Below are 72,089 nucleotides of genomic sequence, written 5' to 3'. Positions count from 1 at the left end.
AATTTCTATATAGCGTTACGGTTCCATTTACTTTTTGATGAAATGAACTGCAATTAGGTTTTTATTAGTTTTTTTAGATCATATATAAACGTTTTATGCAATGCTTCGTGTAAAGTTATGATAAGTTAAGCGTAAAACGAAGTATCTTTTGACATATATGAGGAGGGAAAAATTACATTCAGCTGCATTTACTGTAACACTTTTTGGAACACTTGTAAAATCTGCACAAATTCCTGAAGTGGCTACCAACCATTCCCGCTTTCACGTCAAAACGATAACTGGGCAAAGCCTTTAACTAATAACTTTGATAACGTGACAAAGATTTAGTGATAATCGCAATTTGGCTACAAGATTTTCGATCAATACCGCTTACAGTTTTTTGATTAGTAAGATGCATTTGCAGTTTGATTTTGATAGCATTAAATGTCCTAAAAGCTTCTTTCGTATTTTTACCTCTCCGAGGGGACAAAGTCCCCTAGGAGGGGTTATACAACGACCGTGTCTGTCTGTGGGTGGGTCTGTGGGTGGGTCTGTGGGTGGGTCTGTGGGTGGGTCTGTGGGTGGGTCTGTGGGTGGGTCTGTGGGTGGGTCTGTGGGTGGGTCTGTGGGTGGGTCTGTGGGTGGGTCTGTGGGTGTGTCTGTCTGTCAGGACTGCGAACGCGTTCGCATTTTCGGTGCAAAGTGTAATCACTGCGTACGCAGTTTCTCAAAGGGTTGGCAAAACCACCGTGTGACGGTGAGCGTTAACGGATGCATTTGCGGTTTGGTTTGGATGGTGTTTTTTCGCTCACCGTCGTGACGGTTTGGTGTGTTACGTTTTTGTAATGTTTATGCGTAGGTTGTGAGTGTTGAATTTGTTGTGTTTTGATGGATGTGCATGTTGAGTTTGTTGTGTTTATATGGGCGTTTCCTCTCCAACTTCTTCTTAATGACTTTGGGACGGACCGAGTGCTGAGTGTAATGCTACCTCTCAACGTCCAATGGCAGGGTTTCCACCAGTTGTACACGGTATTCGTCTTAGTATCAATTTGCGATCGCATCGGGCGGGATTTGAACCCGAGACCTCCTGATTGACAGGCGGACGTTCTACCACAGAACCACCGACACTTGTTACGCCTTATTGAAAATTAGACCTTCAGCTTTATCGGAAGCGTATTTAATAGAGTACGAAATTTTGGTTTAATTGAAATAGAATTGAAATTGAAATTATTGCATCGAAGAAATTCTAATTTAGCGTTTCTCTATTGATTAAAAACAAATGCGCCACCCAGGTTTCGAACCCAGACCATTCGGCTTGGCAGTCGAGCGCTCTACCACAGAACCACCGATAGCTGCTTAGATTCACTGAAATTAAGACAGGCATCGTAAGCATAATATGTAATAAAGTCTTTTTTTATTAATGAATTTATGAAGGCCTAATCTGGTATTTTTTAAAGGTTAAATCTTGTTTTAGCGCAGTCAGCCGAGATTAGAGGGTTAAAGGGTAGACCCTGTGGGTGGTCCACTTTCTTAACGACCTATATATAGTTCTGTTAATTCAAAGGAGATAATTTAACGTTAATTGCTCTAAAAGCTGGCGGTTAGTCAAGTGGCTCTCTGTGCTTTGTTGATGGTAAGGTTTTTGCTTCTTGTAAATACATTTGGTGTGGATATTTGGATATCTACGATTTCTAACGCAGTCAATGATTTCTTGGGTGTGCGAGTCATTATATGATATTGGAAATTGGACGGCATTGGTCTTTTTCATGTGGTATGCGTCACAACGTCAACAGGAAGTGAACGAGTCGTCCACTACCAGATATCTACGGTATCTTCATCAAGGGCGAGTGTTGAAATAAAATGAGCGTTAAAGATGCGGCAAGTATTTCGTAAGCGAGTAATTCCAAAAGGCCTCTGTAGATATTTCATTAAAATTTGCTTCGTATTACATTTAACTGATAAACTTGTTCTGTAAAAGGGTTTAATTCAATTGTGCATTGTTATAGTACGTCCAACTTACTGTTGTAACTACTTAACTTATGATATTCTGAATAAATTAAAATTGGTCGTTTCGTCTCAATTATTTTAATTATAATTAAAATTTTATACCGGGCGGGATAGAAATGGGTTAATATTTTTAACAAATAACTCTAAATTGCGGAGATATATCTTTAAGGGTTATCTCGAGAAATTAATACCACTAGGGACAATTCTTCCGAGGAGAGGTATATTTTGGCTTGCCAACTTGTCTATAATCTACTTTAAATATAAAATGATATGGCAATAAATAATTTAAACTCCGTTTCAGTTTCCTTACATTGCTTATTAGACTGGTTTATCAGTTTTGGCTGAAGCATGATTGCGCATCTTTAATCCGCGTACTTTGACGTAAGAAGAATTTTTAGAAGACTCGTGCGATCGAGTCGAAACGTGCGTAGCGCGCAAATTAAAATTTTCAAACTGTACAATAGTGGATTTTATTTTTAAACTTACGCGTTAGTTATATGTACAAGGCTTAGACAGTTTTCCATAGTTAAGAATTTTAGTCTACAATAAGAATGAATCTTCTATCAGAATTAAAATTTTGGCGTATACACTCTTTTACGAAGTCGGCCATTTCATTACAGACCTAATTTAAAATAGTACAGGCAAGGGCGCCTGCACGTGCTGATCAGCTCGAGACGTCGCGTGCACTTGACCGCGTGAAGCGGCCTTTCACGCGCTATTTGAAATCAGACCTGTAATAAAATGGCAGCTCTCACAAATAAGGATATAAAAGAGTGTATGCATTTCAATTTTTTTTAAAGCCTGTCCCGATATTCCCGAAACCCCTTCTTCAATTTCGCCAAGCACCTGTCAATAGTTTTCGACCAATTTCTCATTTGGACAAGTTGGGGGTTCTTCTTATTTTGCTATACCAAGAATGTATTTATTCATTCTCAGGGAGAATGAATATGTTGAGATTATTTTTAGCGTTTCTCTAATTCCACCCGTTGTGGCCCCCGGTATGCTCCTCCGCTTTAATAAAATCAAATAATACTGCAATCTCATTGGTTCTTAAAAATTACGCTTTTCGACGCGATTAACGCTGCTGCGAGGACGCAAAAAAATAAGACCGCCTCCTTTTTCTACCCCCCCCCCTCTAGCGTGAAGGGGTAGGGGCTCAACGTGTCCGTCGATAGTCTTGACATATACGGGATTTACGAGAGCATTTCTGTGGGCGCCGTCATGAGATGTCGGCACGCCTTTTTCATTGGCTGACATTCCTTGTCGGTGCATCGAAGCCGGTAGCTTCCACAGCACTAGCCTCCAAAAAGGGGGCGATTACCTCGTAAATCGCGTATTCATTCTCCCTGAAAGTAAATAAATACATTCTTGGCTATACCTACATTTTATACTATTTTAAAGAAGTAATATCTTTTTCTTCTAAAAAAAAGATTTAATTATTAAATGTTTGAAATTTACCTTTTATTTTAATTTTAATTTTAAGAAATTTTAGTTAATTTATTTATTAAGAAATTTTAGTTAATATATAGTACACTTTTTAACATGCCGAAACCCTCTTCCAAGACGAAACTAGTCGGTTTTTTAACATTAAAACTTTTACTTACATATAATTTCGAGTCGTTTTTATTTTATTTTATAATTGAATTAGAACCATATAGTTGTTGGTATTATGAAGTCTTGTACACTAAACAGGTAACTAAATGCTAAAAAGAGCCACAATCGCGCAATAAAATCAGTGACGTTACAGACGTAGTTGGGCGCTAAACTCGATATGAGACGCTTTTCGGTCATAATGACCATTTTGTATAATCAATTAGGGCGCTTTCACTTTCGGGAGCTGAATAAAATATTTTTCATCGTACAATAAGGGTTATTTTTATGTTTCGTGATTTTAAAAATCCAAATTGCGTAATACCATTCCGGTTTATGGCCAATTCCACGACCCGAGGGGCATTCCCAACTAAATATGACGGCAGAGGTTTTTTTGTATTCGAGGGAATCTTCGCAAAAACAATTTAATCCAAATGCCTGCTTTACTAATTCTTCAATATTAGAGAGGAACGCAATTTCCAATTTCTCCTGCGCAGCATCTTTTGATGTAAAATCATTTTTTTTAATAGCCTGAAAGTGGTATAACAAATATCAGTCACCCTCTTAGAGGTATTAAAACCTTTTAATTATCAACAAGTAAGGGCGAATTAAACGCCGAAGATACGCCACCTGTTGGGCTTATGAAGGTGAAATTATCTTCAGGGTTATTCGTGCGAGGTGTTCTGGAAAATCAAAATTAATTTAGTAACCAATCCACTTTGAAATTTATTAGTGATATATTTCCCTTACGTGGGAGAAGAACAGTTTGTTGATAACGTTGCGTTTATTTCACTCATTTTCTCCCCAAATTAATTTCTAAATTAATCACATACAATAAATGTTTTCAACAATTAATTAGTCGTACAAATATAAAGTAACAGCGATAACAATTATCCTTAGCTTTCCCAAGTGGAGTGTACAGTTTTTTTTTCTCGAAAAAGTGATTTCATTTCAAAAACTACGTTTTCTAGAAAGTTATCCATATCGGGGGACGCTCACTAACGAAATTTCATCGAAATCGTAAAATATTTTAACGTTTTTTGAAAATTTAATTTTTCACCGCTAGATGTAACATGAAAAAAGGACAATGATAAACTTTTAGAGCGTCATCGAAAACGTAGAAATATCGTTGGTGTTAAAACAAAAAAGCAATTTTTCACCGAAAAAACAAGACTTGAAAAATTGACCAGTTGGGCAAGCTAAAAGACGTTTTTGCAGTTACAAAATTGCATTATCAAAAAACGTGAAAATATTTTACGATTTCGATGAAATTTCGTTATCGAGTGTCCCCCGATATGGATAACGTACACTGAAATTTCAACTTTTTATAAAACATAGTTTTGAAAAAAGCACTTTTTCGAGCATAAAATAAAAGACCCTGTATAATATTGCAGCATATTTATAATTTTAATTTTAAAATTTTTCCTGAAATGATATCTACAAGCAGATCTATACAAAATACTTGAACGGCTGCGCAATAAAGAAGTTAGAATTCTGAAAAAGTTATAATTAAAGTACTTGTTTTATAAAATTGTACTGTTAAATTACTTTAAAACTAAACCACCATCAAATGAAATGAAATGAAATGAAATGTTTATTTAACGTGTTCAACAACAATTACAAATTGAACCTACAAGGTTGGACACGGGAAGCGTGTTTATTAGAAACACATTTTGATAAAATCAAGGAATACATACAAGTTTATAATTTTATGAATACTTTTTATAAGTTTGTGGTAAATTGGTTTAACAGGTTTGATACTGAAAACGTGTATAGTAGGGATATGTATTTCAAGTTTTTGATATTTACAAGAATTTTAATTTGTAGGTTTTATAGTGTTTTTAACGTGGAGTATGTGGAAATATTTTACAATAAGAAAAATTTTACATACGATAATTTAAGGGTTTTATGTTTTCTTTTAATAATAATAATGTAATAAGTCCTATTATTCGCTCCACAAGATTTTAAACTGAACAGAAGGTAAAATTACCTCTATTTAAAAAACTAATACCCAAAGAAACGCGCAATACCTTGGTCCAAAATTATATAATATTCTAAATTCCGATACGAGAAAAATAGTATCTTTTGACAAATTCCATATAGAAATTAACTCATTATTTAAATCCTCTGAGTTCATAACCATTGTGGAAAATTCACAGTAATAATATGCCCACCTGATCACAATCTACTATGTTGTCTGTAATACTATTATTGTATAAGATACATTAACCCCCCCTCCTAAATACAAGCTATGCTTAGGTAGGAGGGTTTGTAAATTATAAATAATGTATGTGAAGATATTATTCAATAAAAAAAACATGAAAGTAGTGAAAAACAATTCCCTCCTCAATGAACTCGTTCTAAAACGGGACACCGGCGAAATTGAATTTCCCACATTATTGAAATCATGTGTTCTTCTATTGGGAGTTTTCATCTCTTCAGTATTGGGAAAAATTTCCGTTTGCAGACTTACATCTGAAATTAATTGTATGAGTAGCCGTAGCTATCGTAAATTTTTCGCTGCTTCATTAATTTCCCAATTGATACCTTTCTTTCTAGTGTAATCATACGTTGAATTCAGTAATCTCATTTGTGAGTCTTTACAGTTTTCATATTCGTCCCTGTTAAAATAACGCCGTTATTATGTAACAAATTATCGATATTAAAAAAGAGCAGATCAATCCAATTATAAATCAATAAATCCACTTACTATTTAAAATAAAAATGCCGTTTGAATTTGAACTTGCAAATCGGCTTATTTCGGTAAAATGGTGCCACGGCCTTAGCTACAGGGGGGATATCCCTCTTATCATAAGTAACATAATACCTATAAGTATGACTGATTGAATTAAAATTTAAGAAATCAACGAACTGATTTGCCTCGTAAATAAAAGTTTTGCACTCACCATTTATCAAACAAATATTTTATAAACTGCATATTTGTGACCAACGCTCAAACCCTTCGAGTCCTAAATTTAGTTTATATTGCTTATTTTTTTCGCTTTTCTCCATTTTTCGCGGACAGTATTTAGAAGCTCCTTACACTGTTCTACTCAATCAAGCAAACTTTCAAAAACTCGGTCAAAATTCGCCCTACCCTTTCAATTTTCGCCACGACCCCCCCCCCCCTCCGTATCTCGCCTATTAATTATCGTCCTGACAAATGGGATTGAAATATACTGCCTACAGCTATCGGCACAAGTAGAGACTGGCCGCCCGCCGGGGTGCGAAATAGAAAAGCCCATTTGCGGGTTCCATATTGAACATCCTTTTTTCGATGTTCTACCCGGAAACCTGTAATGGACTCTTCTATCTTCGCCACATGGCAAACCTTACCCGTCAAATACGAGCAAAACTTTAGGAGGTCCGTTTCTACCCTGACGCCATCTATTTAAAAAAATGGAACTACAAGAAAGTTTTTTTTTAAATAGGTCGTGATATAGTGCCTTTAAACATTCGTCTTTCCATCGCGCAAATGGAATTTGGAAATGAGTTATTTTTTCGGATTTCATATTGATAAATTTATTTCAAGTTGTCACTAAAGATTCCACATACCTCTACCTTAGACCAAGAAACACAGGGACGTCTCGCTCATAGCTTACCTAACGCTTTATTTTTCGGCGGGGCTTTGTTGCGGCTGAGGTAGGGAGAGGGGGGGTTAGGTGATACAGATAGTCAATAGACGCCATCCATGAGATATAAAAATAACGTTTTTTAAAGATTTTGAAAAAAAATAATCAGCTAAAGCTGCGTTCAGAATATGTGAAAATATTACGTTTGCGTCGATCGTGTCGGTTCTTTCGATTTCTTACACCGTTCAGATTTCTCAACAGAGACTTTAAATTTTCACGCGTGTCGTTTACATTTTTTCATTTCGTTCCGCTCAAAAAGTTCATAGCAGGCATATAGCCTTATGCCTCATCAGCGCTGACTCTAGGTAGTGGCGACCTTTAGAACCATCGAAATACTATAACCAATCAGAGGTGGATAAAAAATTATTTCAATTTTCCGCCGTTATTACTGAGCTCTGATTGGATGAACAATCACTTTTTATTTTAATCTCCGTGCAAGGTTGGTTCCTTTCTGAACAGTGAAATGAACGAACCGACGCGACCAACATAACCGAAACGACACGACCGATGCTAACGTAATATTTTCACATAGTCTGAACGCTGCTTAAGAGTTACATATTTTTAAATTATTTTATATTTTTTTCATATTTTCGGGACACAAATATTAAAAAACATACCAGAAATTTCGTTTTGCAGGCCACGTGCTGACTGATTGTTGGGCTGTGCACGTGACTCAAATAGCCAATAAAAATTGACTCACCTTCACTACTAGCGACACAGCGCGAGATAAATAGGAAATAGGCAGCCGCAACGAAGCTTCGGCGCGAAATATATACCGTGCGACGTCCCTGTGTTTCTTGGTCTAAGCCTCTACAGCGATGCCAACAACAGTTTTATTTCGCGGCGACATTTTATCACAAAAAAACATTCTATCTAAAGCGTTTCTGAGAATGCTGTTGAAGTGTTTTATCGGAACAAGCGAGTTAGTTCCGAGGTCTTTGCAGGGAACCATTGACGCGGACGGAAATTCCATGTCCTCCTTCCGAGTACAAACCGTCTTTTATCATAAAGGTTTGCCGAGATATACACGTTCTAAAATGCGCGTACCTCAAGAATATAAATTTCAAAATTTTAAATCAATATTTCTCTAAATGACCGTAAAAAAGTTACGCGGATTTTGCTTCCAGTCCATAGGGTTAACCAATCGCGTAGAGTGGGAGGCTATGAGCGAAACTTGTTCACGCTCCTCGTACGCAACGTCTTGTTTTTAAGGCGTGAAATGAACGTGTTGGCCTAAAGCTTATGAGAGGGGCTGATCACTCCGCGTAATCGGTGTACAGAGCCGTACCTTTGACTGTACTAATGGGATTACGCGTAATCTTTGAACTCCCCGCCTTTGGCAGTGCTAATCTCAGCGTAATCCAGTGTACAGACTTTCTAAGAGTGGTTAGCCCCTCGAGCTTATGAACAATATCTGGATAAAAAAAGTAAGTTAATAATCTAAAAAATGTAAAAACAACACCATCGCTCTTCGGACTATATTTATTTCACGCCTCGAAAACAAGTTCATATTAATGGTCCAGCAAAGACGAAATTGATAATCCACAACCCGGGTGCCAGCTATCAAGAATGCCACAAGCAAAGGAGAAAGCCGAGGCTTAAGTTGAACAAGGCGGACCAGCCATAATTTCAGTTCCGCGTCGAAAAAACTTGGCTATGTCCCGGCATTAAGTTTGTGAATTTTTCTGGGCGCGTTCATGTTGAGTTTATCCCCCTTAACCCCCATTCTCCATATCCTGGGACCAAAGACCCGAGCCTAGACCCCCCAAGTAATGGCCGACTAGCGGGCGGCCACAAAGAGAGGTCGAAAAGACCGCGAAAAAGAGTGTATAGATAATAATTCTAGTTAAATGGTAGTAAATAAGTACAGTATTGTTATTACGAGCGTAAATGTTTTAGTTAAATAGTATCATATGTATCATAGTTACTCTTAAACGTGCCTCTGTTTAACATCTCTGTATTAAAAATTTAAATAAGACCTTGTTTCACAGCCGCCAAAGAAAATACGGACTAACGTCACGTAAAACTGGTTTTAAATTCCTTCCCTCCCCGCGAGAACTACTTTTGATGACGATAAAACCGTCATAGACTGGGAAGTGACGTCAATTACGTCTTATCCTTGCAACAAGGTCTCATTGATAAAAAGTTCTTTCTGGCACACTTATTATTAAATAAGTTACAAATGATAGTATGTAACCAAAGTTGCCTCTTTCTCGTTTTGGAAACAAGTGGTTCCTATTTTAATTAAATACATTCTATTAAAAATGTATTATTTTAAAAAGTGTTTAACAGTTGAAGTTCTAGCGGTCTATTAAAAGGCTGGCGCTATTTCTGAGGGGGCGGACAGTTTTTCCCCTTAGGCGCCGCCGCCGATTATTTTCTGCAAATTAGAAAATTATTAGAACTAATTATCTTACCCGCCGCCGCCGCCGTTGAAAATTTGATCGGCGCTATGCTCTAGTTATAATACTATTTATTCAACGTCAATCTAACTTTCGAATACAAACGGTGTTGGATTTTGTACGATGTTTCCGATTGTATGTGATAAAACCCATATTTAGTCACTGAATAGTAATCATGATTCTGATTCAACTATTTCTAGTGGTAGAAACAAAAACGTCAAATGATGTTCCCTCTAGGTGAAATAAATTCTGAATTGTGATTCTGAACTCCTCAGTACAATTTTCCCAAATTCGCATCTCGAACTCGAATTCAAACTCCTGGAGGTTATGCTACCCATTCCAAAATTTGAACTATTCTCGAATTTGCATCGACAAATTTACGGGAATCTTCATTTTGATTTAGAAATAACTAATTCGTTCGATTTAGCTTCAAAAAACTGAACTTCTTTCCCCGGAACAAAGCCTTAGCAGATCTCTAGAGCCACGATCATATCAACGAATTGGGGAAAGCCTACTCAGAAGGAACGGTTTCTAATAATAGATCACAATGCGAAAGCTTCGAACGTATTAAAATATATTATCTGATATTATACGGGCTGAAGCTAACGGGTGAATTTGATGCGAAAAAAATCGCGATTTTGCCCTCCACTGTTATTTTCAAAAGGAGCGCAATCGGGCGGCCAAATTTGCTAACTGGCAGCGCTGCCTAACAGTCACATTAGTGTATTTTTCTCGACGGACCCTGAACAGCCCTGTGATCGCCGTAACGTAGAGGACCACGTCCCCTCCAAAGAATTAAGGGAACGAAACCACTTTCGAACGCCCAATGTAGCCTTCAAAAGGCGTACCTTACAAAACACTCCCCCCCCAAAAAAAAAAAAAATTATCTCTGGGGGGTCACTTTCGCAGACTACGGACCATGAAGTATCCTCCCCTCACAGATCCCCCAGATTTCTCTCTCTCTCTCTCCCACCCCCCCCCCCCTCCTCAGCCTCAGCAAGGAGGGGGGATATATGACAAGTAAAAAAAAACATTTTATCTCGCTTCACTCGGAAAGATTCATTTGTCTTCGACTGCTGTTATCTTATCAAGGATTTAGGGTTAACGAGTCTTCTTTTTGTTTCGTGAGTATTTTCTGCTTTTGAATTTAGCACCTAAGTTCTGAGGTGGGGTGATAGTTTTATTCTTGGTATAATGTAGTTGGTGGAGTTAGTCTTGTCGTGTTCGTTGTAGTTCGACATTTAAGATTACGCGCTTAACTACGGCGTGGTTTTCGAATTACATCCTGGCAATTTAGATCGCTTGGCAAATTCAATTTTATTTATTCCGAGATTTCGCGGCTGTGCCGAATATCGAATGGCGCTCACGTGACGAGCCGGTAATTCTTCGACGACTCCGTTCGCGTTCCAATCTCGTCCGACGGCAAAGCGCGTTTCCGCGGCAGGTAGTCTAGATCCGGCTGGAAATAAGGATTTTTTTTAAAGTGGACATTTTACCACTGACCCCCCTGGCCTAAAATAAATAAACTGGTCTATGACCAGTGCAGGTCGTCCGCTACATTGGAATAGCGTATGTACTTGTACTATGTTAACTTTTAACCGTTTTTAATAGGGTAAATTCAAATTGGAGTGTACAAACTAACTAAACTAAACGCAAGATATCGTTTATAACTAATTAGTATTTTATTGCCTATTTATGAGCTTACAAAAAATGTATGTGAAAATGTATTACTTTTTAGCAGTTTAAAGCTATGGTATGAAAACGTTATACTTTTATCACAATTAGTTATATCAAAAAACTCGTCAACCAATGAATATGAAATTCTATCACTTTTTTTTGGCAGTTTAAGGTTATTTGCCTTTATTTACAAGCGGGCATTTTTCAAGGCCGCAGCCGCCGTTACACGGACCTCTAAATCCAAAGACTAATAATATAACATTTGGAACTACCAATTGCAAAATATTCAAGCAGAACTACAAAAAAAAATTAAAACGCCTCGAATCATATGTAACATAATTACTCATAAGTATGCCACTAGCTCTATTTCTTCACTAACTGTTTGTTGCACAGATATTGCGTCATCCGTACCTTACGTAATATTTGACGTCATATTTGACGTCATCGAATCTCAAATGCCGATTATGCCGTCGTATAATTAGCTCTACGTCTGATAAACCGACGGCCATTATTTTAGTAAACAAACCGGTTTGAACAACCATGGCTTAGGAGCAAAAATGCACTACAATATAGGTCAAGTTCTGTTGTAATTAATTAGCAAATTAATGAAGTTCTCGGAGACTCACGTTCTAAAATAAATTTGCAGTGTCAAATAAAAGATACAGGTTTATTGGAAAAATAGTTGAAATTCTGGTTGAGCTTTTCTGGCGCATCTACAAGGTCTTTGAAGATTCTTTTGAGCCTAGGCCTAATTCTTCTAGTCTTCATATGGGTTTTAATAACGCTGGTGGAATATCCCACTTCGACGTCTTGTTCCATTTTCGGAAAGCGTTCACTTATTGGTAATTTTCACCAACCTTTTATTTTTCTAAATCACTCATAATTTAACTTCATCCGCACAAACCGAGCGAGTTTATAAATTTCAATAAAGCTACATTGGCTGACTAAAATTCCGACGCAAAAAAATTCTCTCTCAATTTCGAGGTTTTCCATTGGCTTAAATAAATATATTAGAAGCCAATAGTGTGACTCCCAAAATTACTAGGATGAATAAAAAGGTTAAAATCTAACTTGGTCCACCTTTTTACTGGTTCGTGGTGAAACAAACCGTTAGTGAAAATTTTTGAATGGAATAAAGGTACAGTGGCATACTTATGAGTAATTATGTTACATATGCTCGAATTAATTAAGTGGTCCAGTGGACCACTAACCCCCCTCCGATTTAATTAATAAACTGGTCCGGGCAATTTTTAAACTGGTCATTTGCCCACTGCCACCGCCTTATTTCCCACGCTGGTCTAGATTATCTTTGGTGTGACTGTATTATCTTTCATCCTAAGTTCCAACATGCTCAAGCCGATGCTCTCCTTACGTCTAATTATTATTAATTGGGTAGCTTAGCTTCGTACATTTTGAAAACTATGGGTGAAATAGATAGATATTGTAAGGTTTTTTGGCGGGTAAACAATGTTGTTTATGTTATTAGGCGATAGCGTGAATAGGCCTTTCCATAAAATATTACTACGTGCTCTTACTGTTTATTCCACGTCACCCACCACCAACTTCGCTAAAACTAAACAAAATATTGGGTGTACTCTTAATTAGTCGGTAAGATTTCCCGAAACACTTTACACGGAGCTCAGGTTAGGCTAAGTGATTTTGGAGTTCAAACCGAGGGGCTGATCACTCCGCGTAATCGGTGTACAGAGCCGTACCTTTGACTGTACTAATGGGATTACGCGTAATCTTTGAAGTCCCTGCCTTTGGCAGTGCTAATCTAAGCGTAATCCGGTGTACAGATTTTCTAAGAGTGGTTAGCCCCTCGGTTCAAACCCTGATTTTAATTTATTTTTGATGCTAATTAAATTAATTATTACTACAAAACACATATCAACTCTCGGAAAGTATTTTGAATACTTGGATATTAAGTAGCTTGTATTTAATGATACACAAATATCGTTATCTGATAACACTACTGTGGTTGCAGACCTGGGCAAAATTGCGAATGAAATTCAACCATCTACTCTCACTCTAGAATGAGAGTGAAAAATATTAAAAAAAATCACTCTCACTCTAGAATGAGAGTGAATAAAATTAAACATCTTCACTCTCACTCTAGAATGAGAGTGAATAAAATTAAACATCTTCACTCTCACTCTAGAATGAGAGTGAATAAAATTAAACATCTTCACTCTCACTAGAGAATGAGATTGGAAAAAAATGGTTAATTTTAATCTTCCACGATTTCACTTTTGCCGAACGCACTCCACTCTCGAGAGTGCCTTTTCCCCACTCGCCGTCGCCGTAACTAGGGCGGTGCCAGCGGTGCCCAGGCACACTGTGCAAACCCTGGAGGGGCGCCGAAATGACCAGACCCGGACCTATACTTAGACCGCGTTTACATGGTCGCACTTTACGCGACAAACAGAGCGATCTTTTTTTGGTTCGTCATGTAAACGCAAAAATTCGACAGAACGTATCTCTCCATTTTTGGTAGAAAGGTGCGACAGCATGAGGTAGACTTTTTTAATTGGAGCGACCCGAAATCGCCATAAAGACGCTGTCGAACCCTTTCGTAGAGGTTTTTCCGTAAAAAATCCTCCGCAAAAGATTTACCGATTCGTAAATTAAAGCTTTGATTAATGTTATTCATGAAAAAAAGCTGCTACGTATTTTAGATGGGAAAAGGCATAATAATGCAGACATTTTTAAAAATATCGAAAAAGAGTTGAAAAAATTAGGGTTTAAAAATAAGGATTGGCAACAAATTAGAAATAAATGGAAAAATTTAAAACGGAATTTATTAAAGAAAAATCTAAGCGATCGAAATCGGGATCAGGAGACGCGTCTTGTTCAGGCTTCAAGTATTTCGAAAATTCAAGACGACTTAATATTGTTATTGATTCGTTTCAGGCTACACGCGGTCGTAATGACGGTAGACATTGAGAAACTGTACACACAAATCTTAGTCCATTCACAGGACAAGAATCTACAACGAATTATCTGACGCACAAGTCCATCAGAGCAATTACTACAAGTTACTATGGTACTGCGTCTGCTCCGTTCCTTGCGACACGAACGCTCAAGCAACTAGCGATAGACGTTCAACAACAATGTCCTAAAGCAGCACTGGCTCTAACTGAAGACTTCTATGTCGATGATTTGATGACCAGAGCCGATAACTAAACCAGTCATTCTTTCTGAAGTAGCTAAGATCTTGGATCCGATAGGACTCTTAGACCCAATAATCATCAAAACGAAACTCTTACTTCAAGGTTTATGGAAACTCAAGTTGGATTGGGACGATCATCTCCATGAAGGTGTTAACCAGAATTGGAAGGCGTTTCAGATAGACCTGAAGGAGATCAAACGATTAAACATTCAGCGTCACATCTCGCAACAGCGAGCTCAAGAATTAAGCCTCCAAGGTTTCTGCGATGCGTCCGAGAAGGCTAACGCTGCGTCAGTATACTTACGGATCAGAAATCAGGATGGTAAAGTACAAACGCATTTGATCGCAGCAAAAACCAAGGTAGCACCCCTGAAACAAGTGTCATTGCCGAAGCTCGAACTTTGTGGCGCCGTGCTTCTCATTCGTCTAGTCAAGACAACCCATGAAGCACTTAAGAAAACCACCTTAGAAACTTACTGTTGGACCGACTCGATGACGGTCTTTGGATGGCTTGCTTCACCACCACAACGTTGGAATACGTTTATCACCGAGTATCAAAGATCCAAGGTTCGGTCACTGGAGTACAATGGCATCATGTCAAAGGTGAACACAACCCAGCTGATTGCGCCTCTGGGGGTATGTCCGCCGTTGAATTCCACAATTATTCATTATTTGTTGAATGGGCCGTCTTGGCTCAATCAAGCTACGGCATCCCACCATCAAGTCATTCCAGACGAAACTGAAAAGTGCCTACTCGATGCTCCACCTATTCCTGCACTTTCTACGCTGGGTAAGGTAGATGCGTCCTTACTTGATAATTACTCATCATTGTCCGTGTTACTTCGAGTTACGGCATACATCCATCGATTCCTGAAAAACACTCGAACGTCCAAACCTAACAGGACAACTGGTCCGTTATCTGCAACCGAAATCGACTCCGCACTCAAATAATGAGTAAAGACAGTTCAACAACAAAATTTCAGTGAAGAAATAAGATGTTAAGGACATCTTCACCAATTCTGTCAAAAAGTAAATTACAGTCATTAAATGCATTTCTTGATCCAGATGAATTACTTCAAGTTGGAGATCGGATTCGAAGAGCAAAAATGAATACCGATCGATTCCATCCGATGATCTTACCACGAAGAAACAAATTAACAGATCTTATACTTGTCCATGAACATTTAAGGCATTTACATGCCGATCGCAGCTGCTTATATCAGTCATTCAGCGACGCTTCTGGGTATTCGGCATTCGAGATGCGGTCAGATTTCATATTCGACGTTGCGTGCCATGAGTCCGACAGAAAGCGACCATCCTCCAGCAAAAACGGCAGATTTACCAGCAGCACGCGTCAACCCAGCTAGAGCGTTCTTACGATGCGGTGTGGACTACGCCGGACCATTTCAAGGCGTACGTAGATCTCTTCGTTTGTTTTGTAACCCGAGCGATTAACCTTGAAATTGTTAGCGACATGACTGCAGATGCCTTCCTAGCTGCCTTGAGACGATTCACAGGTCGAAGAGGATAGAGCTCCGACATTTATAGCGACTGTGGGTCCAACTTCCACGGTGCAAATCTAGAACTCAAGGTTTTTCTAAAGTTCACTACAACACGGAGTAGTCGCGGTGCAATTTCACGGTCGACATCGAATGAAGGTATTCGCTGGCATTTTAATCCACGCAGCGCACCAACCTTTGGAGGTCTCATCTAAGGCGAATCGTGGGACTGACTGCTTTGACGTTGGAAATTGAAGCGTGCCTGAATTGTAGCATTATCAACTGATCCCGACAGCCTTGTGGCTGTAACACCCGGAAATTTCCTATTTGGTGACGCCTTGACTGCAATTCCAGAACCAGACCTAACGACTACCTAAACAAACCATCTCACACGATGGCAGTTGGGACAAAAACTCCTTCAGCGCTTTTGGCGTAGATGGAACAACAACGCCCTAAATGGCTTTCATTCAAACGAAGCTTACATGTCAACGATCTCGTCCTACTTAAGAACAAAGATCTTCCTCCGACCAAATGGAAGCTGGGCAGAATACCGGAGATACATCCTGGCGCAGATGGTTGTGTAAGAGTGGTCACCGTCAAGACAACTGTCCGTGTGCTGCAGCGACCCATCAATAAATTATGCTTACTTCCAATGGAATAATGTAATCTGAATAATTAAAATGATATTTTAATAACACCGGGATGTTCGCAACTACACGTTTTTATTATTTGTAATGTGTTTTTTAATCGCAGAGTAAGATGATTGTTATCTAAACTTAATTTTTTATATTCTGATTTTCTGTATAAATATCATGGCCTTTCAATTTATGGGCAGTATTGTTAAATATTCGAAGTAGACAGGAACGGTCAATAAATTACAGTTCGGTTCTTTTAATTCGTGAGTTATTATTTCTGTCACTTACTGGAATGGTATGCGATGTTAAAATTTTCAACGATTAACTTGTTGTAAAAGATACGCCGTCTAGCTTGCAATTGATTTCTATTAACACCAGACGCGAGTGTCAAATAATTTTCATCAAAGTTTCGTTGTATATATGTCACAATCCAAAAAATATTAAACAACTGAAATAAGCTTTGACCAATTTGTTTCCACTCTGGAAAGAGTTCCTAAAAATACAAAAAACCCAAAAAAAAAGATCGCCCCGATTTCCCGTCGGTCAAAGTTCGACCTTGTAAACCCGTTTCGAAAACGCGTCCAGCCAAAGGATTAGTAACGGTGCGACTTCGAATGGTTTGACGCTACGTATGTAAACCCCCTCTTAAATAATTTTTTTTCAAGGGCGCAGTTGTAGAAGCTCGCACCGGGTGCATAAAAGGCTAGTTACGGCACTGAAACTAACTTCTAAGTTTGAAAAAAAAAAATGGATTATATAGTGAATAAAAAATCCTTTTAAAGTACTTTGAAGGACTCTTTATACGTTTTGAACATTTTGAACTTCTAAAATAAATTAATGTACTAAGTTACGTTTAAAAGAACCTTTTGTAACAATTCCAATATATATATATATAAATAACCGTGATAAATAGTAAAACCCACTTATTTTTCAATAAATACATTTCAGATACACAAATTAATTAAATAAAAGTATTTAAATAAGAATTGCTTCACTAAATTATGCATTTGTACTTTAAATAATACCTGAATTAGAAATTATATTAGAATAATTATATTGTTAAACTTCTTTCATTTTTAAAAATGTAGTAGAAAATGAAAGATTTTAATTAAAACATTCCTTAATTTCTTTATTACCTAAAAATATTTACAATATTTACAAATTTTTATATTGTTTAACTTCTTTCATTTTTAAAAATGTAATTGCTTGACTTAAATAAAGCGTGAAAATTATTAGTTTCAAATGATATTTACAAATCTTATCAACTCTAAAGTCAATTTTTCAGGTATTAGTAAGTATTTCATACAAACTAACTTCTAAAATATGGATTTAGTTCGTAAATAAAATCCTTTTAAGTACTTTGAAGGACTCTTTATACGTTTTGAACTTGAATAAAATTAAAAACAATAATCTAAGATACCCTTTAAAGTTAAATTCCTTTAGAGTTTATCAGTAAAACCACTTACTTTAAGTATTTATTAATCCGTTCGGTCTAATAGTAGATTACGCACCTATAATCCATGATGTTTTCATTTAAATTAAAATTATAAGGAATTGAAAGTTTGAAGAAAATATTAATTTAGTTTGTAAATGAAATCCTTTTATAGTACTCTGAAGGGCTCTTAATACGTTTTGAAGTTCCAAAATAAATTAATGTACTAAGTTACGTTTAAAAGAACCTTTTGTAAAAATTCCAATATGTAAATATAGGTATAAGGATTGAAAAAATACTAAATTATCCACTCTGAAGTCCATTTTTCAGGTATTAGTAAGTATTTCATACAAACTAACTTCTAAGTTTGAAAACAAATATGGATTTAGTTCGTAAATAAAATACTTTTAAAGTACTTTGAAGGACTCTTTATACGTTTTGAACGTTTTGAACTTCTAAAATAAATTAATGTACTAAGTTACGTTTAAAAGAACCTTTTGTAACAATTCCAATATGTAAATATAGGTATAAGGATAGAAAAAATACTTAAAGTAAGTGGTTTTACTGATAAACTCTAAAGGAATTTAACTTTAAAAGGGTATCTTAGAGTATTGTTTTTAATTTTATTCAAATTATAACGAATTGAACGGTTAGTCTACGCTTTTCTAACTTTGGTATCAGCGGCCAATGTACCAGTCAATACTTAAGTAACTACTAACTACAATTAAAATCGAAGGATCTGCTATATTTTTCATGCTTTGAAAACAATTCTTTAAAATCTCGAGTTTTCAAATATTTGTAAAACACGAAGGAGCAGATCTTTTATTACAAATTTTCAAAAATTATATTTAATTTAGTTTATAATAATATAGGGAACTCAAAAATTAAAAAACGAAAAATCAAAAAAGTTACTTCAACCTTTCTCCCAGTTATTAGTTTCGTTTTAAACTTGGTTTACGTTTTAGTTTTACTTTGCTATTCTAGAAAATTCCAAAATTCCTTTAGAGTTTATCAGTAAAACCACCTACTTTAAGTATTTTTTAATCCGTTCGGTCTAATAGTAGATTACGCACCTATAATCCATGATGTTTTTATTTAAATTCAAATTATAACGAATTGAAAGTTTGAAGAAAATATTAATTTAGTTTGTAAATGAAATCTTTTTATAGTACTCTGAAGGGCTCTTAATACGTTTTGAACTTCCAAAATAAATTAATGTACTAAGTTACGTTTAAAAGAACCTTTTGTAACAATTCAAATATGTAAATATAGGTATAAGGATTGAAAAAACACTTAATTATCCACTCTAAAGTCCATTTTTCAGGTATTAGTAAGTATTTCATACAAACTAACTTCTAAGTTTGAAAAAAAAAATATGGATTTAGTTCGTAAATAAAATACTTTTAAAGTACTTTGAAGGACTCTTTATACGTTTTGAACGTTTTGAACGTTTTGAACTTCTAAAATAAATTAATGTACTAAGTTACGTTTAAAAGAACCTTTTGTAACAATTCCAATATACATATAAAAAAAACCGTGATAAATAGTAAAACCCACTTATTTTTCTATAAATACATTTCAGATACACAAATTAATTAAATAAAAGTATTTAAATAAGAATTGCTTCACTAAATTATGCATTTGTACTTTAAATAATACCTGAATTTGAAATTATATTAGAATAATTATATTGTTCAACTTCTTTCATTTTTAAAAATGTAGTAGAAAATGAAAGATTTTAATTAAAACATTCCTTAATTTCTTTATTACCTAAAAATATTTACAATATTTACAAATTTTTATATTGTTTAACTTCTTTCATTTTTAAAAATGTAATTGCTTGACTTAAATAAAGCGTGAAAATTATTAGTTTCAAATGATATTTACAAATCTTATCAACTCTAAAGTCCATTTTTCAGGTATTAGTAAGTATTTCATACAAACTAACTTCTAAAATATGGATTTAGTTCGTAAATAAAATCCTTTTAAAGTACTTTGAAGGACTCTTTATACGTTTTGAACTTGAATAAAATTAAAAACAATAATCCTTTATAGTTTATCAGTAAAACCACTTACTTTAAGTATTTTTTAATCCGTTCGGTCTAATATTAGATTACGCACCTATAATCCATGATGTTTTCATTTAAATTCAAATTATAACGAATTGAAAGTTTGAACAAAATATTAATTTAGTTTGTAAATGAAATCCTTTTATAGTACTCTGAAGGGCTCTTAATACGTTTTGAACTTCCAAAATAAATTAATGTACTAAGTTACGTTTAAAAGAACCTTTTGTAACAATTCCAATATGTAAATATAGGTATAAGGATTGAAAAAATACTTAATTATCCACTCTAAAGTCCATTTTTCAGGTATTAGAAAGTATTTCATACAAATTAACTTCTAAGTTTAAAAAAAATATATGGATTTAGTTCGTAAATAAAATCCTTTAAAGTACTTTGAAGGACTCTTTATACGTTTTGAACTTTTATAGTATTTTTCTATGTATTTATTACTATAAATATCCCAATATTAAATGGGAACCATGTATGCGTAACAATTTCAATATGTAAATATAGGTATAAAAATATGATAATAAAATTTAAAACTTACGTGCTAATAATATTAAAATGAAGTTTAAAAATATTTCCATTCTACGTCATTTTAACAACGAATATTCCATGACGTCAAAAGACTCAAATCCGTGTTTTAAATTCAAATTAACCGCGCACGCGTGCTCCGCGCCTCCCGGGTAATCCACGCACGCGCGCGTTATCTCTCACCCAGTGAAATACTCGTGAGATAGGTTCAAGTGCCAAGCGTACTACAATGATATTAAAATGAAGTTAAAAAATTTTTCCATTCTACTTTAACAACGAATATTCCACTCTTAAATTCAAATTGACCGCGTCCCCCGGGTAATCCGCGCGCGTGCCGCCTAGGTTATCAATTTTTACATCATTTTATCTTATTACGTACGATAAAGCTTGATAAGATATACGTTCAAGTGTCTTTCGAGATAAGCGGAGATAAATAAACAAGTTGGGCCTGAACACAACATGTTGATATACGAAAAAACAAATCGTCGCGAGAAATATCATAAATACATTGACTTTTCGACGATTTTACCCCCATTTCACCCCTTAAATCCCGGACCCCGATCCCGAACCCGACCCCGACCCCGGGAGTGGCGTCTCGCCCTTACTTTCCTTCTACTGACCTAATACCATTTTTTTCACACAATCCCCAAGTCTTTTTTGAGTACTAGTTTCACGTACAGTATAGCCGATGCCTCCACTGACGGATTTTACATAGCTCTCCAAGAATTAAGAAAAGTGTATAACATGCCCTCGGTAGCCCAGTTAGGAATTTTGAAGATCGGGGGCGCAAAAGTTGGTCATTGGCCCATTTTAGTCATTTTTGACATTGAAATAAATTTAATTGGATTGAAAATTACATTTTTAGTTAGTTAATAGATCATTTTGGATACATAAAAAGTTAATTTTAAATGAGTTTTAAGTCTACTGATTAATCAGCACATCAGGTATCAAATAAGATGTCAATATGATCAAAGTTATCAATGAAATGAAACCGCCGTGTAATCTAATAGTGTAAAGAAACATTCAATTTCATAACAAACAAGGCGGCCAAGGCTGAAATATTAGTTCCACATCGTGAAAGCTCACGCGGGAAAGTAAGTGGGAAACATTATCTTACATCATATGTTGAAATCAACAAAATTAAAGATGAAAAATCGAATTGGAACAAGACTGATCAAAATATCTTTAATTTTTCCCTAAGCCTTGGTGCGAGTTTAAATGGTGAAGAATAGCGTGAGCCGTTAACTTCTTTATCTTTATTCAAAGTTTGCGCTCTGTATCTCAAATCCATTAGGAACTACGAAGAAAATTCGCATACGCTCACTAAGCCTTATTGCGGGTTATATAAGATTCAAGCATAAGGCAGTGTTTCTTTCAGGCATCTCTCCGAGGGGGCGAAGCCCCCCCCGGAAAAATCTATCGCCCCCCCGGAGCTTCCCCTTTTTCCGACGCCACTGCCAGGCGTGCATGGAGTGCTACGCTCGCCACTGGATACCGGCACCCCCGGATGTCTGGGAAACCCCCCCGAAGAAAATAAGGCCAAAACTATTGGGAAGAAAGGAGTACACCTTTTACCCCAAACTACCAACTTCTTCCATACAATAACAACCAAACTGTATTTTGAAGTTGCCCGCTATTTACAAAAAGTTAATCCAAAACTAGCGAATAGTTTTCGCCTCTAGTTAACCAAAATTCTGCGAAATGCTTAGTACGGGCCCTTTCCATAATGAGCTAACTAAAGTTTTGGAGGATATAGCAAATGCAAACGGAACCCTACTGCCGAAAGTAACGAGGATCGCTTTAAGCTGTTAGTATAAGTGAAGTTAGGATGAAGCTGTTCGAAAATTAATTTAAATTTGATATATATAAACTTTATCAAGTTTCAAAGTTATACCTCAAATCGCACGTGAATAGCATGAGAAATAGGCCAAAACATGCTAAGCCTTGGTTAAATTAAAATTAGGCCTGGTAAAATATCCGCAATACCCACCCTGATAACTACATCAAGCTTCAAAGTTATACCTCAAATCGCACGCGAATAGCGCTGGCCATACACGGCTTCGATAAGTAAGTGTCACACTTATTTGTTACTTCTGGCCATACACGACACGGGCACGGCTTCGATAAGTAAGTGTCACACTTATTTGCTACTTCTGGCCATACACGACGCGGGCACGGCTTCGATAAGTAAGTGTCACACTTATTTGTTACTTGTGGCCATACACGACACGGGCACGGCTTCGATAAGTAAGTGTCACACTTATTTGCTACTTCTGGCCATATACGACACGGACACGGCTTCGATAAGTAAGTGTCACACTTATTTGTTACTTGTGGCCATACACGACACGGGCACGGCTTCGATAAGTAAGTGTCACACTTATTTGCTACTTCTGGCCATACACGACACGGGCACGGCTTCGATAAGTAAGTGTCACACTTATTTGCTACTTCTGGCCATACACGACGCGGGCACGGCTTCGATAAGTAAGTGTCACACTTATTTGTTACTTGTGGCCATACACGACACGGGCACGGCTTCGATAAGTAAGTGTCACACTTATTTGCTACTTCTGGCCATATACGACACGGACACGGCTTCGATAAGTAAGTGTCACACATATTTGTTACTTCTGGCCATACACGACACGGACACGGCTTCGATAAGTAAGTGTCACACTTATTTGTTACTTCTGGCCATACACGACACGGGCACGGCTTCGATAAGTAAGTGTCACACTTATTTGCTACTTCTGGCCATACACGACGCGGGCACGGCTTCGATAAGTAAGTGTCACACTTATTTGTTACTTGTGGCCATACACGACACGGGCACGGCTTCGATAAGTAAGTGTCACACTTATTTGCTACTTCTGGCCATATACGACACGGACACGGCTTCGATAAGTAAGTGTCTCACATATTTGTTACTTCTGGCCATACACGACACGGACACGGCTTCGATAAGTAAGTGTCACACTTATTTGTTACTTCTGGCCATACACGACACGGACACGGCTTCGATAAGTAAGTGTCACACTTATTTGTTACTTCTGGCCATACGCGGCTTCGATCATAAGTAAGTTACGCACTCTCCGTAAGGCAAAAACGAACGTCAGCGGTAATGTGGTTTATGCGGTGCCCAAGGGCCCCTAATTTTTCTAGGGCACCGAAACTTGGCACACCTTTAGAGATAGCGTAAATACGTAATTTAAAAAAGAAATACAATTTTTAAGTCACCCAGTTGGGTAATAATCAGCGTGCGTAAATCAACGCCCACAATCGGAAAAGGGGGCTTTTGCGCCCCCTGTTTCCACGACAGAGCTGAATCTTGCACACATTGTAGAAGTATAAAAACTAAACGGAATTTAAAAGTCAATCTTATCCAAAATTATAAGACTGCGTATTTTTTTTAAAAGTGTTTAAGGGGGTTCGGATAGAAGGGGCTGGCAAATGGCAGCTAACTACATTTAACCCGTGTAACTTGGTTGTGCAGATAGTGGCAATACTATTAAGTAATTTTTGAAAAAACGGCGTGGTTATGTCACCCCGTTAAAAAGATATGGAAGATGTTTAAAAGGTGGACGACGACGACGCTGACGACTAAACTTCACAACATTCTAACGAAAACAATAGTCCCACTCGATAAGGGGATATATAGATGTGGAACTAAAAAGTGTTTGTTTACTCACGGGCAACTTGGAAGCGCATAATCGAAGTTGCCCCCAAAATATGGTATAGTATTTTAGCGTTTAAGCTGAGCTCGACGTCGAAACAGTGATGGGCACTTCCGTTAGCGAACCGGATGAGGCGCCCGTGATTTCCGCTCAATTTTAAGAGCTAAAACTACATTTTACCGCGGTGGCCAATCCCATCAATGCGTCAGAACTAAAAACGATAATATGCGCTATTAAAATTTAAGTAGTAGTTTATTAAAGGTAGGTTAATTTTTTATAATAAACGATCGCGGATCTTTTAAAACGCAAATAAGCCGATATGTAGAAATCTTGAAGCTTCTTTAGGCTTCGTCGAAAGGGAGCGGTGTACAAAAATATGCATTGAATTAACAATCAAAATAATCCCATGACAGTATTAGTAGTCCCTGCAAGCGTAAAGTAGAGCCATCTATGTGTGGTACAGCACCGTAACCAGGATTGGATTTCAGGGTGGGCACGCAATGGAAACAAATAAAAAAAATATAAAAAATTGTACATACAACCATACGGTTCCGGGTGGGCACGGCCCGACCGGCTCCCCCTGGTTCAGGCCCTGGTGTGGTATAGAGTGCTGCAACGGAGCGGAAATTATTCCGTTTCCGTGGAACGGATCGGAAAACGGACGCAAATAATTGGCGATAAAGAAAACGGAACGGAAACGGACGGAAATAATATACGGTAAATGAAACGGAGCGGAAATGGACGGAAATAATATACGGTAAATGAAACGGAGCGGAAATGGACGGAAATAATATACGGTAAATGAAACGGAGCGGAAATGGACGGAAATAATATACGGTAAATGAAAGGGAGCGGAAATGGACGGAAATAATATACGGTAAATGAAACGGAGTGGAAATGGACGGAAATAATATACGGTAAATGAAAGGGAGCGGAAATGGACGGAAATAATATACGGTAAATGAAACGGAGCGGAAATGGACGGAAATAATATACGGTAAATGAAACGGAGCGGAAATGGACGGAAATAATATACGGTAAATGAAACGGAGCGGAAATGGACGGAAATAATATACGGTAAATGAAAGGGAGCGGAAATGGACGGAAATAATATACGGTAAATGAAACGGAGCGGAAATGGACGGAAATAATATACGGTAAATGAAAGGGAGCGGAAACGGACGGAAGTAATAGGTGAGAAAGAAAACGGAGTGGAAACGGACGGTTATTATGGACGAGAAACAAAGCGGAGCGGAAACGGACTTATGTACCATTCCAGAAAACAAAACGGAGCGGAAAGATTTGCTATTTTCACTGCTCTGCAGCTCTCTAGTGTGGTATATGCAGTTTTTCTTTTATAGCTAAAATATTTTTTTCCTCCAAAAATATTTTGTTTACTTTCAATTTTTTTTTTCAAAATTATTATTTTTTTTAAATTATTTTTTTTCAACAAAAATTATATTTTAAAATATTTTTTTTGGAAAAATATCAAATTTTTTTTCAACGAAAAACTCTGTTTTTTTTTTCTTTTTAATTTTGACCGGGTTGGCGTGCCATAACTGGCATGCCAGAAAAATATTTTAAATTTTGAAAAAGCGATAAAAATGTTTTCTTATTTACCAAATCAACCAAATGCAAAATGAAAAATAGTTTCCTAAAAACGCAAAATAAAATTTTTTTTCGAGCTGAAAATGCAATATGGATAACCCTGACCGTCTTACAATTGCGTTTATCATAAGTAACATAATACCCCTAAGTATGACTCTTGTAACGTTTCGCGTGCAATTTTTCTTACTACATCCTTTCTTCACCAAAGACCAACTAGTAAACCGACTAGCAACTATTTTTCTATTGGCCATCCAGGAGAATTCAAAATTTAAATTGAGTCAATAACATTGTACTTGAAAAAATAATAGTCTTGTCCGTGGTTCGCGAACTTCGCGTAAGCATCTAGGTCTATCGACGGCTTACCGTATAATCATTATCAAGTTAAAAATGATTTCCAAACTGAAATATCAATGTTGAAAACTAAATAAATAAATGCCTAAAATGACGGTATATAACGTTACCGTAAATTGGATGAGATTAGTTCATGGCATCGCTACCGAGTGGCACTATTTTATAATTTTTTGGCTGTCACTGTGAAGAAAGGATGTAGTAGAAACGTTTCCCTATTTCATACTTATGGGTGTTTTGTTACTTATGGTTTTTCTTATTTACAGTTTAAAAAAAAACATTTCTCGGTTTTAGGCCTGTATTTTCCGACCAATTTTATCAGGAAAAACGAACTGAATGAACTGAACGAGCTGAAAAGGATCCAGCCCCCTCAAATCTCACTGGCTATAGGATCGTGGATATTCGGCATGTCTTGGATTGGAGTATGAAATTGCAAAGTGAAAACACAAAAATATGTACATGTAAACTAAGATGGGCGAAAGAAATACATGAGGGCCTCAAGAGTACGTTTGTTTTCGAATGTGCAACTTGCAAAAGAACGGAAACAAGAACGTCTGAACTATCAAAACCGGGAGTCAATGATAATGCGGTTTGTGGTGCCGTAACATCCGGAAGTGGTCATACACAACTTTCAAGCGTCTTGGCAGTACTGGATGTTCCTCCAATAAGCTATAAAAGGTTTCAACGAATCGAGAATACCTTGGGATCTCTTTGGAGCGCCCATCTGACTGAAGAGATGAAGAAAGCTGGGAGGAAGAAAGAAGGTTGGCCGTCGAAGCCGGAGACGTACACCCGGATGGTGTCCCGTATATAACGGTTATTTGCGACGGTAATTGGAGCAAACGGTCTTACGGTCACAACTATAACGCCCCTTCCGGAGTAGCCGCTATTATCGGTTATCGAACCAAGAAGTTGCTTTTCGTAGGAATTCGCAACAAATACTGCTACAAACGCGTGCGCGATAGCAAGAAAGCCGAAGCTAGCTTTAACAGGTAACCCTACAAGATTTACGTCCCAGGAACCGAAAAAGCCCTGGTTTTTTTCAAGCGTCACACGGAGAAGAGTAGAAAGAGAAAAGCTGCAACTTCGAAGCACTTGTTCGCGAAACCAGCTCAGAAAGTAATTCGTACGACTTTGAAGCTTCCACCGATCAACACCGAAGAACAACTTAAAGCCGCTGTCGAAGGCCATTTGAAAAGCCTACAGGTCTCCGAAGAACAGAGAGACAATATCGAAAATCAGTCACGTGGTCAACATGGGAATCCGACTTACGATGGCAACCAACATCACCGACTCACAGCGTCTAATTTCGGGAAGGTTGTCAAAAGATTGCCAACAACGTTCTGCCACCCTCTGATGAAGCCAGGGCCGGGCTGGCTAGTAGTTGGCCCCACCGGCTATGCAATCGTGTTGACCCCATTTCTCATTAATGCCAAATTTGGCCCCAATTTGAGTTGGCCCCGATCTGACCGGCGTTCGCCGCTTAGCCGCCCGGGCCAGTCCGGGCCTGGATGAAGCAACTTCTTTACAAAATGCCGTTTAGCACCGGCAGTACGGAATATGGGAAGAAAAATGAATCAGTAGCGCTTCACCGATTCGAAATAGATTTCAACAAGGAAGCTCGAAATAGCAGCCTTTTTATGAATTTGCAGCACGGATTTTTGGGAGCTAGCCCCGATGGAGTTTTGGATGCGGAAAATGCCATAGTGGAAATCAAAACGGCACCCTCCGCTAGGAAAGAAAATAAACGACAAAACCTGCCAGAACACGCCCAGCAAAATAAAAACTTTTGCCTGCAAATCGTCAACGGTAATTTAAAACTAAAAACAAACCATGATTATTATTTTCAGGTTCAATGCCAGTTGAATATCACCGGCAAACAGAATGCTACTTTGCTCTGTTTGTAGACGAAGATACCGAGCTTCATGTGGAACAAATTGAAAAGTACGAAAAACTGTGGGCCGAGGTAATGTTACCGAAACTAAAGTCATTTTATTTAGATTGCATACTATCGAAATTCATTGACCCGCGAGACGCGAGTCCCGAGAGATCAGAAGTGTCGAGATTCTGACTACATTACAACGGCCCAAGAACAGGCAGGCTGAGCAGCCATCAGGAAGTAGGGCAAAAGAAAAAGTGGGAACGCCGAAGAAGATGCCGGAAAGAAGAAAGTGAAGAAATAACTTGGAAAGGACGTAAAATCTTCTCACCATGAAGTACTAGCTCGAGTGGAGACGCCCTGGAATGCTTCTAGCTACGTAATGGTTCGAGCGAAGATGGCGCTCAAATCTTTTCACCATGGAAAACAAGCTCGAGTGGAGATGACCAGGTCGTTTTTGATGACCTTGAAGGCTTCTCGCTATGTTGTGGTTCGAGCGAAGATGGCGCTCAAATCTTTTCACCATGGAAAACAAGCTCGAGTGGAGATGACCAGGTCGTTTTTGATGACCTTGAAGGCTTCTCGCTATGTTGTGGTTCGAGCGAAGATGGCGCTCAAATCTTTTCACCATGGAAAACAAGCTCGAGTGGAGATGACCAGGTCGTTTTTGATGACCTTGAAGGCTTCTCGCTATGTTGTGGTTTGAGCGAAGATGCCCCGTCGAAAGGAGTTCTATGCCTATCCAATAATCATTTTTAAATAAAACGATTGCGCAAAGGGTTTATTAGAAAATCTTGGGGAAACCGTCTGGTTAAAAACGTTCACGCGCTGTTATTTCTAGCTCCTGTTTTATTAAATTAAACAATTTAAAATATTTCAGTAGATTGCAATAAATAAAAAAAAAGTTTCTTTTTCTGGAAAAAAAGTGTGAATTTTTTGGCTGAGATAATTTACATAAGCAAGATTATTGGTTTTATCATAAGTGTGTCATTAAGAGCCTTTCCCATAAATCTTCAGAGGGTTTGCGCTACTCACACCAAAGAAACGTAGGACTCGCGAATTCAATTACAGTACCCTATATGGTCTTTGTAATGCTCCCCCCGCTGATGCCGCTTCGCGAACACAGCCATGACGTAAATTTGGTCACTGAAAAAAGTGACGTAATTTCCTTTAAACAAGGTTCCATTGTAAAATTTATCATATTGAGTCACTTAGGGTAATTATGCGGTCAACTAAAAATATAAAACCATTTTATTTTCCGGCCGACGTCAGTGACTAGCGAAAAGTCTATTCTTTATATAATTTCATTTTCATTTTGGTTACTCGTGTCCTGCTGCGACGAGGAGTCTTGTCCTAAATCCAAATGTTTTCTAGGCGGGAAATGACCAGAAGTAACAAATAAGTTCGGTTTGAAAGTGTAACTAAAGTTAACAAGTATTAATAGTACCAAGAATGTATTGAAGTTACTAACAAGGAGAGTACCCGAGGTGTTCATTGCCGATTTTGTTCAAAGTCGGCCGTAATGTAGACCTATATGAGATATGAAATTTCCCAAAAGGAGACGTTGCACTACCCATTCGATTTGCCATGGCAACCGAAAATGTTTTTGACTACTTACAACCAAAATAAGATTTTTTCCTTATTTTACCCAAAATTTGTTACAAATTTACCCTAAAAATGTTCCAATTTACCCAAACTTGATGAAATTTACCTAAATGTGGTCCAAATTACACATTTCGTGATTTTCAAATTTTTTCAAAACTTTCGTAGCTAGGACCTTTGTGAAACCGAGAAAATACCATGCTTTTTAAAATGGAGATTTTATTGTTTTAAGTGATCAAAAACATTTTTGGTTGCCATAGCAAATCTATTGGGTAGTGCAACGTCTCCTTTTGGGAAATTTCATATTTCTTATAGGTCTACATTACGCCCGACTTTGAACAAAATCGGCAATAAACACCTCGGGTACTCTCCTTGTAAGAATATTGGACTACAGGATTCTGATTCCCATCCTCGCAGCCTTTGTAGCTTAAATTCGTCTGCTTTCCCATTCAAGTTTGCTATATGTTATGACCGTTGAATGCGCCTTAAATGCAGACGAACTTTCTCCACAAAAGCTGCGAGGATGGTACCAGGGGTAAATGCTATGCTCAAATATTCTTAGTAACTTCAATACATTCTTGATAGTACCTTTAGTTTGGAAGAATTCGGAAATTTTTGGGGGCAAATGGTTTTTGTAAGGCTGTAGGTATAGGTTAAAGCTACCGTTAAAAGTTTGCAAACAATATTTATTTTTAAGTTTAAAAAATTAAAAAACAAAAGTAATTTTTTTTATATCTCTGCCCTTGATCGTTGCTCCTTGGGGCAATCCTTGTAAAAATGTCCCACCACCCCACAACTGAAACACGGTTTACTTCTTTTGGTAAGATGGGGGGGGGGGGGGGGTGGAGTGACGGCCTCGGACCGAAATTCCGCCCTTGCATCCCGTTGGTGGACGGGGTATTGCTGATGGACGGGGTCTCGCCGGTGGTCCGCGCCGTGACTCGGTCGGCTGCCGGTGGCGGGACTCGGTTGGCTGCCGGTGCTAAGGCACTGAATACCATCGAGAAGTGCTTGGTGGAGCTTGGCACGAAATGGGTTAAATTGATGGTGGTTAAGGACACTCCAGACTTATTTTTTTGACAAGTCCAAGTCGGAGCATGCTATTCTTATACTTGCTCGAGGGTAAGCGACCAAGTAGGCGATGACTGTGTCTTTCATATTAGTGTTATGACGTCATGTCCGCGGAATCTGGGATTAACATTGCCGTCTCCTTCGAAGTCAGCAACAGCTCGGAGAATAGTGTGGCGATTTGGTTGACTGTCAGGATATAATATTTAATAATAATAATAATAATCAGCTGGGCTAATACCCAAGGCACCACCTTAGGCCTAAGTCATCATGCGTAGGAGGGTGATGGCAAGCCCTGCATGCCACGAGATCGAGCCAACAGCTCTCTACACTAACTATTACCGTTAACCTAGACAAGTTTTTATGTAAGGGGAAACCGACTTGTTAAACGTGTTTCGATGACCATCAACGTAGTATAACTCAACCATCATGGACCGCGGTTCACGAGTATAACGATTCTTACTTTTTTACCGGATTACTTAGAGATAATTTTATACTAAAACGGACCCAGTTTTTAAACGAATCCGAAGTGCAAAAAAAAAGCTTTCGGAAATTCAGTTGGCATAAATTGGACATTTTGTAGACCCTCAAACCTACTTTTTGTCCCTAGAAAACGTGTGCGGGGTCCTACTGTAATACCTTATAAAATTGCACTTGTTCTAACACTTATTTTGTAAATGTAAAACAATGATTTGGCTCAAAACATGTTCATTTTTATCTCTCCGAGGGGACTTTGTACCCTAGGAGGGGTTATACAACCACCGTGTCTGTCTGTCTGTGGGTCTGTCTGTCAGGCCTGCGAACGCGTTCGCATTTTCGGGGCAAAGGGTAATCACTGCGTATGCAGTTTCTTAGAATCAGGGAAAAGGTTTTTCCAAAAGCGCCCGCTTTTTGGCATTGGGTGTAGTATAATTTTTTTTTCGTCCGGGACTCGAACCCGAGCCCTCTTGAACGACAGGTGAGCGTTCTACCGCAGAACCACGGATACAGTTACGCTTTACTGAAAATTAAAAACTCTTCCGAGGAGCGGTATATTTTGGCTTGCCAACTTGTTAGTTCCACATCGAGATATATATATCGAAGTGGGGCTATTGCTATGGACGGATTGTCGTTAAGTTTTGTGTGTTTGTTTGTTTGAGTATAAATAAATACATTCTTGCTTAAAGTAATAAATTTTTTAGATCAAGATTAAAACTGAAAACGGCATTCGTTGTTCTAGTAACGCAAACAAACTTTAGGCTTTACGTCAACAGCTCTTTTTAAAATATTTAAATGTTTAATTGAAATTTCACTTAAGTTAACAAAGTGTATTTATGAAGATTCCTTAACATACTAAAGCTCTTTTTTAGTCATTAAGAAAATACAATTAATTCAAACATTTGCAGAACAGCAGAGGAATAGATACGTCAAATTGTTAAAAAAATTTACAGTTAATAATTGCGTGTGCAGACTAACTTAAACGTCTATTATCATTGAAATTTACGTTCTGTAAGATTTAAACAAACTAAATCGTTACTGACAAATAACTTCGATTTAATTCAGAATTCGAGTTATTTCTCGACAAACGTCTTTCAATTTAGTTTTCATAAACGGAATCTCCGATTGGAATTTTCCCACTTCCTCTTCGAGTTCCGCCTGTTTCCGCTCGCTTTCGTCCACTGCTCGCGTCAATTCTCCCAGAACGTCTTCGTATTTTGAATCTTTCGGCTTCAATCGTTTCAAAAATCGAGCTAGGTCCATTTTTCGATTCAAGTGTTTAAGATGGTCTCTTTGTAGAGCCAAATCAGATTCAACTATTTCGAAGTACACCATCTTCTCGTTGAATTTCAAAACCAAAGCTGACAGATCGGCTATTTTCGTGTTCAGCTCTTCAACGTCGATGGTGTCGAAGATTCTGTTACTGAAATCTGGTTTCATCGAACCTAATGCGGACAACGGGTACTTTTCTGTGGCGTCGCTGATCGAATCTTGATCAGAATAATCATGTTTACCATCAGACGAATCAAGTCCTTTTTCTGTTCGTTGTTTACTGGTGGTACCTTTTGCAACTGGTGTTGAATTGGCTGCTTCGGGAGGTATCAACAGAGCTTTTATGTTAACAAGCATTTTTATTTTCCCTTTAGCGTCGATCTCGATTTCTGAGTATTTTCTCTTCAGAATGTCCATCGCTGTATTGCTTTTTTTATAAAGGGCATACGTTCTAGCTCCATTTTTCAGTAGAAACTGTAAAATTTGTTGATGACAACCTTCACAGGCCAAATGCAAGGGTGTCTCTCCACTGTTTGTAGCAAGATTGACATTAGCACTGTATTGAATTAGCTGATATACCATGTCTTCATGATCATTTATGATGGCGATGTGCAAAGGTGTGTACCCGCATTTGTTTTTTACATTTGGGTTGACCTCGTTTAAAAGAAAGAGGCGCACCAGATCTTCGTGGTTGTTTCGCGTCGCCACGTGGAGCAACGTTTCACCATTGACCTTTATGTTTCCGTTGCCTTCTTTATTCAACAGAAGCCTTACAATGTCCTTGTGACCTTTCATCGTAGCGAGATACAGCGGATTCCTCTCGTTATTGTTGTGCTTGTAGTTGAAACTCGCGCCTTTCTGGAGTAAAATTTTCACAATTTGCGTATGTCCATTTTCCGTAGCTGCGATCACCGGGCAGTAGAGACCATCCCGACTTGTTTCGTGTAGCGCTTTTTGCTCCAGAAGCCCAACGCATTCGTCGTAGTTCCCTTGACGCGCTGCGTGGTAGAGTCGAAGCCAAAGCGGGAATTCCTTTTCGATCACGTCCACCATTTGAAGTCGATTCAATTGCTTAGCCATGTCCACAGGTCTTTCATTTTCAGTATTCCTTATTTCCAGACTAGCTCCGTTGTGAAGTAGTAGGCGGACCACGTTTACGTGATTATTATGGATCGCCCACAATAAAGGAGACCAAGCATTGTCATCCAGCGTATTTACTTCAGCTCTGTTTTCCAGGAGGGCCTTGCAAACGTCGTAATGACCTCTTAAAGCGGCATGGTGCAACGGAACGAGTTCATATTGACCTGTCTCATTGACGTTGAATCCTTTTAGAATTAACTGAAGCACCTTATCCAGATCTTCTGTATTCTTTGCAGTTGCCTCTATCAAGCCCATCACAAGTGGTATTCTATAGAAAACAAATAACACTTAATTGCGCTGCATAATTATATACAAACAATTAGTTTAGTTCCCCTAATTTTGCAGGTTCCATATTATACGTCACTTAGTAATTTGTAACTAGAAGTCAGAAAAGAGTTGGACCTTGAAAATACAAATCCAAAAACAAATGTCTAATACCAAAATACTTTGTTTAATTTTTAAATAAATCCTACTTCTATATTATTTTACCTCTAAAAATTAATCTAGGCTAATACCAGAGGCAACACCTTAGGCCTAATTCATCTAGCGACTTATAATGCCCTTAAACAGGTGGGCGAGTTACATTGCGTAGGAGGGTGGTAGCCCTTCAAGCAACGCGAGCCAACAGTTCCCTACACTTACTATTACCGTTCACCTCAGCAAAGACAAAATTGCTATTTAAAATTATGGTCTGAGAGGTGACATTTAAGCGCCCCGGCTCTTACCCTAGGGCTCTTAAAGGCCTAGAAGAGATTTTCTCGTTCGCGAATTTGGAACCCCGCAAAACGGAAAAAAATGTGAACCTCCGCAACGAAACTAGTCAGCACCAGCCCCGCGTCGACAGCTTGAATCACGGCTCAAACTGTTTTTGAACAGAATATCGATGAAGAGCATCACTATGTAATACCCACCAACCCAGTTGTCAAACCGGCCAAATATTAAATTCCAACTATAATTAAATTCCGACTATAATTAAATTCCGACTATAATTAAATTCCGATTATAATTAAATTCAACTATAATTAAATTCCGACTATAATTAAATTCAACTATAATTAAATTCCGACTATAATTAAATTCCGACTATAATTAAATTCCGACTATAATTAAATTCCGACTATAATTAAATTCCGACTATAATTAAATTCCGACTATAATTAAATTCCGACTATAATTAAATTCCGACTATAATTAAATTCCGACTATAATTAAATTCCGACTATAATTAAATTCCGACTATAATTAAATTCAACTATAATTAAATTCAACTATAATTAAATTCCGACTATAATTAAATTCCGACTATAATTTAATTCCGACTATAATTAAATTCCAACTATAATTAAATTCCGACTATAATTAAATTCAGCTATAATTAAATTCCGACTATAATTAAATTCAGCTATAATTAAATTCCGACTATAATTAAATTCAGACTATAATTAAATTCCGACTATAATTAAATTCCGACTATAATTAAATTCCGACTATAATTAAATTCCGACTATAATTAAATTCCGACTATAATTAAATTCCGACTATAATTAAATTCAAACTATAATTAAATTCCGACTATAATTAAATTCAACTATAATTAAATTCCGACTATAATTAAATTCCGACTATAATTAAATTCCGACTATAATTAAATTCCGACTATAATTAAATTCAACTATAATTAAATTCCGACTATAATTAAATTCAGACTATAATTAAATTCCGACTATAATTAAATTCAACTATAATTAAATTCCGACTATAATTAAATTCCGACTATAATTAAATTCAACTATAATTAAATTCCGACTATAATTAAATTCCGACTGTACTTAAATTCCGACTGTACTTAAATTCCGACTGTACTTAAATTCCGACTGTACTTAAATTCCGACTGTACTTAAATTTCGACTTTACTTAAATTTCGACTTTACTTAAATTTCGACTTTACTTAAATTTCGACATCACTTAAATTTAGACTTTACTTAAATATCGACTTTACTTAAATTCCGACTGTAATATAATCCCGACTGTAATAAAATCCCGACTGTAATAAAGTCCCGATGTAATAAAGTCCCGATGTAATAAAGTCAGACTGTAATAATATTCCGACGGTAATAATATTCCGACGTTAATTAAATTCCGACGGTAATTAAATCCCGACTGTAATAAAATTCCGATTGTAGTAAAATCCCGACTGTAATAAAATCCCGACTGTAATAAAATCCCGACTGTAAAAAAATCCTGACCGTAATATAATCCCGACTGTAATAAAACTCCGACTGTGATAAAATTCCGACTGTGATAAAATTCCGACTGTGATAAAATTCCGACTGTGATAAAATTCCGACTGTGATAAAATTCCGACGGTCATTATATTCCGACGGTCATTATATTCCGACGGTCATTAAATTCCGACGGTCATTAAATTCCGACGGTCATTAAATTCCGACGGTCATTAAATTCCGACGGTCATTAAATTCCGACGGTCATTAAATTCCGACGGTCATTAAATTCCGACTGTTATTACATTCCATCAGTTATTAAATTATATCTGTAATTAAATTCCAACTGTAATTAAATTCCAACGGTTATTATATTTTAACGGCTATTAATTTCCAACTGTTATTAAATTCCAACTGTAATTAAATTCCAACTGTTATTAAATTCCAACTGTTATTAAATTCCAACTGTTATTAAATTCCATTTGTGATTAAATTCCAACTGCGATTAAATTACAACGGTTATTAATTTCCAACTGCGATTAAATTACAACGGTTATTAATTTCCAACTGCGATTAAATTACAACTGTAATTAAATTCCAACTGTAATTAAATTCCATCAGTACTTAAATTCCATCAGTACTTAAATTCCAACTGTGATTAAATTCCAACTGTTATTAAATTCCAACTGTAATTAAATTCCAACTGTAATTAAATTCCAACTGTAATTAAATTCCGACTGTTATTAAATTCCAACTGTTATTAAATTCCAACTGTGATTACATTCCAACTGTGATTACATTCCAACTGTGATTACATTCCAACTGTGATTAAATTCCAACTGTCATTAAATTCCGACTGTCATTAAATTCCGACTGTCATTAAATTCCGACTGTTATTAAATTCCGACTGTTATTAAATTCCGACTGTTATTAAATTCCGACTGTTATTAAATTCCGACTTATTAAATTCCGACTGTTATTAATTTCCGACTGTTATTAATTTCCGACTGTCATTAAATTCCGAATGTCATTAAATTCCGACTGTTATTATATTCCATCTGTTATTAAATTCCATCTGTAATTAAACTCCAACTGTGATTAAATTCCAACTGTGATTAAATTCCAACTGTGATTAAATTCCAACGGTAATTGAATTCCAACTGTAATTAAATTTCAACTGTAATTAAATTTCAACGGTTATAAAATTTTAACGGTTATTAATTTCCAACTGTTATTAAATTCTAACTGTTATTAAATTCCAACTGTTATTAAATTCCACCTGTTATTAAATTCCACCTGTTATTAAATTACAACTGTGATTAAATTCCAACTGTAAATAAATTCCTACTGTGATTAAATTCAAACTGTAATTAAATTCCGACTGTAATTAAATTTCAACTGTAATTAAATGCCAACTGTAATTAAATTCCAACTGTAATTAAATTCTAACGGTTATTAAATTTTAACGGTTATTAATTTCCAACTGTTATTAATTTCCAACTGTTATTTAATTGCAACTGTTATTAAATTCCAACTGTAATTAAATTCCAACTGTTATTAAATTCCAACTGTAATTAAATTCCTACTGTGATTAAATTCCAACTGTTATTAAATTCCGACTGTTATTATATTCCATCTGTTATTAAATTCCATCTGTTATTAAATTCCATCTGTTATTAAATTCCATCTGTAATTAAACTCCAACTGTGATTAAATTCCAACGGTGATTAAATTCCAACGGTAATTAAATTCAAACTGTAATAAAATTCCGACTGTAATTAAATTCCAACTGTAATTAAATTCCAACTGTAATTAAATTTCAACTGTAATTAAATTTCAACTGTAATTAAATGCCAACTGTAATTAAATTCCAACGGTTATTAAATTTTAACGGTTATTAATTTCCAACTGTTATTAATTTCCAACTGTTATTTAATTGCAACTGTTATTAAATTCCGACTGTTATTAAATTCCAACTGTAATTAAATTCCAACTGTAATTAAATTCCTACTGTGATTAAATTCCAACTGTTATTAAATTCCGACTGTTATTAAATTCCATCTGTTATTAAATTCCATCTGTTATTAAATTCCAACTGTGATTAAATTCCAACTGTGATTAAATTCCAACGGTAATTGAATTCCAACTGTAATTAAATTCCAACTGTAATTAAATTCCAACTGTAATTAAATTTCAATGGTTATTAAATTTCAACGGTTATTAATTTCCAACTGTTATTAAATTCCAACTGTAATTAAATTGCAACTGTTATTAAATTCCAACTGTAATTAAATTCCGACTGTTATTAACTTCCAATTGTTATTAAATTACAACTGTAATTGAATTCCGACTGTAATTGAATTCCGACTGTAATTGAATTCCGACTGTAATTAAATTCCGACTGTAATTAAATTCCGACTGTAATTAAATTCCGACTGTAATTAAATTCCGACTGTAATTAAATTCCGACTGTAATTAAATTCCGACTGAAATTAAATTCCGACTGAAATTAAATTCCGACTGAAATTAAATTCCGACTGAAATTAAATTCCGACTGTCATTAAATTCCGACTGTCATTAAATTCCGACTGTCATTAAATTCCGACTGTCATTAAATTCCGACTGTTATTAAATTCCGACTGTTATTAAATTTCGACTGTTATTAAATTCCGACTGTTATTAAATTCCGACTGTTATTATATTCCGACTGTTATTATATTCCATCTGTGATTAAATTCCATCTGTAATTAAACTCCAACTGTGATTAAATTCCAACGGTAATTGAAATCCAACGGTAATTAAATTTCAACTGTAATTAAATTTCAACTGTAATTAAATTTCAACGGTTATAAAATTTAAACGGTTATTAATTTCCAACTGTTTTTAAATTCCAACTGTTTTTAAATTCCAACTGTTTTTAAATTCCAACTGTAATTAAATTCCAACTGTAATTAAATTCCAACTGTTATTAAATTACAACTGTTATTAAATTACGACTGTGATTAAATTACGACTGTGATTAAATTACGACTGTGATTAAATTACGACTGTGATTAAATTACGACTGTGATTAAATTCCGACTGTGATTAAATTCCGACTGTGATTAAATTCCGACTGTAATTAAATTCCGACTGTAATTAAATTCCGACTGTAATTAAATTCCGACTGTAATTAAATTCCGACTATAATTAAATTCCGACTATAATTAAATTCCGACTATAATTAAATTCCGACTATAATTAAATTCCGACTATAATTAAATTCCGACTATAATTAAATTCCGACTATAATTAAATTCCGACTATAATTAAATTCCGACTATAATTAAATTCCGACTATAATTAAATTCCGACTATAATTAAATTCCGACTATAATTAAATTCCGACTATAATTAAATTCCGACTATAATTAAATTCCGACTATAATTAAATTCCGACTATAATTAAATTCCGACTATAATTAAATTCCGACTATAATTAAATTCCGACTATAATTAAATTCCGACTATAATTAAATTCCGACTATAATTAAATTCCGACTATAATTAAATTCCGACTATAATTAAATTCCGACTATAATTAAATTCCGACTATAATTAAATTCCGACTATAATTAAATTCCGACTATAATTAAATTCCGACTATAATTAAATTCCGACTATAATTAAATTCCGACTATAATTAAATTCCGACTATAATTAAATTCCGACTATAATTAAATTCCGACTATAATTAAATTCCGACTATAATTAAATTCCGACTATAATTAAATTCCGACTATAATTAAATTCCGACTATAATTAAATTCCGACTATAATTAAATTCCGACTATAATTAAATTCCGACTATAATTAAATTCCGACTATAATTAAATTCCGACTATAATTAAATTCCGACTATAATTAAATTCCGACTATAATTAAATTCCGACTATAATTAAATTCCGACTATAATTAAATTCCGACTATAATTAAATTCCGACTATAATTAAATTCCGACTATAATTAAATTCCGACTATAATTAAATTCCGACTATAATTAAATTCCGACTATAATTAAATTCCGACTATAATTAAATTCCGACTATAATTAAATTCCGACTATAATTAAATTCCGACTATAATTAAATTCCGACTATAATTAAATTCCGACTATAATTAAATTCCGACTATAATTAAATTCCGACTATAATTAAATTCCGACTATAATTAAATTCCGACTATAATTAAATTCCGACTATAATTAAATTCCGACTATAATTAAATTCCGACTATAATTAAATTCCGACTATAATTAAATTCCGACTATAATTAAATTCCGACTATAATTAAATTCCGACTATAATTAAATTCCGACTATAATTAAATTCCGACTATAATTAAATTCCGACTATAATTAAATTCCGACTATAATAAAATTCCGACTATAATTAAATTCCGACTATAATTAAATTCCGACTATAATTAAATTCCGACTATAATTAAATTCCGACTGTACTTAAATTCCGACTGTACTTAAATTCCGACTGTACTTAAATTCCGACTGTACTTAAATTCCGACTGTACTTAAATTCCGACTGTACTTAAATTCCGACTGTACTTAAATTCCGACTGTACTTAAATTCCGACTGTACTTAAATTCCGACTGTACTTAAATTCCGACTGTACTTAAATTCCGACTGTACTTAAATTCCGACTGTACTTAAATTCCGACTGTACTTAAATTCCGACTGTACTTAAATTCCGACTGTACTTAAATTCCGACTGTACTTAAATTCCGACTGTACTTAAATTCCGACTGTACTTAAATTCCGACTGTACTTAAATTCCGACTGTACTTAAATTCCGACTGTACTTAAATTCCGACTGTACTTAAATTCCGACTGTACTTAAATTCCGACTGTACTTAAATTCCGACTGTACTTAAATTCCGACTGTACTTAAATTCCGACTGTACTTAAATTCCGACTGTACTTAAATTCCGACTGTACTTAAATTCCGACTGTACTTAAATTCCGACTGTACTTAAATTCCGACTGTACTTAAATTCCGACTGTACTTAAATTCCGACTGTACTTAAATTCCGACTGTACTTAAATTCCGACTGTACTTAAATTCCGACTGTACTTAAATTCCGACTGTACTTAAATTCCGACTGTACTTAAATTCCGACTGTACTTAAATTCCGACTGTACTTAAATTCCGACTGTACTTAAATTCCGACTGTACTTAAATTCCGACTGTACTTAAATTCCGACTGTACTTAAATTCCGACTGTACTTAAATTCCGACTGTACTTAAATTCCGACTGTACTTAAATTCCGACTGTACTTAAATTCCGACTGTACTTAAATTCCGACTGTACTTAAATTCCGACTGTACTTAAATTCCGACTGTACTTAAATTCCGACTGTACTTAAATTCCGACTGTACTTAAATTCCGACTTTACTTAAATTCCGACTTTACTTAAATTCCGACTTTACTTAAATTCCGACTTTACTTAAATTCCGACTTTACTTAAATTCCGACTTTACTTAAATTCCGACTTTACTTAAATTCCGACTTTACTTAAATTCCGACTTTACTTAAATTCCGACTTTACTTAAATTCCGACTTTACTTAAATTCCGACTTTACTTAAATTCCGACTTTACTTAAATTCCGACTTTACTTAAATTCCGACTTTACTTAAATTCCGACTTTACTTAAATTTCGACTTTACTTAAATTTCGACTTTACTTAAATTTCGACTTTACTTAAATTTCGACTTTACTTAAATTTCGACTTTACTTAAATTTCGACTTTACTTAAATTTCGACTTTACTTAAATTTCGACTTTACTTAAATTTCGACTTTACTTAAATTTCGACTTTACTTAAATTTCGACTTTACTTAAATTTCGACTTTACTTAAATTTCGACTTTACTTAAATTTCGACTTTACTTAAATTTCGACTTTACTTAAATTTCGACTTTACTTAAATTTCGACTTTACTTAAATTTCGACTTTACTTAAATTTCGACTTTACTTAAATTTCGACTTTACTTAAATTTCGACTTTACTTAAATTTCGACTTTACTTAAATTTCGACTTTACTTAAATTTCGACTTTACTTAAATTTCGGCTTTACTTAAATTTCGACTTTACTTAAATTTCGACTTTACTTAAATTTCGACTTTACTTAAATTTCGACTTTACTTAAATTTCGACTTTACTTAAATTTCGACTTTACTTAAATTTCGACTTTACTTAAATTTCGACTTTACTTAAATTTCGACTTTACTTAAATTTCGACTTTACTTAAATTTCGACTTTACTTAAATTTCGACTTTACTTAAATTTCGACTTTACTTAAATTTCGACTTTACTTAAATTTCGACTTTACTTAAATTTCGACTTTACTTAAATTTCGACTTTACTTAAATTTCGACTTTACTTAAATTTCGACTTTACTTAAATTTCGACTTTACTTAAATTTCGACTTTACTTAAATTTCGACTTTACTTAAATTTCGACTTTACTTAAATTTCGACTTTACTTAAATTTCGACTTTACTTAAATTTCGACTTTACTTAAATTTCGACTTTACTTAAATTTCGACTTTACTTAAATTTCGACTTTACTTAAATTTCGACTTTACTTAAATTTCGACTTTACTTAAATTTCGACTTTACTTAAATTTCGACTTTACTTAAATTTCGACTTTACTTAAATTTCGACTTTACTTAAATTTCGACTTTACTTAAATTTCGACTTTACTTAAATTTCGACTTTACTTAAATTTCGACTTTACTTAAATTTCGACTTTACTTAAATTTCGACTTTACTTAAATTTCGACTTTACTTAAATTTCGACTTTACTTAAATTTCGACTTTACTTAAATTTCGACTTTACTTAAATTTCGACTTTACTTAAATTTCGACTTTACTTAAATTTCGACTTTACTTAAATTTCGACTTTACTTAAATTTCGACTTTACTTAAATTTCGACTTTACTTAAATTTCGACTTTACTTAAATTTCGACTTTACTTAAATTTCGACTTTACTTAAATTTCGACTTTACTTAAATTTCGACTTTACTTAAATTTCGACTTTACTTAAATTTCGACTTTACTTAAATTTCGACTTTACTTAAATTTCGACTTTACTTAAATTTCGACTTTACTTAAATTTCGACTTTACTTAAATTTCGACTTTACTTAAATTTCGACTTTACTTAAATTTCGACTTTACTTAAATTTCGACTTTACTTAAATTTCGACTTTACTTAAATTTCGACTTTACTTAAATTTCGACTTTACTTAAATTTCGACTTTACTTAAATTTCGACTTTACTTAAATTTCGACTTTACTTAAATTTCGACTTTACTTAAATTTCGACTTTACTTAAATTTCGACTTTACTTAAATTTCGACTTTACTTAAATTTCGACTTTACTTAAATTTCGACTTTACTTAAATTTCGACTTTACTTAAATTTCGACTTTACTTAAATTTCGACTTTACTTAAATTTCGACTTTACTTAAATTTCGACTTTACTTAAATTTCGACTTTACTTAAATTTCGACTTTACTTAAATTTCGACTTTACTTAAATTTCGACTTTACTTAAATTTCGACTTTACTTAAATTTCGACTTTACTTAAATTTCGACTTTACTTAAATTTCGACTTTACTTAAATTTCGACTTTACTTAAATTTCGACTTTACTTAAATTTCGACTTTACTTAAATTTCGACTTTACTTAAATTTCGACTTTACTTAAATTTCGACTTTACTTAAATTTCGACTTTACTTAAATTTCGACTTTACTTAAATTTCGACTTTACTTAAATTTCGACTTTACTTAAATTTCGACTTTACTTAAATTTCGACTTTACTTAAATTTCGACTTTACTTAAATTTCGACTTTACTTAAATTTCGACTTTACTTAAATTTCGACTTTACTTAAATTTCGACTTTACTTAAATTTCGACTTTACTTAAATTTCGACTTTACTTAAATTTCGACTTTACTTAAATTTCGACTTTACTTAAATTTCGACTTTACTTAAATTTCGACTTTACTTAAATTTCGACTTTACTTAAATTTCGACTTTACTTAAATTTCGACTTTACTTAAATTTCGACTTTACTTAAATTTCGACTTTACTTAAATTTCGACTTTACTTAAATTTCGACTGTAATATAATCCCGACTGTAATATAATCCCGACTGTAATAAAATCCCGACTGTAATAAAGTCCCGATGTAATAAAGTCCCGATGTAATAAAGTCAGACTGTAATAATATTCCGACGGTAATTAAATTCCGACGGTAATTAAATTCCGACGGTAATTAAATCCCGATTGTAGTAAAATCCCGACTGTAATAAAATCCCGACTGTAAAAAAATCCCGACTGTAAAAAAATCCCGACTGTAAAAAAATCCCGACTGTAAAAAAATCCCGACTGTAATAAAACTCCGACTGTGACAAAATTCCGACTGTGACAAAATTCCGACTGTGATAAAATTCCGACTGTGATAAAATTCCGACTGTGATAAAATTCCGACTGTGATAAAATTCCGACTGTGATAAAATTCCGACTGTAATAAAATCCCTACTGTGATAAAATTCCGACGGTCATTATATTCCGACGGTCATTATATTCCGACGGTCATTAAATTCCGACGGTCATTAAATTCCGACGGTCATTAAATTCCGACTGTTATTACATTCCATCTGTTATTAAATTATATCTGTTATTAAATTCCAACTGTAATTAAATTCCAACGGTTATTATATTTTAACGGCTATTAATTTCCAACTGTTATTAAATTCCAACTGTAATTAAATTCCAACTGTTATTAAATTCCATCTGTAATTAAATTTCATCTGTGATTAAATTCCAACTGCGATTAAATTACAACGGTTATTAATATCCAACTGCGATTAAATTACAACGATTATTAATTTCCAACTGCGATTAAATTCCAACTGTAATTAAATTCCAACTGTAATTAAATTCCATCTGTAATTAAATTCCATCTGTGATTAAATTCCAACTGTGATTAAATTACAACTGTGATTAAATTCCAACTGTAATTAAATTCCAACTGTAATTAAATTCCAACTAATTAAATTCCAACTGTAATTAAATTCCAACTGTGATTAAATCCCAACGGTTATTAAATTTTAACGGTTATTAATTTCCAACTGTAATTAAATTGCAACTGTTATTAAATTACAACTGTAATTAAATTCCGACTGTTATTCAATTTCAATTGTTATTAAATTCCAATTGTTATTAAATTACAACCGTAATTAAATTCCGACTGAAATTAAATTCAGACTGTCATTAAATTCCGACTGTCAATAAATTCCGACTGTCAATAAATTCCGACTGTCATTAAATTCCGACTGTCATTAAATTCCGACTGTCATTAAATTCCGACTGTCATTAAATTCCGACTGTCATTAAATTCCGACTGTCATTAAATTCCGACTGTCATTAAATTCCGACTGTCATTAAATTCCGACTGTCATTAAATTCCGACTGTCATTAAATTCCGACTGTCATTAAATTCCGACTGTCATTAAATTCCGACTGTCATTAAATTCCGACTGTCATTAAATTCCGACTGTCATTAAATTCCGACTGTTATTAAATTTCATCTGTAATTAAACTCCAACTGTGATTAAATTCCAACTGTGATTAAATTCCAACGGTAATTGAATTCCAACTGTAATTAAATTTCAACTGTAATTAAATTTCAACGGTTATAAAATTTTAACGGTTATTAATTTCCAACTGTTATTAAATTCCAACTGTAATTAAATTCCAACTGTTATTAAATTACAACTGTTATTAAATAACAACTGTTGTTAAATTCCAACTGTAATTAAATTCCTACTGTGATTAAATTCCGACGGTAATTAAATCCCGATTGTAGTAAAATCCCGACTGTAATAAAATCCCGACTGTAAAAAAATCCCGACTGTAAAAAAATCCCGACCGTAATATAATCCCGACTGTAATATAATCCCGACTGTAATAAAACTCCGACTGTGACAAAATTCCGACTGTGATAAAATTCCGACTGTGATAAAATTCCGACTGTGATAAAATTCCGACTGTGATAAAATTCCGACTGTGATAAAATTCCGACTGTGATAAAATTCCGACTGTAATAAAATCCCTACTGTGATAAAATTCCGACGGTCATTATATTCCGACGGTCATTATATTCCGACGGTCATTAAATTCCGACGGTCATTAAATTCCGACGGTCATTAAATTCCGACTGTTATTACATTCCATCTGTTATTAAATTATATCTGTTATTAAATTCCAACTGTAATTAAATTCCAACGGTTATTATATTTTAACGGCTATTAATTTCCAACTGTTATTAAATTCCAACTGTAATTAAATTCCAACTGTTATTAAATTCCATCTGTAATTAAATTCCATCTGTGATTAAATTCCAACTGCGATTAAATTACAACGGTTATTAATATCCAACTGCGATTAAATTACAACGATTATTAATTTCCAACTGCGATTAAATTCCAACTGTAATTAAATTCCAACTGTAATTAAATTCCAACTGTAATTAAATTCCATCTGTGATTAAATTCCAACTGTGATTAAATTCCAACTGTGATTAAATTACAACTGTGATTAAATTCCAACTGTAATTAAATTCCAACTGTAATTAAATTCCAACTGTGATTAAATCCCAACGGTTATTAAATTTTAACAGTTATTAATTTCCAACTGTAATTAAATTGCAACTGTTATTAAATTCCAACTGTAATTAAATTCCGACTGTTATTCAATTTCAATTGTTATTAAATTCCAATTGTTATTAAATTACAACTGTAATTAAATTCCGACTGTAATTAAATTCCGACTGAAATTAAATTCAGACTGTCATTAAATTCAGACTGTCATTAAATTCCGACTGTCAATAAATTCCGACTGTCAATAAATTCCGACTGTCAATAAATTCCGACTGTCATTAAATTCCGACTGTCATTAAATTCCGACTGTCATTAAATTCCGACTGTCATTAAATTCCGACTGTCATTAAATTCCGACTGTCATTAAATTCCGACTGTCATTAAATTCCGACTGTCATTAAATTCCGACTGTCATTAAATTCCGACTGTCATTAAATTCTGACTGTCATTAAATTCCGACTGTCATTAAATTCCGACTGTCATTAAATTCCGACTGTCATTAAATTCCGACTGTCATTAAATTCCGACTGTCATTAAATTCCGACTGTCATTAAATTCCGACTGTCATTAAATTCCGACTGTCATTAAATTCCGACTGTCATTAAATTCCGACTGTCATTAAATTCCGACTGTTATTATATTCCATCTGTTATTAAATTCCATCTGTAATTAAACTCCAACTGTGATTAAATTCCAACTGTGATTAAATTCCAACGGTAATTGAATTCCAACTGTAATTGAATTCCAACTGTAATTAAATTTCAACTGTAATTAAATTTCAACGGTTATTAAATTTTAACGGTTATTAATTTCCAACTGTAATTAAATTGCAACTGTTATTAAATTCCAACTGTAATTAAATTCCAACTGTAATTAAATTCCGACTGTTATTCAATTCCAATTGTTATTAAATTCCAATTGTTATTAAATTACAACTGTAATTAAATTCCTACTGTGATTAAATTCCGACTGTGATTAAATTCCGACTGTAATTAAATTCCATCTGTAATTAAACTCCAACTGTGATTAAATTCCAACTGTGATTAAATTCCAACGGTAATTGAATTCCAACTGTAATTAAATTTCAACTGTAATTAAATTTCAACGGTTATTAAATTTTAACGGTTATTAATTTCCAACTGTTATTAAATTCCAACTGTAATTAAATTCCAACTGTTATTAAATTACAACTGTTATTAAATAACAACTGTTATTAAATTCCAACTGTAATTAAATTCCTACTGTGATTAAATTCCGACTGTGATTAAATTCCGACTGTAATTAAATTCCATCTGTAATTAAACTCCAACTGTGATTAAATTCCAACTGTGATTAAATTCCAACGGTAATTGAATTCCAACTGTAATTAAATTTCAACTGTAATTAAATTTCAACGGTTATTAAATTTTAACGGTTATTAATTTCCAACTGTAATTAAATTGCAACTGTTATTAAATTCCAACTGTAATTAAATTCCAACTGTAATTAAATTCCGACTGTTATTCAATTCCAATTGTTATTAAATTCCAATTGTTATTAAATTACAACTGTAATTAAATTCCGACTGAAATTAAATTCAGACTGTCATTAAATTCCGACTGTCATTAAATTCCGACTGTAATTAAATTGCGACTGTTATTAAATTCCAACTGTAATTAAATTCCGACTGTTATTAAATTCCAATTGTTTTTAAATTACAACTGTCATTGAATTCCGACTGTCATTAAATTCCGACTGTCATTAAATTCCGACTGTCATTAAATTACGACTGTCATTAAATTCCGACTGTCATTAAATTCCGACTGTCATTAAATTCCGACTGTCATTAAATTCCGACTGCCATTAAATTCCGACTGTCATTAAATTCCGACTGTCATTAAATTCCGACTGTCATTAAATTCCGACTGTCATTAAATTCCGACTGTCATTAAATTCCGACTGTCATTAAATTCCGACTGTCATTAAATTCCGACTGTCATTAAATTCCGACTGTCATTAAATTCCGACTGTCATTAAATTCCGACTGTCATTAAATTCCGACTGTCATTTAATTCCGACTGTCATTAAATTCCGACTGTCATTAAATTCCGACTGTCATTAAATTCCGACTGTCATTAAATTCCGACTGTCATTAAATTCCGACTGTCATTAAATTCCGACTGTTATTATATTCCATCTGTTATTAAATTCCATCTGTAATTAAATTCCATCTGTAATTAAACTCCAACTGTGATTAAATTCCAACTGTGATTAAATTCCAACGGTTATTGAATTCCAACTGTAATTAAATTTCAACTGTAATTAAATTCCAATTGTTTTTAAATTACAACTGTAATTGAATTCCGACTGTCATTAAATTCCGACTGTCATTAAATTCCGACTGTCATTAAATTCCGACTGTCCTTAAATTCCGACTGTCATTAAATTCCGACTGCCATTAAATTCCGACTGCCATTAAATTCCGACTGTCATTAAATTCCGACTGTCATTAAATTCCGACTGTCATTAAATTCCGACTGTCATTAAATTCCGACTGTCATTAAATTCCGACTGTCATTAAATTCCGACTGTCATTAAATTCCGACTGTCATTAAATTCCGACTGTCATTAAATTCCGACTGTCATTAAATTCCGACTGTCATTAAATTCCGACTGTCATTAAATTCCGACTGTCATTAAATTCCGACTGTCATTAAATTCCGACTGTCATTAAATTCCGACTGTCATTAAATTCCGACTGTCATTAAATTCCGACTGTCATTAAATTCCGACTGTCATTAAATTCCGACTGTCATTAAATTCCGACTGTCATTAAATTCCGACTGTCATTAAATTCCGACTGTCATTAAATTCCGACTGTCATTAAATTCCGACTGTCATTAAATTCCGACTGTCATTAAATTCCGACTGTCATTAAATTCCGACTGTCATTAAATTCCGACTGTCATTAAATTCCGACTGTCATTAAATTCCGACTGTCATTAAATTCCGACTGTTATTATATTCCATCTGTAATTAAATTCCATCTGTAATTAAATTCCATCTGTAATTAAACTCCAACTGTGATTAAATTCCAACTGTGATTAAATTCCAACGGTTATTGAATTCCAACTGTAATTAAATTCCGACTGTTATTAAATTCCAATTGTTTTTAAATTACAACTGTCATTGAATTCCGACTGTCATTAAATTCCGACTGTCATTAAATTCCGACTGCCATTAAATTCCGACTGTCATTAAATTCCGACTGTCATTAAATTCCGACTGTCATTAAATTCCGACTGTCATTAAATTCCGACTGTCATTAAATTCCGACTGTCATTAAATTCCGACTGTCATTAAATTCCGACTGTCATTAAATTCCGACTGTCATTAAATTCCGACTGTCATTAAATTCCGACTGTCATTAAATTCCGACTGTCATTAAATTCCGACTGTCATTAAATTCCGACTGTCATTAAATTCCGACTGTCATTAAATTCCGACTGTCATTAAATTCCGACTGTTATTATATTCCATCTGTTATTAAATTCCATCTGTAATTAAATTCCATCTGTAATTAAACTCCAACTGTGATTAAATTCCAACTGTGATTAAATTCCAACGGTTATTGAATTCCAACTGTAATTAAATTTCAACTGTAATTAAATTTCAACGGTTATAAAATTTTAACGGTTATTAATTTCCAACTGTTATTAAATTCCAACTGTTATTAAATTCCAACTGTTATTAAATTACAACTGTTATTAAATTACAACTGTTATTAAATTCCAACTGTAATTAAATTCCTACTGTGATTAAATTCCGACTGTGATTAAATTCCGACTGTAATTAAATTCCGACTGTAATTAAATTTCAACTGTAATTAAATGCCAACTGTAATTAAATGCCAACTGTAATTAAATTTCAACGGTTATTAAATTTCAACGGTTATTAAATTTCAACGGTTATTAATTTCCAACTGTTATTAAATTCCAACTGTTATTAAATTCCGACTGTAATTAAATTGCAACTGTTATTAAATTCCAACTGTAATTAAATTCCGACTGTTATTAAATTCCAATTGTTATTAAATTACAACTGTAATTGAATTCCGACTGAAATTAAATTCCGACTGAAATTAAATTCCGACTGAAATTAAATTCCGACTGTTATTAAATTCCGACTGTTATTAAATTCCGACTGTTATTAAATTCCGACTGTTATTAAATTCCGACTGTTATTAAATTCCGACTGTTATTAAATTCCGACTGTTATTAAATTCCGATTGTTATTAAATTCCGACTGTTATTAAATTCCGACTGTTATTAAATTCCGACTGTTATTAAATTCCGACTGTTATTAAATTCCAACGGTAATTAAATTCCAACTGTAATTAAATTCCAACTGTAATTAAATTTCAACTGTAATTAAATTTCAACTGTAATTAAATTTCAACGGTTATTAAATTTTAACGGTTATTAATTTCCAACTGTTAATAAATTCCAACTGTAATTAAATTCCAACTGTTATTAAATTACAACTGTTATTAAATTACAACTGTTATTAAATTACAACTGTTATTAAATTACAACTGTTATTAAATTCCAACTGTTATTAAATTCCAACTAAAATTAAATTCAAATTTATATTAAAATTAATAACGCAGCGAAACTTTTTTAAATTAAAAGTCAAAATGACAAAGGTAATATCGAAATAAAATAATAAAGCTAAGCGAAATACTAAAAAATTAATTTTCTGAAGGGAGCTTTGAACACACGACGTGATAATAGAGGTGTAATCAAAGTCGATAACCCTAATTATTAGGCTAAATAATGTCCTGCTTATATATGGAACGCCAAACCGGACAAAATATAATTCTGTTTTGCTCGCTTTGATTTTCTCTTTCGCGCGCTTCGTGTTACTTTATTTTTAATCCTTTTACAAAACTATTATTATCCGAACCACTTTTGTTTTATTATATATACAGACAATTTTATATTTTAAGTTAATTTAACCGTATTATAATTTTACTAATTAGTTAACATATTAATTATTTAAACAATTCAAAACCCCAACCAAATCAATAAAATTAAAAAAAGGCGACGTTTTCGATAACGTTTTTCATATGGACCAAATAATTCAACCAAATTCCGCCAAATGAAAGCCTATTTGTCAGATGGTTAATAACATGATATCAAATGGGAAAAGTCGTAAATAATTATAGATAACGTTCTGAAATAGCTCTAATACTACCTTAGAAAGGCGTTAAATTAAAAAGCAGAAAATACTTACGAAACAAAAAGAAGACTCGTTAACCCTAAATATTTCTTAAGATAACAGCAGTCGAAGACAATTGAAATCAGCAAAACTCTTAAGCTTGTTTTGGACAAAGCGTCGAAAATACGTCAACCTCCCCAATGAAACTAGTCAGCAACAGCCCGGGCTGGTCACTGCGACGAAATTGCTTTTCCGAGAGAGAACGAGAGAATTTAGAGAAAATGGTTTTTCTTAACTTGCCCCCCCCCACCCAGGCTGGGTGAAGAGGGAGGGACTCTTAGACGGGAATGAAATATTGAAAGAAGGATTCTGGGGGATCTGTGAGGGGAGGACCCTCAACGGGCCGGGCTCTGCGAAAGTGACCCAGAGATAAATGTTTTTTGGGGTCGAGTGTTTTGTAAGGTACGCCTTTTGACGGCTACTTCTGGGGTCAGCAACTGTATTCGTTCCCTTCATCCTTTCGGGGGGAAGTGGTCCTCTACGTTTCGGCGATCACAGGACACAGGGCGGTTCAAGGTCCGTCGGAAAAAATACAGTATTGAATACTTGCTAGTCAGCGCTGCCAGCTAGGACATTTTGCCACCCAATGGGGCTCCTTTTGATAATTAGAATTATATCGTTGTCAATGCTACGTATTTTGCGTGAGGCAGTCTGTCTTTTGAATAGCTCTCAGTAAAGGTTTTACGTGTGAAGAATAGAAAGGGTCACAGTTGTGGAACAATATTAGACACTTATGGTTTTACTTTTACTTTTAAATAGTAGGCCGTAGAAGCATAGACCAAGTAACCCTGGACAAGCGACTTAGCCTTCCACGGTAGAAAGGCAGATTTTGAAAATTGTTCCGAAGATAGTGGTGCGCTATAGTGGCACCTCTAGCGGCCGTCATGGGCATAACCCAAAATGCGCAAGCGCGTGAAGAGGAACATTTCATTTCCTCCTTTAATTTCCGGTCATTCAAAAACGCGCTTAAAATGTATACATTTTTAAGCCTCTTTCTCTGTGTTGCTTTTCAGTGGACAATATATATTTTTTAAAAACTATTTCATTTGTTTTGTCGTATTTTCGCTAATTTTAAACATTGGAGAGTCTAATTACAGGTATGTCTTTTTTAATCTTTTATATTTTTATTTATAAGTCTTAATTTTCAAATGTGCATACATCACTACTTGCTAAGTCTTATTTAAAATTTAGGCCTTTCTCATCATCATTAATTTATGAAAATTTCAACGAAGACCAAGAAAAATACCTTTTCTGGACCTACACGTGCTCTATGCCAAAAAATAAAAACTGTGTTTATCGGGGATGCAAAAGTGACAGTCGATATGTTGAAAAAGACAACATCCAAATGTATTCTTCATACCATTTCCAAAACCTAAAAGAGAATATTATAAATGCACTCGTTGGCTACAATGGGTTAGCTGCTCAGACTTTAGTGTTGATCGGGTCAACACTAGTACATTTGTTTGTTCAAAACATTTTGAAGGATTAATCAAACTTGGTCTATGTCAATTTTCTTTACCCACGTGCGACCCACGTAAACGGAAATTGAAGAATAAACATCCGGGTGAGAGGGCTTGAGCACACCACAGAAACGATCAAAGTGCCTCTACCGGAGAGAACAATTTTTTGGCAGGAAACGCCAACATCGCTTCTCCAGGGTAGAATACCCTTACTTGGTCTATGGTAGAAGCGACTAGTCTCAACACTTTTGTAATTAGAAAACGCTTAATAATAAAAATTCCAAAAAACCCCGACCCGACCCGGTTTTTCGACTCAAATGTCACCGCGTACGATTAACACGGTAATGCTTATTTACGCTATTGCTTTTGTGAGCCGCCCTGTTACAACACAATAAAACAAAGTTTTTGTACGTCTTTCTCTTTTTGCGGTTTTTAAAGTGTAGGTTAGCTGTGTTGCTTGAAAAGTGAGCGGACTAAAATTGTTCATGGATTTCTTCAAACCCGTGAAGGCAGAAATGAAGCGGACGTTTCAACAGAGAGGAGATGATGGCATCGTGTTCGTAACACGAATTTGGGGCGCAGCATCCATGTCCCCGCGAATCAAATTGTTTTAGTAACTTGAAAATTAATGTGGGCACATAGCCTCGTTGTTTCGACGCGGAACTAATATTATGGCTGGTCCGCATTGTTCAACCTAAGCCTCCAATTTCTCCTTTGCCTGTGGTATTCTGGATGTAGAAAGTAATGGATATTGCATGTGTACCTTCTGTAAGGCATTTTCAGTAGATCGTGATCTCGGTTGTTGTCGTCTGCTATTCACGGCGGAAAGTTAGACGCATATTGGCGAAACGAACTCCCTGTTATTGAAATGGTCGACGGCATCGTTTTCAGCGGTCGTTTTTTTCAAACGTTATTCGTGTAAGAAATTGATTTATGAAACAGATTTTAAGTAATTACGACGTCAAAAATCAACTAGTTATCATGGGAATAAATACGAACTGCTTGCACAAAAAAGGATGTGACGTAGCGCCGCGTTGCGCCTCAATTTCGTTCTAACGACAAACATCGTTAAAAAATGGCTCAAGCGAACATCGCGAATTCTGTTGACATTTTCTCGGAGTGCAATATCCATTACTTTCTACATCCATGCCGGCACACTGTTGTTCCGAGCGACTATGTGAAAATATTACGTTTGCGTTGATCGTGTCGGTTCTTTCGATTTCTTACACCGTTCAGACTTCTCAACAGAGACTTTAAATTTTCGAGCGTGTCGTTTACATTTTTTCATTTCGTTGCGCTCAAAAGGTTCATAGCAGACAATTAGCCTTACGCCTCATCAGCGCTGACTCTAGGTAGTGGCGACCTTTAGAACCATTGAAATACTATATTCAATCAGAGGTGGGTAAAAAATTATTTCAATTTTTCCGCCGTTATTACTGAGCTCTGATTGGATGAACAATCACTTTTTATGTTAATCTCCATGCAATGTTGGTTCCTTTCTGAACAGTGAAATGAACGAACCGACGCGACCAACATAACCGAAACGACACGACCGATGCTAACGTAATATTTTCACATAGTCTGAACGCTGCTTTAAGAACGTACTTCTTCCAATCACAGAACGTATTTTCGAGAAATGCTTTGGTTGAAAATGTACTTTTCGATTTTCCGCTTAGTGCGCCATCTATGTAAAATAATTTCTTCCTTTTTGAAGATTGAATCCGCCGTTGTAACTGTTGTCAAAAATAACGATACCCTTGAAAACTACGTGAATATAGCTTTCAATAGAGAGCCATACGAGAGGATTCGGACGTAAAATTAGAACCCATACTATTTATAAGACTCCAAAAAGTTCAAACGTACTAAATACATGCCAAAAATATCAAAACATATTTTCGTTTCATGAATGTTTTAAGCGTGCTAAATACCGTTAAATAAATCTAAAACGTATTTTCGTAAAATCATTTATGCGGGCTGCTGTGTGCTCGTCGTTCCCCTTTAGGAGCTCTCTCCAAAGGGCTTGACTCCCTGCCTCCATAGGTGGGGTGTCGGCTGGAGTTGCTATAGCATCCATTCTTAATCCCACTGCTGTGTGCGAAGTGGGGATTGGTCCACCCATTGCTGCACCTTCTGCTGGGTTGAGTGGCTCGCGTCAAAGGTGCGACCATCAGTAGTAGGGTTCTGCTACCCATGCTGGATTTGTCACCTGTCCGGGCTAGGTGGACGCTGGCGTAGGGCACTGTGATGATAGGCCTCCGGTGGTATGGTCTCTGTTACTAGGTACACCAGGCTATAAATTCTGACACACTGCCCATTCGACCCAGGGTGGCCAGTCCCGTCGTGCTAGCACGCAATTACTGAAACTGCCGTCTCCCATTTCTGATTAGTGCGGTCTCTACCTAACTAATCTCGACAACATTACAAAATCTTGGATGCGCAAAACAACTATATGGTCCTTGCCGTTTCTGCTTAAACCTTTGTAAGAAAAAAGAACTGGTTTCGGGAAGGCCTAAACCACAGTGACAGCCAGCGTCGACGCAAAACCATTTGGTTAACCTTCTACGCGCATCAAAATCCCAGATTAATACACCTCCACCAGATATATTAAACAAGATAAGACGCGCCTCGAAAACGTGTACGGGAAACTTGTAGGAGTGAAGACGCGTACAAACTGCACTCCTACAGGGAATATTTCCATCTCTATTACTTAAGATCGAATCTTACGATTTACACGTCAGGACTTTGTAAATTGTTTTTGCAAAATCTCCGAATGTTCCATCGTCGTTACATTTACACTCATTTAGATAAATATTGATTTAAAATTATTAAATTTAAATTCTTAAGGTACGCGCATTTTAGAACGTGCATATCTCGGCAAACCTTATAAATAAAAGACTGCGCTTGTCACCATAGATAACACAAACCATATCTGTTCGATTTTGTACGCGTTTGAAAACGGCGGCGTAATTCGCCAATGCCGAAACATGTCACGCGCCCCTTTTAAGGCAAATTAAAGATTTTTATAGTGTACGAAAAAACGTTGTTTTTGAGTGATTTTTATTAATATCATATACACTAGTTTGGAGTATCAAGTTATAAACCATATCTGTATTTAAATGACTATTTGAAGCAAAACCACGTAATTCAAGTTGCGTGGATTTGCTCTCAGCCGACGGTTTGTACTCCGAAGGAGTACTTGGAATTTTCGTCCGCGTCAAAGGTTCCCTGTAGGGACCTCGGAACTAACTGATAACAACACCCATAACCGCAATAGCACAAACTCAACATTCCCACACTACACATACACCTTACAATAACGAAATTTACAATATAACTGAGTTGAAACCGTCGTGACGTTGAGCGTTAGCGAAAGAAACAAAACCAAACCCGACTCAACCGCAATTTTATCCGTTAACGCTCACCGTCACACGCTGGTTTTGCCAACCTTTAATTCCGAGAAGCTGCGTACGCAGTGATTACACTTTGCTACACAAATGCGTAAGCGTTCGCAGGCCAGACACACAGACACACCCACCCACACACCCACCCACACCCACACCCACACACAGACACGGGGATTGTGTAACCCCTCCTGGGTACCCAGTACCCTCGGAGAGGTAAAAAATTACTAATTTCCAAATTCAATTTGCGCGATGGAAAGACGAATGTTTAAGCACTTTTCATGCCGAAGATTCAGAATTATCAAAGTTACCTCATTGTTCTTACTGACAACTACACCTGTCAAGCATTTGTATTTGAATACAATGAAACCAGCGTTGATTTACAGCACTTATAATACCGTATTGACTTTTTTAACAGTCGAATTCGGTTCGGTTGACCCCCTCCTAACGCCTTTTTACCAAAATTAATTAATTGATTTAAATGCACCCATTATGCACCATTACGCACCCATGCGGTTCGGAAGGAAATTACGATTTTAAAGTGGGTGCCAGATTTATCCCCACTTCCACTTTTCATAAAACCTTGTTAAAAAAAACAAACGCACCCATTGCGCACCATTTTGCACCACAGTCGAAAGATGACGCACCATTATCTCTAAAGAATAAACTTAATTACTAAATAGGCGGGAGCAGATGTACCCCAGCTAACCCTTTCCCTATTCGCCACGAAAATGGTGCCTCCCAAACCCACCCATTTCGCACCATTTAGCACCATAGACAAATTATTACGCACCATGGTCATTATAGGTTCATTTAAAATACTAAATGGGAGCTAGATTCACCGTAGCCCCCATTTTGATCTATCCACCTAAAAAGGGTGCCATTCAAACGCACCAATTGCGCACCATTATGCACCACAGATAATTTTTTACGTACCATTCTAGTTAAGAAATTTTAAAAGTATTTAAAAATTTTGTTATTCGTGAATTTTTAAAATGAAGCCCAGGGGCTAGATTAAAATGATTTAAAAATGTAATTGCTTTACTTAAATAAAGCGTGAAAAAACAATTGCTAAGACTAAATTTCTAACTCTAATAACTTGTAAATCAATTATACAATTATCTATTCATAAGTGTTAGAGACTTTATTACAGTGAAATAAAAACATGTAGAAATGTATATGAAATAAATTTAAGATAACTCAAACATTTGACAGACATACCTTTTCTGTTTTAAATCAACAATTTTATTATTCTTTCTTTTCATTTTTTTATACAACCATTTGTTTTTATATAGATAACCTGAGGACGGCTATAATATGAACATATACCAAAAAAATCGGGAATTAAACACAAACAACCTTAAGTTTACTATTTTTATATTCACACGTCCTCAATTATGCAAATTTTATATTAACATTTCTACTATACATATTTCATAATTAATATAAACATAAATAATTATTTTTTATATAAAATCGTACAATTCTATCAGAACTTAAACCGTAAGATTCAGGCATATAATTTCCAAAAACACAAACTACATTTGGAGTACTAATATTTATACTCACACAATTATATTTCGTACTAACAATTTCACCATCTTTTAAACTTTCAAATACTGCCAAGTGTTCGTCGCATATTTTTATACTTCTCAAGGTGTTAAAGAAAAAGTGGTTCACACCAGAGCAAACTTTTTTCAATTGAAAAAGCATTTCACTCCCCGAAACTGTCACTTGCTGACAATGTACAAAGTCGGGCTTACGGGATTTCAAGTAATTTAACATCCACGATTTTCCTTCATTTCTATCTTTTCCTATTACAAATATTATTTTTCTGTCTGAGAGAATTAAATGTTCCAATAAACTTTTCTGCCATGGTCTAAGTTCTATATCTTTGTTTATTCGTTTAGGGGTTTTCATTTGTTCCACCCAAGCACTTGTCAAATTTCCAAAAAGATGCGATGGTAGTCCCGATCGAGCAACGGCTTCTGCGCGGACTCGTTGTTTGTCAATTTCCGCTTCTACTTTACCTAAGTTTACTTTGTGAAGGCTTAGACTGCACCGTCTAATATGCCGGCTCAGTTGTGATTTAAACGATTTATTGCATGTTGTACACGATGTACGTTTACATTTATGGGTTCTTAATCTATAGCCACGTATTCGTTTCTCGCAACTTGGACACTGCATATATTTGTTTCGACCCTATTGGATTATATTCGAAGAAGACAAACACATAAGTTTTACTCGAACCGAGTCTATTCATAAACTTTTCTCGATTTTTGAGGGATCTCCGTATATAAAGTATAAAATGTGGGTTCTGAGGGTAGAAATAATATCAGCTCTATTTTGATTTTCTTCCAAGTTAAGTGTTTCAGATAACGTTTACTTATTCAGCACCTTCATTTGATATAACCCTGTATCTTCCAACAATTCAGTTTTATGTTATGTATAATTCCCTTATTCATTACATCATTCCGAATTTAGCCCAATTCATTCACTGACGTTGGTCTTCTGAAATGGATATTCCAATAAAAACCTTTTTTTTTATATCTTCGCTTCTGTTTAATCTGAATGTTGTCAATATAAAAAACATCATATGCTTTATTTAAATATAAAGAATAAACACTGGTTGGGTTAAGGCTAGAGTGAAATGGAATAATTAAGTAAATAAACATAAATTTTAGATCGCCTTTCCTCCAAAATATCTAATAGCGCTAGTACATTCTCGATAAATATACAAGTTCTTGTGAATAAGAGACGTTTTTCATCAAATAATCATAGACAAAAAACTTTGCTCAACGAAAAACTAAATAACGATAAATAATGTACAATTAATTCATTAAATAACAAGAAAATGTCTTAAGGTAATAAAAAAAACAAGCGATTAATTAATCATTAAAAATATAATATTATCAATTTGATGATTGTTTAAGGATATCGATTATGATCAATGTTTGTACTACAGTGTTCATACCCAAAATGAGGTTAAATGAAATAATTAAGTAAACAAGCATAAATTTTAGATCGCCTTTCATCCAAAATATCTAATAGCTCTAGTACATTCTAGATAATTATACAAGTTCTTGGAAATAAGAGACTTTTTTTCAAAGATAAGCAAATTTTAAAGCTTATTGTCATTGGTTCCATAACAAAAACCGCATTGTAACGTAATAATGGTTACATCTATCTGTAAACTTATCAAGATAAGAAATGGTATATCACTATATAACGATCATTGATAATAAATTTCTAATCGTAAAACTCTAAACAAGGTTATTACCTCTCCGAGGGGACAAAGTCCCCTAGGAGGGGTTATACAACGACCGTGTCTGTCTGTGGGTCTGTGGGTGGGTACTGTGGGTGGGTCTGTGGGTCTGTCAGGCCTGCGAACGCGTTCGCATTTTCGGTGCAAAGTGTAATCACTGCGTACGCAGTTTCTCGAGATCTCTGCGTTCGCAGTTGCTAGTAATTAGGGAACAAAGTCGAAGATCTGTGGGACGGTGAGCGTTAACGGATTAATTTGCAGTCGGGGTTGGTTTGGTGGTTTTTTTTCGTCAACGCTCGCCGTCACGACAGGTTTAATTCAGTGGTTTGGATATTTCGCTATTGTAATGTTTATGTGTAGGGTGGTAATGTTAAGTTATTGTTATGACGTTTGTGGGTGTTGAGTTTGTGGTGTGTATGTACGGGTGGTAACTCTCCAACTCTTTCTTATTGACTTTTGGGACGGACCGAGTGCTGAGTGTAATGCTACCTCTCAACATCCAATGGCAGGGTTTCCACCAATTGTTCACGGTATTCGTCTTAGTATCAATTTGCGATCGCATCGGGCGGGTTTCGAACCCGAGACCGCCTGTTTGATAGGCGGACGTTCTAAAACAGAACCACCGACACTTATTACGTTTCATTGAAAATTAGACCTTCAGCTTTATCAAAAGCGTATTTAATAGAGCATGAAATTTTGGTTTAATTGAAATAGAGCAAAATTTCGTGAAAGATTTAAATTATTGCATCGAAGAAATTCTAATTTAGCGATTTCTCATTTGATTAAAAACAAATGCGTCACCCAGGTTTCGAACCCGGGCCGTTCAGTTAGGCAGTCGAGCGCTCTACCAAAGAACCAACGATAACTCCAAGCTATACTGCAAATAAGACACTCATTGTAAGCATAATAGTTAACAAAGTCTTGAATTTTTTACGAATGAAATTGTGAAGGCCTAATGTGGTTTTTTTACGAAAAAATTATAAAGACTTAATCTTGTTTAATATAATAAGTTGCTTTATTTCAATTTGATACTTTTGTTTAGTGTTTTTTTAATGAATGGAGTTAAAGATTTTTTTCTTCTATTATTTGACGTTTTATTTTAATGAATGGAGTTTAAGATTGTTTCTTCTATTATTTGACGTTTTATTTTTGCGGTTGTATATTTGTTTTTTCTTTTATTCTTTTAAAATTATTTACTTCTTCCGCAAAATGGTTCATTTTTTGGAGGAACCTTTTTACTTATTTTTTGTGTATTAATGTTTTGAGAACCTTTACGTTTGGGAAAGGATAATTTTTGACGGAACCTTCAAAGTGTATACGTCGCATTTTCAAAAAATTTAATGGTCAAATCTTGTTTTAGCGCAGTCAGCAGATAAGATAAAGGGTAGAACCCGTTAGTTTTTTGTAATTTGTTTAGTTTTTTCAGTCGTATATTCTTATCTATTAGGTTTAGCGTATTGGTTTTCAAGCTTAATAATTCATTTATTAACAACATATCGAGTTGGTCTGGTTTTCAGCTCGGTCGTAATTTATTTTAAACGTTTTCTCGGCTGATTAAGATGTTTAATGCAGTTCATCAATTGGGTTCGTTTGTGTTTATTTATAAAGAACCCTAACTATTCCCTCTACGGTCATTTATTGATATACGTTTAGTCAAGTGGCTTTCTGTGCTTTGTGAATGGTAAGTTTTTCGCTTCTTGTTAATAAGTTTTTTGTTGGTGTGGATATTTGGATATCTACGATTCCTAATGCAGTCCTAGATATCCTGGGTGTGCGAGTCATTATATGATATTGGAAATTGGACGGTTTTGGTCTTTTTCATGCGGTATGTGTCACAACGTCAATAGGTTCCGATAGTCTACGAGTCGTCCACTACCAGATATCTACGGTATCTTGATCGGGCGAACGTTGAAATAAAATGAGCGTTAACTATGCGGCAAGTATTTCGTAAGCGACAAAAATACAAATACCCTCTGTAGATATTTCTTTCATTAAAATTGGCTTCGTATTATATTTAACTGCTAAACTTGTACCGTAAATAGGGTTAAAGTCAATTGTGCATTGTTTTAGTACGTCTAACTCACTGTTGTAACTACTTAATTTATAATATTCTGAATAAATTAATCTCGGTGGTTTCGTCTCAATTATTTTAATTCAAATTAAAATTTTATACCGGGCGGGATTGAACGGGGATTACGTTATTAGTAAATAACTTTGAATTGGGGAGATATAACTTAAAGGGTCATCTCGAGAAATTAATACCACTAGGGACAATGCTTCCGAGGAGAGGTATATTTTGACTTGCCAACTTGTTTTTTTTTTACTTTTTTGGTATTTTTATTGTCAATACACACCCTCAAATTTGCTATATTATATTTATGGTATGTACTTGAGCCAATAATGGTATTTAAAATAGCTTAATATAGAAGTAAACACATTACGTAAAGCATATAAAGCATAATTATTTATTAATTAACTATTAAGGTTATTTTTTACTTTTTAAAAAATAATTATGCAGAGAGTTCTTAGTTAAAGAAGATTCGCATGCGACTGTGGGGTGTGGTGGGGTGGGAAGTCGCTGTCCCTCGTATGTCAGACGATACTGCGGCTAGACACTACAAATACGTGAGTTAGAACTTTTAATTAAATTATTTAAGGTAGTTCGTTTCAATCCTTTAAAATGTCGAATTAATTACAATTATATAGATAAATTACGATTTAAACGGATTATATATCATATCGGATTAATCGTAATCATGTAAACAAAAGTTCTAAATTAAATTTAAATAACTTGTCCTTATTAATTATATTCTAAGGTTCGCCAGCGATAAATAAATTATATCAATAAATTTAAGGAGTTTAGGGATGGGTGGAACAAATTACGGCTCTTCGTTTTTCCAACTGCAATTCGGATGTACCCAAATGGACCAAATGTACCCTAAAAACGACCAAAGTCACCATTTTCGCCCCTATGTACCCCATTTCGGACCAAATGTACCCCAAATTGGACCTTTTAGCTTTATTGTAATGTTAAACGCCCATAGAGATCCCCCTAAAAAGAATAATAAACTGGCGGTCCAATTTTGGGTACATAAATTATTTCGGAGAGATAAAACTAATTCTAGCAAACTGCTGCGATTTATAGTGAATGGGAAAAAAAAAACAATTTCTAGCGATTGGGACCAATAATAAAACCCTATAATTTGTATACACTCGGCTCTTTATTTTTACCCAACACTTTTATCGAAGACGCCCGCTGATGCTATTTTACGGGCAAGCTACCCTTTACCCCTTAGGGCCGTAAGACAGCCAAAGTGTTTGAAAATAATGGGGGAAAGTATTTGGCGGCGGAAAGTGTTCGTCGGCGAACACGAAAGACAGGTGCCCTAGGCCAGACATTCACTATGACGGATAGGCTTTGACAAGGACCCTTAGGTAAGTTACTCGGGTTTATAACGTCGTAAATCAGCTGACCTATTGCCCTAATGTACTGTAAATTTGAATGTATAAATAAAACCTTATAATTTGTATACACTCTGCTCTTTTTTTTTTCAAAACACTTTTAGCGAGGACACCCCGCTATTTTACGCTACCCTTTTACACTCCTTAGGGGCCCATATATAAGATGGAAAGTGTTTGAAAATACTGGTTTGGAGGCGGAAAAGTGTTTGTCGGCGGAAACCCATTGAACTATTTATTACAACCTCGAAAGACAGGTGCCCTAGGCCCGACATTCACTATGACGGATAGGTTTTGACGGAACTATTTAACTACTCGGGTTTATCACTGTTTGCATAACATCGTGTCAGCTGATTCCACACCACCTACCGAATAGCGACATGGGGAGATCATCTAACCTATTGACCTAAAATGGGGGTTGATGCTTACCACCTAGGTTTTATGAGGGGGTTATAACATCGTAAATCATCTAACCTATTGACCTCGTAAATCAGCTAACCTTTTGACCCCGCCGAAAATGTACGAAAAATGGGGGGCTATCGGTGTAACCATGGGGGGACTGCTTACCCCCAAAGTGGGACTGCTTACCCCAAAGGGGCGCTGTTTCACCCCCCGCGGGACCTCATATCGGTAGATTGCCTCCCTTATCTCTGGAGGCGATGTCACCGCCAAAATTCGTGGCCATTGTTAGGATTGTAAAGCGGAGTTCTTCGGCTACGTGAAGGCTGAACCAAACTCTCTCAATGGGCGAAATGGAATGCATGCTGAGGGGTCGTTTAAGTTAATCTCATCCAAAGGGAAAATAAAGAGATTTGTCTGGAAAAAGAGAATCTTTCGACACAATGGTTGAAAGCCACAAATCCCGAGCATGATAAGATTTGAAATGGCCGGAGAAATGATGGAACTAGGTGATAACGAGCCTAGTTTCATTCCATCGGCCAAAGCTTTAAATCTGGCCAACAATATTCTTCCGTGAACCAAATGGTTTTCATTAAACTATCAATTGTTTTTTATTCGTGAGGCGAGAAACTTTAATAACAAGTGGCAAAAGTTCATTAATGTCCTTTTAGAAGTAAAATGAGTTTGAAGACAAATACAAGCCATTTTAATTTATCGATACGATTTTAATTATTTAATCTAAAGATTCAAATGTCAGAAAAATTCTAACGGAATGGCTTTAAAATTGTCTAATATTGTAGCTAATATGGCACATTGGCCCAGGAACGCGTATTGCACGTTTGTTCAAGGGCCCTCCCTCTTTAGATAAATATTTGTAAATTTTGCCATCATAAATGTCTTCTATAGCTTTGACATTAGTTTTCACCCGATTAAATGTATAGTTTAATTTATTTAAAGTATCCATTACGTAATACCAGAAGAAAATAGGGGGAAAAACGTTTCTTAGGAAATTCTTAAGGCGTCAATTTATCGATTTTTTCGCGCCATTTCGTAAAGAGCGGTTTTGGCGGGAAACCGTGGATGGTTAAACCAACTGCTTAATGATGTAAGTAAAATTGCAGAACTATTTTGTGGGCTAGAGTTCGTATCGTCTGTTTCTCGTCTGCCTCTTTAAGGCTTACGGATTTGTTTAATTGTGAGTATTGGTACCAAAGTTTTTGAAAAATTTAATTTATCTTTAGAAACTTAATTATATGTATTCAAAATTTAGATGTTAACATGAATTTTCACCCGAGTCTAGGTTTAAGGTTTTTGAATATGCATCTGGCTGGGCAAAGCTTTCGTTAGTCCCAACAAATCTAATTTTTAGTAAGAGTAAGAAAATTATAATTTTCATGCACTATTTTATTGTTTTTAAAAAGATTTTGGATAACCTCTCATTCTTCAGAAACTGATTTGCTGCCTATCGTGGCCATATTATATAAATTATTTTAATAAAATAACGGATTTAACTATAAAAATTCTAAAACCTAATAATTAAATTAGAGTAAGAAAATTATTAATTAGAAGAGCCATGCTTTCATCGTCAAAATGAAAGCCAACCATAACCACGTGATAGGTTTTTGCGTCAAAATTCGAGCTCTCCTATTGGTCCGTGACTTTGATTCAAAAAAAATAATTTACGGGACCCCAATTTTCGTGTTTTTATATTTTCGCCTAAAAATCTACATACAGTTCCTTAATTTAAGTCCGATTTTCATGAGTTATATTTTTGAATAGCTGTGGTTTACATATAAGCTAGAATTGCAAAAACGTTCCGTAAATTTAATTCTAACTATAGGGTTTTTTGGGCAGCGTATACGGACCCCCGCCATATCCAACATTGTAAATTCGCGTGTTTATAGAGGTCTACGCGCCCGTTTCCCTCTGGCGTTTTCAAGGCCGTTCAGAGTGGGCCGCGCTTTCAACGTATGATCAGAAGTAACAATTAAGTACGACACTGATCTACCAAGTCTTCGGCGTATGACCAGAAGTAATAAAAGTTAAACTAAACGTAACAAATAAGTGTGATCAGAAGTAACAAATAAGTATGATCAGAAGTAACCAATAAGTATGATCAGAAGTAACAAATAAGCGTGATCAGAAAATCAAATAAGTGTGATCAGAAGTAAAATATAAGAGTGACACTGATCGAAGGAATCTTCGATGCTTTCAAAGTATGACTAGAAGTAACAAATAAGTGTAAATACAATTATGAGAAGCCGTGGATATATATTGGTTGTGATACCAATTATCCTTTCACGGCCAGATTTCTCATTGCCTCTCGGATATCCTGCTAAAAAAATTGATATATTTGCTGTGAAATGATCTTCAGTCATCCAGCCGAATCATTAATCTAGGCCTTTCTTAAATCTTATTTTACTTGAATTTTTGGGGTGTTTGAACGGGCTTATCGGGTAAATTTAGCTCCCATTCGGGTAGCTTACTTCCATGTAGAACTAGCTCGTTTTCGAGTAGGCTACGAATGTTTATAAAAGCCGTTAGTTTCCCACTGGTGGACCTAACTTTATCGTTATGTAAGGAATCCAACATTAGCGTTGAGATATAATTGTTTAATTCCTTTTTATAAAGACAGCAAATACGAGTGCTAAACCATTCTTATTTGCAAGCAAAACAATGAATTCAAATTTCAACGCTATAGCGTTTAAATATGAATGTTTTAGACACATTCTATAAACAATTCAATAATGAATACTTCACCTTTCAATTGTGAACGACAATTCAACTTTCAATTTTGAACGCCTAAAATTATTCAAATTTGAGTGATAAAGCATGCTGCCACAGTGTCGGCCACCTGAACGCTAAATCAATCAATTTTGAATGTAATGTTTTTAGAGTGTAAATACTTATAGAAAAAAATTGAAAAAATCGTATTATATTAATATTCATGTAATATAAATTGTTAATATCTGTCCCTTCGTAGCCGTAATAATTTGAAGAATAAACGCCGTTTTTTTTAGTTCAAAGAACTGGTTTTTGTATAATATAGATAGTTTCACTCGAGACGCACGTAAGCTTCTCAAAACGTCGTTTCAAGACTGAGCAGCACTGCTGTGTTTACGTGCCAACGACGCCTTGCATTTAAGAGTCAGGAAGGAAGTTCTTTTTGAAATTTTGATTAAAGTTTTTTCAAAATCTACCATTTTTGTACAATATTAAAATATTTGCGTTATAGTGGGTTTCCTACATTACAATTTCGGCCTAATTTAAAAATTTTCCTCAAAAGAAAATATTTGTCTTCGAAATAATCAGTGTGTGATAATATTAATGAAAGTCACACCCTTCTGAAAACAACAATCACGGAACAAGAATGATAAATATAAAATGAAGATCTACAAGATTTCAAGGATGCTGTGTTTACGGTTCAACGACGCCTTCTGGGGATAACGTGTTTTCAATTTCAAATATAACGGTAAGAAGATCAATTTATATGTCATTGGTATTTCTATAGTATTTTATTGAAATTTGTTTTTTTTTCCTTCAAAATCTATCGTAATTTATAAATATGAAAGAATATGATTATAAAATTTAGCGTTATAGTAGGTTTTAGCATCATTTGAAATTGTACGTGAAATAAATGTATATTTGATTAGTTGCGTTAAAATATTAACGAGTGTCATAACACTCAAAAAAATTACTTAATCTCCCTAATTTGCTAATGTTATTTGCTTGACGCGTGTACTTTCGCAACTTTGCAAGCTCTCGCTTTTGTTAGTGCTTTTAGGAAAAACAATGCGGCTAAAATGCATCGTGTAGTGAGATTCTAAAACTATAACATCGTGAAATTCATCTGTTCTGGAAATATGACCTGAAGTTCAAATTTAAAAGCGTAATTTTAAAATAAAAAAATATTAATTATTTAATTTATAACTTCATTAAATAGAAGGCTCGATTAACGACGTTTAAGCACCCTCAATAAATCACGTAGTATATACGTGTTGTGGCTAGCTGGGCGTTTACAAATTATCATAAACGAAGTTAGAATAACCGCCTAACCCCGATTTTTAAATATTAATCGGATATTTCGTTATATGTCTCCTGTTAGTCTATCGGTATAAAAGGGTTTTTATGAGTTCTACGGAAAAAGCGAGAGGAAATTATTCGCGTTCGCGTGGTCAGAGATTTTAAATCCGAAGCTAGCGAATTCTTCAACTTGGAAATATGGAATATGTCGTAGCGGTGTTTGCTTTGTTAGCACTAATGACCTATTTTTGGCGCCAAAATCGTAACCGGAAATTCATCGTGACTAAAAATATTGCGAGCTTGAAGTGCGTTCCTCTTTTGGGTCACTTGCATTATTTGCTCAATCCCGCGTGGAAAGGCGCCGGACAAATGACCAGTGAGTAAAAGACACTTTTATTTATGGAAATTCAATAGACAAAATATTTCTTAGTTCGAATATTACCAACAACAGCTCATGTAACAGTTTCTTTCGCTTGGTTGTTTCCTAAAATTGCAATTACCAAAATTGGCAGTTATTGCTGTCAAATTATGAAGTTGACACAAGGGACCGATCTCTTAAAGCGTAGTAAAATAAAAGCTTACTTTACTTAAATTAATTTTAATAATCCAGTTTAAAGTTTAATTTAAAATCAAGTTTTAATCTTATTTAAGTAAAGTTTGAAACTTATATTAAAATAAAAATAAAGTGTAAAACTTATATTAAATTAAAGTGTAAAACTTATATTAAATTAAAGTGTAAAACTTATATTAAATTAAAGTGTAAAACTTATATTAAATTAAAGTGTAAAACTTATATTAAATTAAAGTGTAAAACTTATATTAAATTAAAGTGTAAAACTTATATTAAATTAAAGTGTAAAACTTATATTAAATTAAAGTTAAAGATTAATTTTAAAATCAAGTTTATATTAGAATCAAGTTTGAAACTTATATTAAAATAACGTTTAAAATTTAAATTAATATTAATATGAAGTATTAATAAATATTAATATTATAATAAGTATTAACTTCAATTGCGTAAAGTTTAAAATCTATGCAGTTCCTATTGTCTTAATGCTGTTTAACGATACTGACACTCGTGCACTTGATCTGCCAATCGAACGTAGAGAAGTATTTAAAGTGGGTTACAAGAAACATTTTTAATATTAAACCAAAGAACATTTTTAGCATTGACAATGGGGATGACAGCATCATACGTTGCGCGGGTTTCAACGTAATTGAACCGACATTTACCAAGATGGCGGATTTTTGAAATGCTATTTATTTGATCTATGTCAGATCGTTTTGACGTAGATTCATTATACTTTCGCCACCAAACTGAAAATGGTTAGCATGATATTTCGCCAGTACTAAATTATTTTTATCAAAATAAAATAAAGTTTGATGAAAAACAATCAAATTTTAAAGTTTAAGTCATTGGATTTAAACGAGGTTTCGAAACTTTCAACAAAATTGGAAAAACTAGGTTAGATTTCGTAACGAAATAGTTAAATCCCAATTTTCTCTCGACAATTACGGAATTAAAAATTCCGATTAAGAGGTCTGATAAGCGTTACGAAAAAATGAAGTAGGTCGGTGACTTTCCAGAATAATTTAATAGGTGTCAGGTTATCAAGACTAAGGAAGGGTTATTTTTCGGTATTTTGCCAATTTCGAATTTATAGGTAGGCGAACACAGAACCAGGGCCTCCGAAATGTTCCGGGAAGAATGATTCTCCTGCAATAAAAATAATAATCATCTGTTTAGAGTTGTTAGTCGGAAAACCACTCTGAAAATTTTCCGCAGTGGTGTAGTCGGGCCAGGGCGTCGCCCCGGTGGTTTTTTCAAAGGCAGCGCGCCGCCCTGCCTTGGTTTTTTCATTTTTCCAGGGCGCGCCCTGCCTCTTTTTTGAACTATCCAGGGCGCGCATCGCTTCTATTTCGCAAATAATTTTTCTCGAATAAAGGGGCGTGTGAATTTATTTTAAATTTTCCCCCCAGGAAAATACCATTGAGTTGGGAATAAATAGAGGTACAACTAAATCTGGCTGGCGCGGGACCAATTTCTTTCAATAAGGAGACTTTATAAACTTTATCGATCTACCGTGGCGGCATCTGTCTCTAGTGGTGGAAACTATATTGCAATTGAATTTTTTTGCGAATCTGATGCGAAATTGAAATGTATGATTTCTTGTAACAAACAAACTTTTGAAGTTGTTTAAAAATAATTTTATTCCGTCAAAACGATCCTTTTTAACACAAGCTACGGTGAGTTAGCTAATAATTACTTATTTTTAGCCATGTAACTTTACAAAATATAGATGGCGCTACCGCCTAATTATAAAGATGAATTTCGTACAGTCTTATCAGAACAGGTCCCTCGTAACCATGGCAACCAAAATCGTAATTGTAATTCTAGCAGTATTATTCCCAATTCAATGGAAAATACCATAACAATTTCAAATAGTTACCTAGGTACGGCCAGCTAAATATCGAAGTTGGACGTACATTTATAGCGGACGGTTCAGCCAACTTCGATTACGCGCGAAATCGAAGTTGGCCGTACCCAGGTAGCGCCCCGGTTCTTTTTGTTTTAGGACTACACCACTGATTTTCCGTACTCTCCTGAAAAAAAAAAAGTTTTCATTCCATCATTGGTCTAACATTGTTTGAAAATTGAAATTTCGCGTTATTTTCGCCTCACTTTTTTGGAAATTAAAGTTAAATAAACTTCTTGACTAGTCTAAAGTCTAAAGAGTTCAAGGTAGAATCTTTTTCACGGTACACAAAAAAGCGCAAGCATAGCATCGGAGTCTTTAGAGAGTGCGCTGGAGACACTGATAGGGTCATTCCATGTGAAATCAGGCAATTTCAAAAATTTGCCCCACGGCACCATACCCTATTTTGATGAAAGTTTACACAGTTAAACTTAAACATTTCTAGTGGTAGGTTCAAATTTTTAAGTCTTAATTCGATAGTTTTTCTGGTACCTACGCAATTGAAAGTCCTACAAAAGTATACATTGACTGAAAGCTTTTGTTTCATTGGATATAATATCCAAAATTCAAAGGTGATATAAGATTCCTTCAGAAGTAAACATGATATCAAACTAGAATGAAAATTTAAAAAAAAATGGGACTTCGTTGGGCGTCACAATATTGCGTAAAACGCTTTAAAAGCGAATACATTGAACATACGTTTATTTTTATTGTGAATCAAAACGTGTACAAAGCTTTATTTTTGTCAAATTTCAGTTCTTTGACCTCAAATAGTTATTTTTTAAGTGCTACAGTTCCATATTTATAATTGATTTTAGTTTTGTTTTAATATTGAAATAATTCTTTTGTAATCTCTAGATGAAATTGTAAATTTGGCCTCGACTGGATTTATTTAGTTTCACTTAAGTTATTAAATTTAGGAACGGGACCCAGCATTAATCTTCTTTTTCTGGCCAAGTAAGAGTTCGGTCATTGCGCTCCATGAAAGTAACAAAAACATCTTTGTTTTCTTCCGATTTTTCTTTAATGTTTCCGATGTACCACACTTGGTTATAGGTACAGGCGATGTCGTTTCCTGGGTTACATTCCTCCCAAACAGCTAGCTTAGCATCACTAGGGGCTGTAAATAGTGTTATCTTCGTTGCAAAAGTGTCTGCAGATATTCTTTTCATATCCAAATTATTCTCTGCTAAAGGTATAAATGAAATATTTTAATTTTTTAATTTTTGGTAAGGCATATTGAAGCTCAGTGGTAATTTTTCTAAGAAACGAATGGACTGTGTTAGAATCGTGAATTAGGTGATCTGATATAATACAGTAGCTGAAATGAGTCAATCTATTTTCTTGATCTTTGAAATAAACAACAAACGGATGAAGCGTAGCTTGCGTATTGGTCCAATGATGGCCTTGAATAGCCTCTTGAACCAAGAAAGTGTAATTTTCTTCGAAGTCAAAAAGTACTATATTGCTTCATTACATGACAGTTGGTCTTTGCTTTCTCTTAAAAAGCTTGCCTGCTCTTTAGCAATAAAATGATGTGGAGCCAAATTATTGAGCAACGCGCAAATTTTCTCTTTGTATTCTCCAGCTGGAAACTGAAATTTTTCTAAGATAGTGTGGTGAGAATGCACCCATTGCTTCATTTCAATAATATCATCTTCATCAATGTTATTCTCAACAAAAACTTCGCTTATGTAAGTAT

At 34.9% G+C, this 72,089-nt stretch overlaps 1 protein-coding gene across 1 annotated transcript; it reads right to left on the bottom strand.

Annotated features, from left to right (window-relative positions):
* Positions 1-32,340: 32,340 nt before the first annotated feature.
* Positions 32,341-52,060, bottom strand: LOC149960422 (uncharacterized). The gene is made up of 2 exons (XM_090155592.1): positions 51,919-52,060; positions 32,341-33,964 (listed from the first exon to the last, which is right to left on the bottom strand). Exon 2 carries the CDS (start codon positions 33,949-33,951, stop codon positions 32,341-32,343), a length of 1,611 nt encoding a protein of 536 aa, XP_090011718.1. The 5' UTR covers positions 33,952-33,964; positions 51,919-52,060.
* Positions 52,061-72,089: the final 20,029 nt, after the last annotated feature.

The sequence above is a fragment of the Leiobunum rupestre genome, chromosome 1, assembly GCF_980474605.1.
Source record: "Leiobunum rupestre chromosome 1, qqLeiRupe1.1.hap1, whole genome shotgun sequence".
In the NCBI taxonomy this organism is placed as follows: Eukaryota; Metazoa; Arthropoda; class Arachnida; order Opiliones; family Sclerosomatidae; genus Leiobunum; species Leiobunum rupestre.
This window is presented reverse-complemented; position numbering and strand designations above follow the sequence as displayed.

Bases quoted from the DNA above. Each gene is read 5' to 3' on its own strand.
- LOC149960422 (XM_090155592.1), bottom strand. From the start codon at position 33,951: ATGGGCTTGATAGAGGCAACTGCAAAGAATACAGAAGATCTGGATAAG.